Raw genomic sequence first — 72089 nt, forward strand, 5'->3', positions numbered from 1 at the left:
CTGCTAAAAACTCTATTTTTTTTTTTAAATGTTCACATACTTATGCACTGACAAGTGTGAATTAACGCATTCAGGTGTAATTCTGCGCTGGTGGCTCGGTGGTCAGCTTCTCACCTGCTATGCAAAAGGCTCAGAATGGTTTCTAAACCGCTGTCCGGCATACAATCGCTGGGTTGCAGGATACACTTAGTGCTGGTCCACAACCTGAATAAAAATGGAAGGTTTGTGTCAGGAAGGGCATCAAGTGTAAAAACCTGAGCTAAAGTAGAACGGCTAAAGTTTCCAGGAACATGACTTTTAATCTCAGCTGCATTTTTTTCCCCAGAGTAACTTGTAGCTTAAGTAAATACGCACATGTCTAACACTGGGTATCGAGCACAGCATGTTGTTTGTGACTCCTAAAATAGTGCTCGTATGACAGTAATGTACTGGCCATAACCGCAATGAGCAGCTCTCAGTGATACGCCAAGTCATTGCTTGTACAGCCACTCAGAGGCAGAGAGATGTTTTGGAATTATTCTCTCTCTCTCTCTCTCTCTCTCTTTCTTGATTCACTATGCTAACAGCTCTTAACTAACTCTCTTCAGGTCCAAAGGTCTCACTGGGTGTGTGTCATTGTGTGTGTGTGTGGTACTGTGTGACATAACCGTCTCTATTGCCTGTTAACACTCAGATTACTCTGATTAAACAACAACTCCACACTGACAGATAAGAGCAAATAGAGACAACTACATTCCACAGGCTTCCTAGGGCTCACTCATCAGCGTGTATACTCACACCCGCACAGAACCAATAGTGCTCAGGATATCTCGGCTATTATGGTTTGTATGTCAGGTCGAGCTGATGGTAACCTGATCTGTCTGACCTGGCAGTTCTGTCGCAATCAGAAAAAAAAGAAAAAAGATTAGAAAAAGATCAGGACCATGTCTGAGTGACAGGACGACACACTGCTGTAGTTCAGCGTAGCTTGTCTGAGGAATATGCTCAGGCTTTTAGTCAGAGCTGTTCGTCCTCCATTTGAGGAGAACTCACAGTGTTCGGCACCAGTGGAGCATTCAACTTTTGTGTGTGTGTGTGTTAATGGCATGGTGCTGTGAGTCAGATGCTTGCTAAGGTGTGGTGCGCATGATTTGTGTGGTGTGATGGGTATGCAGACGTGCTGACCCATTTCCAGCTCTGTCTTTCTTTCTCTGGACGCTCTGCATGTCTGTACAGGTGTCTTCACAATAGGCTTTATCTGTCTCCACCCTCTTGTCTTGTGTGTGGAGAACCCACACACACACATGCATGCATACATGCACATAAAGAGAAATGCAATTTAAATGAGTAGATTTAACCATTTCTTATTGTTCCCGTATCGTCTCGCTCTGCTCTGAAGTTTTGTTGACTTTGTATATTTAGAAACAGAAAAGTAAGAATGCCAGAGGATTTCGTCAGATGCAATACACACACGTACTCGTCTGTTTAATCACATCCTCGTCCTGCACTCATTCATTACTCCTATTTGCTCAATTCATGCTTATTAATGTTACACAAGTGAAAGATGTATGTGGTCTAATTACACAGCATTACTGAACTGATCGTTTAAAGCGAGATTAAGTTATATTACAGTCCTAGTAGTGTCACTGGTCACATGACTTTGTGTGCTAACAGATGTCAATACTGTGTATTAGTATAATGTTTTTCAGTAAAAAAAAAAAATAAATAAATAAAAGAAAAATTACAAAAATAAAGTAGACTTTTATATTTAAACATCAATGAAAGTTAACACATAAATATATTCCTATGTTTAAAAGAACAACGACAAAAGCTTTGTTTTTTTATTCTTTTATTTAAGGAAGAAGTTTAACACTCATGGGTGTGGTTTGTGGTTGTACCTTTCGCAGCACCTCATAATAGCCAACTTTTTTTTTTTTTTTTTTTTTCTCAACTTTTATATTTAAAAAATATATAAAGGTAATATAAAGATTTGTGTAAAAAAAAGGATTTAACAAAAAAAAAGATTTAACAAAAGTAAAAGATTTAAACAAAAATAAATTGATTAAAAGCTAATAAAAAGTATTGCAATTATTTATTTATTATCATTAAATGCAGAAAAAAATGTAAAACAGCAGGATTTTTTTTTGTTCTGTAATTTTTAAAAATATTTTTTTATTAATTTATTATTGTTTAATTCTTCTGTTTTTGAAATATAATTCCATAGTGTTATAAATCAGCAAATTTATATGACACTCATGTCATAAGTTCAAGAAAATCCACAATTAAAAACACAATCACTGCAATTGTTTATTAATAAATGCAAATAAATAATAAACTAAAGTGAAAAACTGCAGCAAAACACTTAATTTAATGTTTTTCTTTCCGTTTTTTGGTCTTTAATTATTTTTCTCACCACTTTCAATTAATTTCTTTTTGTTTAATTCTGCTATTTTTGTTTAAAAATTTTTACACAAATGTAATTCCATAGTTTTATAAATCCAGCACATCCATATGGTATTTCTTATTTTTTCAACATAGTTTTTTTTTATATGTTTTTTATTTATGCTTATGATTTAATGCTTAATCATGTTAAATAATAATTTTCTGTAGTTGTGCAGCCATATTAAATTTTCATGAAATGTTCTGTAAAATATAAACTGTTATTATTAAAATTAATAAAAATATTGCAATTATAAAAGAAATCAAGAGAGACTAACATGCAGTCTTCTAAAAAAAGATGAGCAGTTGTTGTATTGATACAAATTTATTTAATTTAGGATTATTTAGGATGTTTTCAAGGAAAATTTATAATGTGTAAAAAAAAAAAAAAAATCCACAACTGAAATGCTAAATTATTTCGAGTAGTTGGAAAATCTGATAGTTTTAACGATAATGTATTTATGCAATGAGCATCACTTATTAACTGTCCTCAGGTAAAGTACAAATCCAATAAAATGATGCTTAAGTATAGTAATGAAGTGCAATTACTTTAGAGCTTTTATCCTCTGTTGTGATTTAACTTTACATTCTTAAAGTTTGAGCTGGTGTGTATGTGTGTATGTGTGTGTATGTGTGTGTAAAGGTTTCAAGTAAGACTATTATGTCTTAATGTTGTTTACAGACAGACAGCCATCAAGATAAGATCTACTGACGAAGTGAAAGAGATAAGACAGCTAATGTTAATCCGTAAGCTAATCACCATGACCATTATAGTTCAACTGGTTAGGAGATGATTACAACATGTCCTTTCTTTTTGTTTTATACGATATGTAGACCTTGTGCATTTGTACAGTGTCACAGCGAAGTCAATTTTGCTGTCCAAGTCTGAGAGATTAAACTCTTGTATATTTAATGGGTGAAAGTAAAAATCTAATTTGTGCTGTCACTCTGTGAGAAATGAGCAGAAAGCACAAACTGGGGGGAATTTGCAGTTCATGTGATGTCTGACACGGATGGCTGGTGCTGCGTTACTCAGTGTTGATGTAGGTCAACGTTATTAGCAGGTGGACGTCAGAGAGGACTTTGTCCGTGTCCATGTATGAGGTGGGGGTTTCAGCAGCTTGTTTTTTCCCCGAGCTCGTATTTTGCCCGCTCTCTCACGTCCTCATTGTTTCCCCTCCACCCTATAGTCATCTTTTTGCTCCTCACCCCACTCTGGCATTTCGGGGCCCCATGTTGTCAGGGCCCTAAATGAGTCTTGACTGGCCTGTGGGCCACTGGAGAAGCACAAAGCACAATGTTTCCCTCGGTACACTGGAGCCATTGTAGCCGCTGACAATGCACTAATTGGCACCGACAATTAAGCGAGGCCGACACTCAGGTTCAATTTAGCTTCTCTTCAATACAAATCACAGCCAAATGAGTCAATCGCAACACACACACACACACACACACACTTTTATCCTTCACGCTACAATAACGAACTCTCATATGAACACATCGACTTGGATACACCACTTCCCCCCAGCTTCTGTGTATTTTCTGAGCTGAACAGCGATATTGTGGAAACTTTCCTGCAAACAATAGAACTCATCTAAGCTCCCTATTCGACTATCATGTCTATTTTATGTCAATGATTACCAAAATCCCCTTCAACAAATTTTCTTGAATGGAAATCTGGAGCGAAAACAAATCCACATAAGAAGGAACCTATTGTACACAGACAAAGGGCAACTGTGTCAACCTATTGGCATGAAAAACATATTACCACAACAAGCAAAAACACACAGCAGGTACAGATACTGTATGTGTGAAGGAACGCATTTAAGAAGAGATGAGCTGGTGGATCTTCAACCTTAGCCTGTCAAACATTAAGAACTTAATGGAGTTTGGGATCAGTGGAGTGGCTCGTTTTTAAGGAGACTCCGAGAACAGCTAACAGACGGACACACACACACACACACACACACACACACAGGTGGAGGGCTAGGCATGTTCCGGCCCATCGGCGGAGCCTAGATCCTGCTGGATTACTGTGTGTCAGAGACAGGGCTTTAGAGCTCTCTAAGGCTGGGACAAATTGCTGCTTGAGGGAAGGAAAAGGAGAGAGGGTGGTGGGGGTAAAGTTAAAATAAACCTGAGAGGAGAAGCATCTGGGTGGCCAACCACTGGTTTTTCGGTTAACAAACAAAGCACGGCGATATGGAGTGGGGTTTGTCTTGTACATTGAGGTTGTGGAAATTCCGAGATAATGTAGTTGCTCATTTATTTTGCATATATTTTAGCTGTTTTCTCATAAAACTGCACAAATCTGTCCCTAAAACTCCTGATTTTAAGCAATGGGTTTTCACTCCAAATATTGACTGTTTTATTTCTCTTTATTGCCCTTTATAGAAGTCTCTTTCATGCAGAAATGTTTTCAAAAGTACAGTACTATAAGTAAAACAGCGTTAGGTTTTACTGAGCTTGCTGGAGAATATGAGTTCTTCTGGTAACTTTGTCACACTCGCTCCTTTCTACTTTTATGCAAATCTCAGGGGCGTACATTAGGTCTTTTGTTTCCATCTGAAAACTGGTCTGTCTTGTGCTATATATTTTTCTTTACAGTCATGTATATATTCTCCTGTAATGTTATTTATTCATTTTTAAGTTATATTTAACTGAATGATTTTGTACATAATTATGCAGACATGATAAACATATATAACAAAATTGGTACAGCAAATAATATGGTGCCTAAGACTTTTGCACAGTAGTGTATGTATACAGTATGTATATCCATATAATAACTTTTACACAAATGCATTGGACACCCTGCACATTCTATTCTGAATCACAACATGACATAAATGGATTATTAGTTTAATGTAAGTAAAGAAAAACAAATATTAGTCTGTTCAAGTATGCAGTATGGAGTTCAATTAGAGAGGTAAATTATTCTGTGAAAAACAGGTGTCAAACAAGTTCCCCTTATTTAAGGATAAATGCAGAAAAGGTTGTTCTGTGCATATTTTATATATATATATATATCGTTTTTGTCTTTGCTGCTACTTTTACAAGAAACGTTTACTGTTTTTTAAATATCATGCGACTTATATTTTTAGCTCCTTATACATCTGAGCAGTTGAGGGTTAAGGGTCTTGCTTAAGGACCCAACAGTGGTAACTCGGTGGACCTTCTTTACCTGTTTTTGTTGTCTTTTGTGTAGTACTTAGGATAGTTTGTCAATTTATGGTGTCAATTTGGCTTGTCTTAGATAGTCAGCTAATTAGGTGTCTTAGTTGGTTTCTGTTTATTTATGTTAAATGGATGTAGCACCTGGGTCCTGGGGCAACGCTGTTTCATTTCACTGTGTCCTGAACTGTAAATGACAATAAATGCCTACTTAAGTTGACTAGACCTTCATATACATCACAGGGACTTTATCTAACTGACCGCCTAAACCTTAAACTAATAATGAGCAGGGTATTTTCTTCTTGTTTGCATTTTTGTAATATTTGTAATATTCAGCGGCGAAGCTTTCTGTAAGATGTTTATTTAACATTCGGGGAAGTTGTCTCAGGTGCTTTGTAATGGTCAAGAGGTTTTTCCACCACAGGAAAGTCTTCGAGGCAAAGGCATTTGTGGCTTGTGGTTTCTATGTAACATGAACAAACTGTTTCTTCTTTTTCAGTTTTAACTTCAAAAGCATAAATGTGAGACTGGTGAAGGAATGAGTGTTTATAGCTGCTATATACACTCAACTAGCACTTTATTAAGAATGCTGTACTAATACTGGGAAGGGCGATACTTTGCTCCCAAAATAGCATCAGTTCTTCATGGCAGGGGTTCTCCAAGATTTTGAAAACATTGACATTTTTGTTGCTGCAGATCTCCGGATCTGATGGATTCAGATCCAGTGACTTGGAAGGCTGTTTAAAAACATTAAATTCACTATCAGGTTCATAAAGCAAATTTGTGATGACCAGCAATGAAAGGTAACTGAGTACATTTGCTTTGATACTCTACTTGAGACGTTTTATTAGAGGATATCTTTTACTCCACTCAAAAGTACAACAAATATCTACTTTTACTACTTCTACCTAACTACATTTCTGCATGGTGTTGCGTTACCTAGTGAGATTTGTGTGTAGTATTTAAAGCAGGAATTCCACCACCTGCTGACTATTATGCATAATTGTGACTTAATTGTGGTAGTTCTTTCGAGACACGCCTAATAACGTAACAGGTAAATCAGGAGTGGAACTGAGTGCAGATAGTGATGAAATCAGCATGTTTGCATTTTGAAATCAGAGAGAAAAAGAGTTTTTCTTTACCATGAAAAAGGCTACTGTGAGCTAAGACAACTCCTGTACTTTTGATATTTAAGTAAATTTGAAGGTGAGTATATCTGCCCTTTTTACTCAGATACAAGCAGATGGAGGACTTCTACTTTTACTTGAGTAACATTTGGCATAGGGAATCTCTTCTTTTACTAAACCACAGGACTTGTGTATTTTCCCGTCTGCTGATGGCTCTGGCTTTGTGACATGGAGAATACTAGAAAATGGTAAATTGTGGCCATGAAGTGATACACATGCTCAGCTACAAGACTTTACATAGGCTGTGACATTCAAGCAACGATTAATTAATATTAACCAGGCCAAAGTGTGCCAAGATAACATTCTCTACACTGTTACACCACCTCCACTAACCTGGTCGGCTGACACAAGGCAGGTTTTTGCGGATGGATTTGCGCTGTTGCTGCCAAATTGTGACCCAACCATCTGTGTGCCTCAGCAGAAATTGAGACTCCTCAGACCTACAGGCTACATTTTTCCAATCTTTAACTTGCCGGTATTGGTGAGCCTGTGCCCGCTGCAGCCTCAGCTTTCTCTTCTTAGCTGACAGAAATAAAATCTGATGTGATCATCTGCATTTGTAGCCCATCTGCTGCAAGGTTTAACATGCTGTACATTCCACAGTTTTGCGAGTTCTGTCAGCTTGAACCAGTCTGGCCAATCTCCTTTGTCCTCTTTCATTAACAAGGCATGTTGCTGTAATGAAATGGAAATAAACTACTTTAGGGATGATGTTACAGAAAAATGATCAGTATGGCAACAGTAATTCCTCTGTTTTAGGGTTGCATCACAATACCTAGGTCATATGGTCACCTGGGCGTGATATTAGACAGCAACTTGTCTTTTGAAAATCATATTTCCAATATCACAAAAACAGCCTTTTTCCATCTTAGAAATATTGCCAAACTTAGGAGTATCCTATCCGTATCTGATGCAGAAAAGCTAGTTCATGCATTTATGACCTCCAGACTGGACTATTGTAATGCATTACTAGGTGGTTGTCCTGCATCCTCAATAAACAAGCTTCAGTTAGTCCAAAATGCAGCCGCCAGGGTTCTCACTAGATCCAGAAAATATGATCATATAACACCTATATTATCATCCCTGCACTGGCTACCTGTTCAATTTAGAATTAATTACAAAATAGTACTACTTACATACAAGGCTTTAAATGGTTTAGCTCCCTCATACCTAACCAGTCTTTTGATACGCTATAATCCACCACGCTCCTTAAGATCACAAAACTCCGGACTTCTGGTAATTCCCAGAATTTTAAAATCTACAAAAGGGGGCAGGGCATTTTCATATTTGGCTCCAAAGCTTTGGAATAGCCTTCCAGACACTGTTCGGGGAGCAGACACGGTTTCCCAATTCAAAAGTAGGCTCAAGACGCATCTCTTTAATCTGGCATACGCGTAACTCAACCCATAACCTCATACTCCATTACACTTATCCTGAATGGCAACTACGCTAATTCTCTCCATCTTTTCTGTATTTTTCTACCCATCCTGAGACATCTGGAGATTGTGCCAGCTTCAGTAGACAAAGGCCAACCCTGCGAGGTTTCTAAAGCATCTTGAGAAGGACCTGCTCCAGCTAGATTCTGCTTTATGATGGCTGGAGCTACACATCCTGCTCCTGTGCTTCCAGTGATCTGACCCCATCTGCCCTCTGCACCTACTGCTGAACTGAATCTACACAACTTCTGATATATTGAACTTTCACCTGCACAACACACTTGATGTTATTTCTATCGGTTATCACCCAGATGAGGATGGGTTCCCTGTTGAGTCTGGTTCCTCTCAAGGTTTCTTCCTATTGCCATCTCAGGGAGTTTTTCCTTGCCACTGTCGCCGTCACCCTTGGCTTGCTCATCAGAGACATTTCATTCATCATTCATTCATTTAATTATTATCTAGACACATTTTTCTCACACATACACACTTCCAAATATTTTCTTTTCTTTTCTTTCTTAAAAAAAAAAAAAAATCTTTCATTTTTTTCTTGTGAAGCTGCTTTGGGACAATGATCATTGTTAAAAGCGCTATATAAATAAAATTGAATTAAATTGAATTGAATATGTTGATGGTTTTCTTTTTAAAGGATATTAATCCTTTTTTTAAGGATATTAATCCTTTAAAATGAGAAATATCCAGTATACACTGCCTGGCCAAAAAGAATTGCACACACCAAAATTCATGTATGAGAATGAGTGTATGGTGGCCACTATGCATGATGATCATGTGCATCACTTCATGCGCTTCCCTTCTTAACCTAATGCAACAATCACCCATTGAATAGGGTCACTCTGACTTTTTTTTTTTTACTGATTAGTCTTACTAACAAACGGTTTTCTTATGTTCTTATTTCTTATGACACATTTGTTTGGTAACAGGCTTGAGAGTTCTCATCACATTTGCCATGCATCTTTACTACATGTTTAAGTGCATGTTTAACTACATATTCATGATATTTTTTTTCTTAGTTGAAGGTTCAGCAGAGTCCTTACAAGTTTTAATGTGTCAGACAGGTCTCAACCCAATTTATATGTCTTTAGTTGTTTTCAAGTGCAGCCTGGTAATTTGACTCTTCTGAAGTGGTGACTTTTTTTTGGCGAGGCAGTGTAAATACGTGAATAAAACAGGACTTGGAATCAACCTCATTTCTCAGGATGAATAAATCCATAAATTACACATACACACACACACATATATATATATATATATATAATAATGGTGGAACTGCAGCTGTCTCACAATGCATCAATGTACAAAAAATAAATAAAAATTATAAGCCTCATGCTGTGGTCTCGGACAAGTCAAAAACCCAACACAAGCTTGTGGTTTTTAATTTGGGATTAGTGAATGAGTCAGGCTTTGGACGCTTTTCTTGCAAGGGTAGTTTATAAGCCCTGGACGTAGGCAGTGATGCATTTGTTCCATCCAGATACCAAACTCACCTTGGACCAGAATCAGGAAAGAAACTAAAAATCAGACCCAGTTGTAGTTATTCCACCAAGCCTGAATTTTAGCCAGGCTACACTTAAAACTCGTCACATTAAAAAAATAATAATAATAACCCAGACTTGTTAGGTAACTTACTTTAATGGTATCAGTGAGAAAAAGAAAACAAAAGGAGCCAAAACAGAAAGATTTAGATTTTTTTTTTTTTTTTTACACATTTGCATAAGAGGTCGTCTGTGGTGTAAAGTTTTTTTTTTTTTTGGATGACAGAGCAGGAAGAAAACGCAGAATCAGGCCCAGACACAGCAAACATAAATAGAACATAAATACAATAAATACTGCTTAAATCAACTGCTGATATGGATCACTGAATTATATACAACAAAGCACAGCAGGGTGGATAAAACCAGTAGGAGATCCTGTTTCACCTGTAATAATGGTGTACAAAAAGGTTTTGTTGTACCGAAAGGAATAAAAGTTACGTACATCACTAATCTCATTTTTTTTTACCTTCTCTCTCTCTCTCATCACTGTTTTCAGTGTGTTTAAAATCCCTGAAGAAATCTTTACAACAGTGCTACATTTACAACAAGTTAAGTACCAGACTAACAAATAATACTAGAGGTCTATGTCTACAGGTAAACCCTGACATCTCAGGTCAGTCTAGGAAAGTAATTGTGAAACATCTTCAAGTTAGGCTAAGGTCAAGCGTTTATGGTTAGAAATGGAAAAAAAATACTTCTAATGGTTTTTAGAAGCTCACATTTTAGATGAGCAACAAATTAAAAGGGAAAAACAACAACAAACAGTCTGGCTGATCATCTTTATCCTATCATGACTATTTCCAACCTGATGGGAGTGGTCTCTTCCATACTGACCCCGCCTACTTTACAGGTCACGAGGACTCACTGAATGTTTTGTTCAGATGAAGAATGTAAATCATGCTCATTAGACCTTAACTCAACTGGACACCTATGAGAGATTTTGGAGTGACGTGTTAGAAGTGACATCATCATCATCATCATCACAAACTGATGGAAAAACTTGGTTCTAAACACTCCAGTACAGTTCTAGAGAATTTGCTTACCAAGACATTTCATTTTGTTTTTCCCTCTAATTTGCTACACATCTGGCTAAACTTTTCTTCGACTAACTAGTGCAACTCTGCTAAATCGATATATTCACAACAAACAATCTGTCAATCTTAACACATTAAATGGGATACCATAAAAGTGCCAGAACAGGCTTTGTGATGTGGCAGATAATCATACTGCCAGTGATTTGTGCAAACTTGCTGAGAAACTCCCCAATTTCAGCAAAAGACATGGATCTACCAAGCAAAAGCACTGTACAATCAATAGTTTGTACAGTTTTCTTTCCGAACTACCGATTAGATGATGAAAACCCATTAGTCTCCAAACAAACTGCATTACTGTCTTACTAATGTACAAGAACAGATGATTATCAACAGGCAGATGGATGCTTAGGCTTTTAGTTTAAGGCAGGCAAAGTGTGTACGAGAAAGAGGTTTAATTAATACAGTCAAATTTAGAGCAATTACTAACAAGTGGCACAATAAATCTTCAGGTTTTCCAGTAACCACATGCATCCGTCCGTATTCCTTTGACTGTATTAAAAGTCAACAGAACTTAGTCTAGGTGCAAATGTCAAAGAAAAAGAAGGAGCTGCTCTCAGTGAAACACATGATGTAAACAGGTTTTCCAATACAATAAATAAAACAAAAATACGAAACATAATTCAACATTATAACAAGAAAAAAACTTCGTAATTCCTGTAGACTTCATCTATGCATCATGGCTGCACACAAATCAGAACAATAAATAGTTTTATCCATTACAGAATCTGCGGGAAAAAAACAAAAACAAATTGCTGGTACGGTGTCTGGAGAGAAGCAGCTAAATGCTGATCCTGACTTTGCCTCTATGTTTGCAAAAAAGAAAAAAAAAATTATGAGAATAAAAAGTTTGGGGATTTCTTAAGCACATGAAAGTGGTGACTTAGGCTATTTAATTTGCATAGGGGGGATAAAAAACAACAAGAATTTCAGGCAAACAAAGCATGTCGTCATTGTGCATTGTCTAAGCATTGTCCCTTTGGAAAACGAGATGAGAACCAGTAGGTCAAATAAGGCAGCAAAAAAAATGAAGAAGCAAAATGAGCGATATTATTGCCAGTGCTTAGTTCAAGTAGCCGGAAAATGGAGTGTGAACGCACACCCAGTGAGACAAGCGACTGATACGGATCCAATCCTGCGGCAGGGGGCTGACGAAGTGAGTAACGAGCCCGTCAGCAGGCGGGTTTTCCCTGCGATCCCTGTTGAACTGGGTCTACCAAGGCTAAACAAAGCCTCAGCTCTATGGACTATAATTTGGGACCTTGTGGCCGAGGAAAGTTTGTAATCAAAAAGCCAGCGGCTGGCAAAGGGACCGTAGCTCAGCTGCATATAGGCAGTGGCGATAAACTTCAGTTCCAGCTGTACAGGATGAGAAGCCAACCTCTCTGAAGGCTGGCTTTGACTAGAATGAGCCAAGAACGTCACAGGAGTCCAAACCATTGTGCATGTTTTGGGTGCATGACATTATGATCCTCTCTAAAAACAAAAAACGAACAAAAAAACCCCCACACACACAAACACACACAGGGGCTTCCCCTAAGGCTTAGTTCTCTCTCCAGTAGTAGTTATGGCACCAAGCTTTCTCCAATGTATATAACCAAACCAGTGTAAGAAAACAAGTAAATACCCCTTTTCTTTACTGAATAGACTGATCACAGAAGTTGTGCAGGAACGCAGAGAGGAAGACAGTCAAGTGTAATGTGGATGTTCATGCTGAGTCTATAGGTTGAATAATAACTTCGAAGACTTTTCTCCTAGATGTGATTTCCGACATCCGATTGTAGCGTGGCCATTAATGGATTAGATGCTCCGTTGTACGGAGAAAATGATTTGGCCCTGGATTTCCAGAGACTGCATTATTTTGCGTCAGACTGCTAGAGTGTGTTTACACGCTAGTATGAGAGAGTACTCCACTCGGTTCCGCATTTGCCGGTTGGCCCGGCTGTCATTTGGTAGATGAAAGGAGAGGGCAAATTGGTATCATTATGAAAGCTCTCCTCTTCAGGGACTGAAGTATTGTCTGTGTCCCCCCGCTCTCTCAGGTGAGAGGAGGAGAGAAGGAGGAGAGGAGGAGAGAGAGAGAGAGAGACAGAGAAAAAAAACAAACAACTAAACAAACAAAAAAAAACAAAAAAACAATAAGACCCTTCTGTTCCTTGTCGACAAACACAGAGCTCTTCTACATGGCCCACAGAGTGGATGTACACATGCAGAGACTCAGCAGCAGTTGGCTGTTGGTTAGTAAAGCAGGCCTGCTCGAGCAGCCCAGCTGGGAGGCAGCCTCCCTCGCTCTCAAAGCTTTGGCTCAGGTGTCCAGATCGAAGCAGCAGTCGTCGTCGGGGCTCTCGCTGTGGTTGTGCTTCTTCCAGAACGAAGAGGGTTTCTTGTGCAGCTCTCGACGAACGCAGCGTGGACAAGGCTGGGCACGCATTCGACACTCGGTGTGGAACACTGCGCCGCATCCCTCGCACCTGAAGAAAGATAAACACAGGGAGCGGTGAACACCTGACTGCACATAATACCCTTGTATAGTAATTAAACAGTGCTGTTGTGCCAGGTATAAGGGACATTAACGTAACTGTTTATTTCAGCAACCACATAGATCATCCCACTTCTCAATATAAGTAGCCACGCCCATTTTCTCGAAATGCAATTTCCCTGGTTGATTCAGATTTCTGATTGAGTCTGATTTGCTCGTTCCATTTTTTTTGGGGGGAAATCAACAGCACAAAATTTTTTTTAACTTAACTGTATGTTTATAATAAACAACGTTAACATTTACTCCAAAACCGCACAAGTTTACAGGACTTTAACTCACTCAATCTAATCTCAAAATAAAAGTGTTCAAGGTCACTCTACCGAAGAGAAACTTTTAATTGTATTTACATGAATTGACGGCTACCAAATAAGGAAGGTGAAGGCCATTGTGTGCTTTCTTTGAGACACATGACACCTACACCATGCATTGTTAGGGGGTAGGAGGACAGCGTTATCCACATGAGTGGACTGGTTAGTCTTGCTTGCTTGCTTGCTTTCAGTTGTGCTACTCAGGAGTGGGTACACGATCAGCATAGGATCAGCTATGTGATTCCAGTCAATTGCCGATCGATCTTATTGTTTGTTTCAGTACTGAGGATTTTAAAAAATGCTCCTCAGAGTTGCTACAGGGAGCAAACAGGTTAAAGTCTTTTGATAGATCTACGCGTTCTGATAATGCACCACAGTTTACTGTAAAGCCCCTTGACCCGAGATCATAGAGTATTCAAATAGCAGGTGGATGTGTGGTTTATCAAAACAGCATACAGGAGATGCAGGTGTTTATGAGTTTACAACAGGGTGTGCAGACACCTCCGGCTGCAATCACCTTTAATGCCTTAACACCGTCTCTGAATAGTGACAGCCTGCTATCGCGCATCTACCTGTTATAAAGCAGCCATAAAGCCCAGGTTAACGTCACATTTACTGCACACAACAAACAGAACCAAACAGGTCTGTAAAAAAAACAAGCGCATACACATGGAGTCAGTAGTGGTGCTAACGGCTACAGATAACCGTTATGGGTAACTGGCGTAAGCTTTTTTTTTTTTAACAGACCATGGTGCTGATTTGTTCATGGTGTGGGTCTAGGACCATGAGCCCTCTTACTCTGGTGAAACCCAAAAACAGCACAATGCCATTTGTAATCGTAAGACTTTAGCTTTGAGTAACTTGGTCTGCAAGGGTTTTGCAAGACTAGCAAAAGTTTTTGAATAAATTTTAACTTGATAAACAAGCGAGGTCTTGAAATACAAGTACAGTGAAACCTCGGATTACCAGCTTAATTCATTCCGGAAGCTCGTTGTTAAAACAAGAAGCACATGCGTGAAACATGATACTCGGTGCTCGTAAACTAAGACAATGCTCGTTTTTTAAATAAAAAAATATTAAAAAATTGTTGCTCGTCTTGCGAAACACTTACTTCATTTCCAATCGTAGTGACTGTTCTTTAGTAATTGTACTGCAACAACAGAATTTAAAAAGGCTGTAGCAGTGCGGGACAGTTAAACGCCACATTTCCGCAAAATCTTCAAAAGGAGGCAACACCAAGTGTCATTAGAGAGGTTCCCTGTTAAAGTCACGCAAAACACTAAAAAACGATTTAAGTGACCAGACACAAAAGCAGTGATTCTGTTAGTCTGCGTGTGTGTGAAAAAGTCGTCCAACCCAATAACCCCCCCCTCCTCCTCTCCATCACACCAGCCACGATTCTTTTCAAAGATAAAAGTGCAGGTTAATTTCATTATTTGTACTTTATATTTTGTGTTAATCATTTTTTAATTAATATTTTTGGGTTGTGGAACGAATCATCTGAGTTTACATCTTCGGTATAAATTATTAGTTTAGATACAATATTAACAATTGGGCTGAACAATTAGTATAGATACAATATTGGTGGATGAAATTAACTAGTCTTTTTTTTTAATAAATATTTCCATAGGAGTGCACAATTAAGAAACGAATGAAGAAAATTCCCAGCATGTGTGCACTGATGAGACAGTTGCACCAAATGAGTGAGGAATGTCACACCAATGGTGTGAAGTGCAGCATGTATCTTATCAGTAGTTAGCCATAAAGTGTGCTGTGAGAGGAAAGGCGCTGTGGGGATTAACTGCATGTCCCTTCATTGCTCTGGAGACTAAGCACACCTTCATACCGCTGTCCCCTGGGTGTGACTAACACATGACAGAATCTGCCTGACTGTCCCGGACCGTGAGGTGCATTCCGCTGCACTGCTGTGGCAGGACGTCAGAAGTGTATTGTCACTAATATATTAAACATCCAATAAGGAGATGAGACTGAGCAGGAACCCTGCATTAGACGTTATTAATAAAATTCCAGTAGCTACAATAATATTACTGGATTATTCATATAATTTCATATAATTCATAATTTCTTACTAATTATGTTGTTGGAGCATCTTATTAAAGGAGAAGAGGAAGAACTAACCTCTTGGTGGCATTCTCCTGGAAAGGGTAGAGGATCTGGCCGTTGTGGCAGAGCTCACAGATGAAGCCCTTCTCCCGACACAGACTGCAGCTGTACACGTGGGAACTGGCAAACTTGATCACTTTAGAGAGGAAAGGAGCCAACTTCCCATCTATTACCTGCACAGGATGGAGGAAAGGGCAACACCAAATCGTGAGGAATAGAGAGAGGAAACATGCTACAGAAATTAACACCTATAAAAATGGGACCCAGTATGTGCAAAACTACAAGCAGCAGAACACTGCAATGATGAGATGTCCCTCACAAAAAGAAGACCAACTTATTGAAAATATCAGTCATGTGTAATGATATGGATTTTCAGTGGAAAGACAAACACTTCTTAAAAACAGAGCCCAATGGGAAGCAAGACAAAGCAGCCAGAGTTCACATCAGGAATCCAGATCAAAACTAATGAATGCTCGTGAGGTTGGAGGGGCGGACAAGGGGGTTAACCAGGGCTCGTGGGTGGGTGGGAGAGTGGGCTAATTCCTTTTGGAAGACCTTTTGCAAAAAATAATATGTGAATGCCATTTACCGGCCGGAGTAGTTAAAAATCGGCATTGGGCTTTGAAAGCGCAAGTCTGAAGAAGGTGTATTGTAGCTGCTGAATGGGCCAGGGGAAGGGGCCCGGACCTCCAGTGCATATTCACCAAGGGGGAAGAGACAAGTGGCTACACCTGGCAGCGCTGTGGCACACCAATTAAAGGGCCTGCCAGCATTCTTCGGCCCTTACACAAGAAGCAAGCCAAAGAATGGTGGGACGGAGATGAGAACGGAGGAGAAGGGAGGGGGGTGAGGGGCTAGAAAGTTGGGGAGGTGGGGAGAGAGGAAGGAAAGAGAATAAAAGGAGGGACCACCGCAGTCTCCCACGAAGCACGAGCATGCACACACACTCATACGCACACACACCCTGAGCGACGTTAAAAAGGGTTTGTGTGGGCGCGGGGGAGGTTGGGCACTGCAGTTGTGGGTACGAGACGAGAACCAAGGGAAAGCACAGCAAGTGCTCGGGCAGTTCTTTACTCAACAAAGTGATTCACTGTGGTAGTGCCTTGTTCCTGTCCAGTGGGACTAATTAAATGATGTATGTGTCATTTCAAAAAAAAAAAAAAAAAAAAAATAGGAGGGGGACCCAGCAGATTGCAGAAATCGAATTTAAATAGAGATAATCGGAAACTTCTTTCAATCAAAGGGAAAACCACCAAGATTGTAATCAACTACCTACAATCATATCTGTTTTCAAATCAGCTGCTCCATCGTGGTGGCCAAAGGCATTACCTTAAATAAATAATAAATCAAAACCTAAAAGTGTAGAGGGGTGAAACCACCAGCGTGCTGCATTCCTACAAGCAACAGGAGTGCACCTAACCATCCATTCATCAAGCAGCTTTCATCTTAAACTCGGTTCTCTCCATTGCTGAGAGGTAGCAAACCGTACACCCAAGTCAGTCTTTCCCTACAGGACACGGGCAGAGAATTACACTTCCGCGAGTCAGGGGAACTGCCTCGGCCCAGTAATCAAAGAGACGAGGGCTAGCACACTCGCAGTCACCCAATGATATATATGGCCCCTAATCAGTGCTGACAGAAAAAGTAATTAAACATCTCAATAATTTAGCGAGGGCTGAGAAGCGGGCGCGCCCTCTCAGGGAGCTCTGCACCTGGGCCGGCGCTAGTGTAGAGAAACAAGGGAGCTGTTAATACACTCAATATGACTTTCGGATAGAGTCCCGAGGCCAAGAAAATGTCCCTAAAGTGTTCTAGAAAATCAAAAGCCCCGTAACTCAATGATTTATGTTTCCAGACAAGGCCAAATATTTCAAGTTTGTCACATCTCCGCAATAAAAATTAACTGCCAGCACGGGTGCTGGCTGCCGTTCCAGTCTTGCGAGCTCCCGCCCCCCCCACCCTTCAGCTCTGTCCCGCGTGTGCTTTGTTGTCCGGTGCCTAATCCCCTAAAAACTGCTGTTTAACGCGCTCTACTTTATCCCCTCCTCATCCCGGGCCCTAATGTCCTCGCCTGCTCCATTAACCGGCAGAGAAAGGGCCAGGATTAGACAGATAAAAAGAGGGTGAGTTCTGTTTGGATAACACCCTCCCTGCCAGGTCCTGGCAAAACAGGATTATCACCAGCGAGCCAGCATGTCAGTAAGTGTGGGCAAGGGAAGGAAGGGGAGAAAAGAGGAAGTGTACATGTGGGTACACGAGACAAGCTTGTGTCTGGAGGACAAAAATTAACGAAAGCATGGACAGAGGGGTGAGTGCATATATCGGGGAAACATTTGATCACAGTCAACCACGCAAGGCATGTGTCATGATATATCATAACAGAAAAGATCCAAGGCCCAACTGCTGAAGAGCATTATCAAAACCATACAGTCTGGCCTTCACGCTCGAGCTGACATGGGACCACCTGGGTTTAAAAAAAAAAAAAAAAAATATATATATATATATATATATATATATATATATATATATTATTATATCCCTTATATATATATATATATATATATATATATATATATATATATATATATATATATATACACCTTTTTTTTTTTTACTGAAAATAGTGCCATTTTATTAATCATGTAACTGAACTCAGTGGCCATAGATACACCTACCACAGATGCATGAATTTTAGCCCGCACTGCCCTCCATCTGCTTATATACAGTACACGGACCACCACTGAGCACAGTGTTTTAGCAGTTGCACATTAGAATGCACAGCAGTGTTACATAGTACATCAGTCACTCCAACACTGCCACACAGACTGGCTGGCTCTTTGTGCACAGCGACAAATGGGCTACAGTCACTAACTATACACCTACACAGTGCAGTTATGTAGTAAATAAACGAATGACTGGATGTGCAGAAGCCAAAGTGTCATCACAATTGGAAGTAAATCCAACTTGGGGATGGAAAAAGTGAAATATTGCAGGATCCTAACTGCTGAGAGAAAGAAAAGAATACTAGGAGGCACACCCAGACGTCCACGAGAGATTCTGTAACTTTGTTCATATGTCAATGATGCCCCAAAGCCATTGAATGCCTCTTTGTGTCTCTCCAATAGTTTATAGGTCGTTGGCAAGGCTAACACAGTTACATCTAGTATAATGCATACAAAACAATTAGCATTTATATGGCACTCTTCATGTGGGCCATCTTTGGGCACTCTTTAAACTCTTAGTTATAAAGCTCAACAAAAGCCAGTGTCTAAACAAGACCTGTATCTGGGCAAGCCTTAGGCAAACAAGTATGGCCAAAGGACTTGATTTTTTTTTTTTTTAACAAAGAAAGCACAAAACTGGTAGTTGTTTACTAGAACTGAATGGAGCAAGTACATTTTGGGTCTGCAGGGTTTCTGGTATCTACCTATTTAGCATTTAGTCACATCGAAATGCAGAGTGTACATTCCCGAGCCGCAAAAGGACCTGGCAGTAGGCAGCTATGCTAAAATGAAATGGCTCCTTAATAAGGTAAGCCAATTAGCATGCTGAAAGAGAAAGTGATAGGATAAGAATGAGAATTGTCCTCAAAGTCTCACGAAGGAAAGTGCAGGAAATAATGACCTCCAATAAATAATATAATAATATATAGCGCATTTCCAAAAAGTATAAAGTCAAGGAATTTTTTTTTTGCAGTTTAAGGGAAACCCTCATATATTCCAGTTTCATTACTCCTAAAGTGGAATATTTCAAGGATTTAATGTTTTAGTTTTGTTACAGCATATGAACACAAAAAAATCAGTATCTCAGAATAATTGAAGTTTGAGTAAATGACTATTTATACAATATAAATACTGTGTATCCCTGTGTAGTTCAGTATGCACGACCATGGGAAAGACTGCTGACTTGACAGTTGTCCGGAAGATGATTATAAGCCACAGAAGGTCATCACTAAAAGGCCTGACTGTTTGCAGAGCGCTGTATCACAAAAGATGACTGGAAGGAGAAAAGTGTGGTAGGCAAGCAAAGCCAATTCAAGAACTTGTGAGAACTTCTTCCAAGTGAGGTTGGAGTCTGTGCATTAAGAGCCACCATGCACACACATCTTTAGGAAATGGGCTACAACTGTTGCATTCCCAATATCAACCTACAACTGAAACAGAGACAACATTAACCAGCAGCTTACCTGAGAGAGAAGAAAAAGAACAGGACCTTTGCTTAGAGGTCCAAAGTCCTCTTTTCAGGTGAAAAGAAATTTAGCATTTCATTTAGAAGTCAAGGTCCCAGTGTTTAGAAGAAGGCATGAAGGGGCACAGAATCCAAGGTGCTTAAAGGCCAGCGTGAGGTTTCCACAGTCGGCAATGATTTGGGGAGCAATGTCATCTGCTGGTGTTTTATCAAGTCCAAAGTCAACACAGTCGTCTACCAGGAGATTTAAAAGCACTTGGTGCTTCCTTCTGCTGACAACCTTCATGGAGATGTAGATTTCCTTTTCCCGCAAAACTTGGCACTGGCTCACAGTGCCAAAACTAACACTAGCTTTTTTTTTTCTGACCATAATATTACTACTCTTGATCAGCAACCCAACTCGCCAGAACTGAACCTCAGGGAATCTATGGAGGATAACGCTTCAGCAGTGCCAGAGGCTGAGCCAATCTGTGCCATCTTACACTGATACATAATTTGTGTTATGAGTTATGAGTGCATAAACAAATATAATACTTTTAAACATTTATGTATTGTAAATCCTTTTTTAAAATCGATCTTAGGAAATATGGAGGTCCAGGTTTTCTGTTTTTTTAAGAGCAATAAGCCACAATCACTGAAATTAAAACAAAAAAAAGATTTAAAATGTTTCACTTTACTGAATGGATCTTGAATACATAAGTTTAATTGTTTTTAATGAACGCTGATATACAGAAGTGTATAGATTAGTAAAAGACAACTTATGTTCTTTCCGATATTTTATCAACAACCACTAAGAAAAACACCACTTGCTTTATACTTATTACTTACTCTTATGCTCCTCCCTCCCTGTAAGAATGTTCTAGATGTGAGATTACACCATTTAAAAAAGGTACTATTTATCAAATTTCTCCTTTTTTCACATGTCCGAGATGAACAGGAATGAAAGACAAATTCAAAATAAAGGGTGAAAGGATGCACAAGAGAAGAAATACTAAGTGTGGTAGTGTCAGGGAGTGGACTGGGAAGAATGAAGGCCTGTCACACTTTGTTTTTCTGCCTGTTGCTTCTGAATGCCACTAATTAGTTAGCTGGGTGGGAGGGAACACGGGGTGAAGAAGGAGCAGGCAAAGGGACTCTACCCTCCTGCTAGGAGAGAGAGGAAAAAGAAAAAAAAAAGAGAATGAACACAGTCAAAGTAACAGTTAAGAGGAGGGGCAGGAGGAGTTTCTGAGAAAGAGTGACAAAAATCCACATGAACAATAGTTCTTCATCTGTTTAAAATCACTCCGATTAGAGATTCCAACCTAACTGTTTACATGAGAGCTGATCCAATAAGATGTGTGTTTACATGGCCAAAGCAATTAATTAGAATATAACTTTTTTTGTGACATGCAGAAAGTGGTTATACTCACTGTGAAGCATTTAATCTGATAGTAATATAACAGCATAAGTAGTAGAATTATTATCCAACTTTGAAGTTAGGCTTTTCATTTTTTCTGACAATTTTCACCTTCTGTCTTATGACTTATCACAAGATTCTGGTGTCATCTGTGATTGTTTAGATGCTTTACTACATCTGAAATGGTAAGCGAGTCAGTGCTCCTTCTTCATCCAGAGACCCAGTAGATGAAATTTTAAAGTAAAGACTGGTGGGAGGTGGTAGTTCTCTAGGGTTTTCCTGATTTAACAATCAGGAAGGGAAGCTATATTATCCTCTTGCAAACTCATGACATGAACTAATGTTAACCCATGTGGAGCAAACATGCAGTGAGAATTTATTTATTCCAACAAAAGATAAAAGATCTGATCAAGTGTTTCCAATGATTAATAATTACCTACTGATTGGATTATAAAATGATTATACTACCTCCCCTTTTTCCATTTGAACCACAAACGGATGTTAAGGTTTTTAAATACTTTTGGCTATACAGTCTACAACAATCATTTAATGGTGCACTTGGAGGATTTTGGCATTAATGTGAACACTGGAGTGATTTGTTCTCTTCTTGACCCTACCTCCCATCTATTTCCATTTTTATAAAAGTCACCTTCCTATAGCTTTCTGTCTTATCGTTAAATTTTTGTGCTTTCAATTTCAAAATCTATACTATAGATTTTAATCTATAGATTAAAATACTTTTAATCCATAAATGAAGTACTGATGCTATAAATAGTTAACTTAACTATTTTTAGTTACTAAATAGTTAACACTAACTAAATCAAAAACAGGCAATATTTATCTGTAAAGCCTGAAATATGGTATTACACATTACTACGCTCAGACCTGTTTGCTATATTTGTAGGTCAGACCTCATGGGGGCAAAATCCCCGTTTTTTTTGTCATAAATTGAAGCAGAGTGGGAATTTAAACTAAATAATTTGACCTTTTAAAAAAAATACACTTAGTAATATTAAACATTTGCCTCAGTGGTAAAATGCTCATCCTATCATCTGGAGATCCTGAGTTCGATTCCCGGGTGATGCTAGAAAGAGCTGATTGGCCGAGCTCTCTCAGAGAGGAGGGATGAGAGGTACTTCGTGCTCCCACATTAATTACGTCTCTACAGCCAATCAGGGACGTCTGTGAGCTCATGCATGCAGAAGGAGAAAGAGCGGATAGCGCTATCCTCTAAGTGTGTTACGCCCCCCAATGGTACGTGAGCGAGCAGTTTGAAAAGATGCGGTCGGCTGGCGTCACGTGGTTCGGAGGAAACATAGTGATAGTCTTCGGCCCTCCCGACTGAGTGGTGGGAGTAGCCTTAATGTGGGAGCCCCCTAATGATGGGGAAAAATTGGACACAACTAAATTAGGGGAAGGGGGAGGAATTGGACATGATTTGTAACTTTGGAGGCATGAATGCACCTTTAAAGCAATTCTGCACTATAAGAACTACAGCACAGGTGAGCTAAACAAATAATCAGAATGGCTGTGTGTGTGTGCATAAATGTTTGTGTTTAATGTACAGTAATTCCTTCTCACCTGCTGGAGGTCGGCCAGTGAGTACAGATGAATGTGCTGTAACAGATATTCCCTTGGAAAAATCCTGCACAGACAGAGCACAGAAAAAAAATTATTTTAAAAAATCAGATAAATCTCTACACAATGCATCACTATCACCAAGAAAGTGTATTCTAAGTGCAGTTGTATACTGTATTATTATTATACTGGCCTTACACAGTCACATCACACTGCACTAGGATTAAAAGGATGGATGGACTTATACACCCATCCCTATCCCCATCCCATAACAAACTCTATCCCATCATTATGCTCCTGTATCCATGACAACATGAGCCCAAATGACTGGGGAAATAGGGGTTAATTTAATTGAATTGGAAAAAGCCTGTGAAATAGCCATTTAAAAGCACTCTCCCTTATTACAGGTGAAGTGGGGCAGCTCACTCCTCTCACTCCCCTCTCTCTTTCTGCCTCTATCTCTTTCTCTGTCTGGCTCGCTATTATGGCCCTCTTCACCCCTCTCCTCCCTTGAGCGTACTCTGCTCTCCTCGTTCGGTCTCTCTCTCTCGCTCTCCCCATCGCTCGCCTACGCCTGCTCACATTACAAATCAAGAGCCCGCAGTGGCATCCGGGGGGAAAAAAAAAACATATGGAAGAGAGTGAGGAGGTGAGGGAGAGATGAATAAAAAGGATCGATAGAGATGAAGGGTGAATTAGAGGGAGAATAAAATGAAATGAGATGAGTTGACATGGAAGGTTGGAGAGATAAGACAGAGTGACAGGACAGAGTAAAATGAGCAAGCTTCAACTGGGTAGAGAGTAGTTGGACACTGCGAAAATCTGAAGCGCAAAAGAAAGAGAAACAACAACAACAAAGCGCTTAACAGCAATCAACCAACTAGAGCAGCATTTGCTAAAGCGCTTAGGTCACATCTCACGTCCCTGATAATGCATGTGATTAACAACACAGCTATTAACATAAAAGTATAAAATACTGGCACCTGGCAACGCAACAGTTTACAATGCAACAGCTCAGCTGGAGAATAAAATGAGCTGAAATATTAAAAAAATAAAAATAAAAATCATATTTAGAATAATTTATGAACACAAAGAGCTGAGAATATTTTATGGGAAGCACAAAACATAATTTTTCTGTAAACAGATTTGTACTGATTCAGCAGGTCAAATGCTACACTTGCACAATCACCTTCAGACTTCTTTTATTATCGCGTAATATAATACAGTTATAAATTCCATAGTAAATCATTCGCCTTTTTATCCTGGTGGCTTTAAAGAAATAAAGGTTAAAGAGATTCATGCTAAACATTAACTATATTTCTGCTTACACTAATATGACAATTAATTCAATGGCCATTGCTGAGAACTCAGGACAATAATCTATGCAGTACACCTCCAACCTTGAAGGCGTGGCTTCCTGTCTGTGTGAACACAGCATATGCTGGTCTTTCCTGCTTCAAGAGGCTGGGTAACAGGACTGATTAAGCACAGGTCCTCTGGGAGACAGTAAAGCCTGTCGATGCACCTCAAGCCCTTCAGTCCTTTAGTTAATAGTTCCCCACTTCCACTCTGCGGCCAGGCTCTGTCATTAGCAAGGCTGCTGTACAGATGTTGGGGGGAAAAGAGGGGATTCGTGGCAGAAACTGTGCGTGTGTGTGTGTCTGTGTTTGGGGAGGCATTGGTTGGCAGCGGGCAAAAGGGCTTCTCGACACGGATGGGATGACAGAGGGGACCAGCTGACAAAATGTGAGCAGCAAGGGAGTAATTTAGTGTAAATGGTGGGGAGAGGAATTTGGAATAGCTTAGGATGGATTTGCTGAAACAAGACCGGGCGCATACATGGGATTTAAACTGTGAGGAGAGCCTTGGTGGGTTTCTAGACACTTAAGGATTAAATTAACAATTAAATCAGTTTGTACTAATTAGGTTAATCATAAACATATGGCTACAATATGCAATATAAGCAGCACATCTGGAAATCTCAAATGCGAATTCAGAAGGGTATTGTATTATTCTTTTTCGTGAAGAGTATTGCATCATCATTTTTTTTTTCGTGAAGGGCATTGCATCATTGACTTTTTGCAAAATAGCACTGATGTCTGGTATCCTATCATATATCAAACATAAATTATTAGGTAATTACACACATTTCTGCCATCACTGCTCCCAGAGTATACTGTTCATCATAAAGACAGAAGGATTTATATATTATAGGATTATAATGCTAAGAATTTCTTTTGCAAAAGCATATGACTCAGCAGTAAATAGCTACTGAAGACGAAGCAGGGCAAGCAGTCCATTTGCTTTCATTCAGTCCTCTGGTGCGGGTCACATTAGCCTCAGCTGCTGTTCCTGAAGTAATCTCAGTCTAAACTGAGGCCTTAAGGAAAAGAGTGTTTGTTTAGATGAGGATGAATTTTCGCTTTTATGTTTTTGGGGAGGTGTATTGGTCATAAGAAACAAAGGCAGCAGTGTACTACTAAGATAAAGAAGAGGTTTAAAAGCTGGTTCGTTACTGTATGTTAAAAGGCAGTGAAGGCATTTCTGAAGGAAAGACAAGTTTGTAAACCTGAAGTCAGAAAGGGACCCACATTAAAGGGAAGAGTAAAGTATTTGTGCTGAGAGAGTATAGATTCTGCTCATACTCCCAATGCAGGAGCACAGCGAGCAATGATGAGGACAGTGTCTATGGAAGCCAAACAGTATAAGACAAATTGAGACAAAGAAAAAAAAAATTCTCCTTCCAGCTACACAAATAGACAAATATACTTCCCTGACAGAATGCATAAACTGCCCCTTTATCCAATGTGAGGCATGATGAAATCCTAACCTAATCTCCATACAGGTGCTGTTGGCTGATTTCGCTGATAAGAAACTATGAAGTGTAGAAAAAAAGCCATTCTTGCATATTCTTGTTCTTTATAGATTTCCCCCATCATACCAGTCTATGAAAGCATCAATGAGTTTCTCATTCTCTTTATCTCAATTTTTTTAGGTGTTAATACGTCTTCTCATCTCTCCAGTCAATCTGTCTTCCTCTCACCCACAGAGTAAATATATTTTAGTGTTTGTTGGAGGTCGGTTTCCAGGCGATACTGGGCTTGTTGAAAATCTGTCCGAGACCAAAATCAGCAAGCACGAAGCCTGGGTAGGGTATATGCTACATACTCAGTCTTTGACCATGCACATCAAGCATGGAAGAAAAAAATCAGAGTACTGTACACATTACTTGCCTGTAGTAAGTACACTGGAGGAGTTTTTACTTAACTGGAGAAATAATAACTCACTTCCTACTGATTTTGCCCAAATACAATATTTCATTTGATATGTTTGGTTAAATGTAACCACTGGTTCATGTATATCTCAATGACTCATAGTGAAGTAAGTAAATGCTGTGTACATGGTCCTTTTTTTGTGAATCGTGTAACTGGCAGCACTACACATGGGGACAACACGAGGACACAGTCCCATTTTTATTAGGCGCACTACATAAACAATGCTAGACTAACAATGCTGCCAGAAAAAAGAATATGTACGAATAAGAAAGCTACACGCCAATAAAATGTCAGTGTTCAAAAGTCACTGGATTAAGCAAAGAAAAATAACTAAGGAGATTTAAATTGACTGAAATTGAGTTAAGAACTGTACAACACATTGGTGAAATCTATCAGGGTGGTACTGAACATCAAACTTCATGGAAGAAATGTGAAAAATGACCGCATATTTTCGAACTGCTCTCTCACAAGCCGTTGGGGGCGGCGTAATGCACTCGGAGGACAGCACTATCCACGCCTTCCGCTTGCGTGAGCTCACAGACGGCGCTGATTGGCTGTAGAGCCGTAATTAATGTGGGAGCACTAAGTACCTCACACCCCTCCCCTCTGAGAGGGAGCTCGGACAATCTAGACCTCCGGCTGCGAGAGGTTACAGCATAACCTGGGAATCAAACTTGCGATATCCGGATGACAGGGTGAACACTTTACCACTGCATCACTCGGAGGCCCAGAAAATTGTTTTTATCAGAAAATAAAAGTTTCAATATGATAAGGAGCATAAAAATGGAGCAGTGGAAAAAGGCCACATGGTCTGATGAGTTTACACTGACTCTATTCCAGACAGAGTGATGGTCGGGGTAAGAAGAAAAGTGCATGAAGCGATGCACCCATCACACATAGCGCCCAGTGTACAAAATTCTTGAGGCAGTGTTATGATCTGGGGGTGCTTCAGTTGGTCAGGTCTAAGCTCAGTAATGTTATGTGGCAATAAAATGAAGTCAATGTGATGACCTGAATGTACTGAATGACCAGGTTATTTTATTATTGTACTGAACGACACAGGGGACCTGAAGCCTATCCCATTTTTAGTTTAATAAATAAATATTGGCTCATAATGAGGTCATTTGTTAAATTATTTGGCATTAGCCTAGATAGATTTATTTGAATGCACAATAGTTAAATATCGCGAGTTGTGGTGTGTTAAAATCGTGGGGCCCTAATACAACATGAATTAGAGTTATAATAGGTGTTGAAATTGGTCTGCTTATAGTTTAAAGTATGCTACATTCCTGTGTGTCGGGGCTTGAGCGCTCATGGAGGTGCATTATATCAGACTCGTACGTTTTGACGGCTCTCTCCGCTCTCTCTGCTCCTCAGTGTAAACACTCTCCATCCTCTTCAGAGCCACTGATGGGTGTCTGGGCTAGGCGATGGATGGTGGGGGTAATATTTTAGTGCCACTGCCCTCATCAATCCTGCACTGTTTTGAAATGCACAGCATTAGCCGTTGCCGGCGCACAGCCTGGCCGTAAACACTAGACCTTCGATGCTGCCTCCAAGCCTTGGTCATTACCAGTGTGGCCTGATAAAGTCACCTCCTGCTGGTACAGCTTGGATAGCTTCAGAACTGAGCGATGATGCAGGGTTGGACTTCCAACAGATGCTTGGCTTGACCCGGACCGCGTCCCCCAGCTTTGTTGAGCACCTCGTCAGAACATCAAACAGGCGCCCACAGCCTAGGTCACCGTGGAGTTCAAAGGACCGAATGGGAGCGGCCGACTGGCTCATTCAATAATTCAATGATTCAGGCCGACATATTTGCTCAACAAGAAGAGAAATAGAGAGAGAGACATAGAGATAGAGAGAGAAAGAGAGAAGCAGCGATTTTGAAAATGGTAAACATTCCCCCATTATCGAGTTTTGCTTCTTTTCCGGAGCCTCACATAAAATGCTTGGAGCACTAATCCTTGGATTCCTTCTCCTTTAAGTAAAAGCTGCACACGTTCATAATTCAAGTTTGAAGCCCCAGTGGTGCATGTTGTAACATTTTATCGCAAGAGCTGTGCAGGGTTTCACCTCTCATAGCGTGATATGTGTATGGATAAGTGCAACTACATGCACTCTATACATGACGGTGACCTCGAAAAGGGCAAAAAGTATCTGTCATAGAGACAAGCCTTTTAGTGAAGAGCCCTTTATATAAACATAGTCCCCTTTATATTTCCCCTCACCCAAATACTTTGAAATCCACTTATGCTTCCTTTTCCTCACATGTACATTTAGTGTTACACACCATGCTTCTACTACTGGCCGTATGTGGTGCATTCGAACTTGAAGGGTGTCTCACGCAACCTGTGATGTAATAATTATGTGTTTGTGGAATGTGTTGTCTCATGTACTTAGTTAATCTCGATATAACCCGTTATAACGGACTTCACTTGACCGGCACCAATTTTTTATCCTCTTATTTATGACGGCCCCACCGTTTCACACACGGTTTCTACTGCACGCTCACCTGCGACGTAGATCCTCGGCTACTGTGGCCCGGCAGCTGAATAAGTAAGCCCTGAGAGACTTAAGTTGCTGCCGCAGCTTGAGCACGGCGGCTAGGGGCTCCGAGTGTTCATACAGGCCTGGGTTCAACTGGTGCACATCCAGCAAGGGCTCCTCGTATACAAACTCCAGAAACTCCTTAGCTTGCTTGGACACCTGATAGAAAAAGAGGAAATATTCCATCTATGTTCACAGATGAGATATATGTAATCAATATAACACAAGAGGGAGTGCTGTACTGTTGGATATAGCATGGCGTTGTAGGCATCACAGCCATTCTATATCCAGCAATACAGAACGACCTTCAGTGTGATATTGTTTTTGTACAACTTTTCTACAAAACACCATTTTATTACCAACTAGATGATGATAACCAGTTATTTTGCTCTGCCAATCGATATACTTCCGAAGCTGGTGGAACTAACTAACCGCATCTGGCGGCGCTTTTGACCAACAGTTAGTGCAATTACAAGGGGTTAAGGTAATTTTAAATTGTTACCAATACTATGCAGCCAAAACGTGATAAGAATAAACCATGGAGGTGTTGGACGGTCCTGTAAATCTCAAAGGTTTCTCTTTATATTTTCTCTTTATATTTCCACTTATTTTGCTTTAGAATCAGTTCTATTGACTTCTTGGTTTATGGGTTAAATCTAAAATAGCATTCAATTGAAAGCTCGTGCACTACGTAGAGTGTTCAATCCATCGTTTGTTAGACATCACGCATAGGATATGGAAAGCGCTTTGAAATCGTGTTATGTGCTAGGTAGCTTTATAGCCGTAAATAAAGAACGATGACGGTTAAGATGCATTTCTAAATGTACATGCTAAATGTGCTTCTGTGAATGGGTTTTAATGTGGGTTTTGGCAGGCAGCTGCTCTCTCCGCGAAACTGCGGACCTACTTTCAACCAAGGTGCGATGGACAATTAGTGTAATTAACGGTTATTAGACCGTATATATTAAATATATATATTAAAGCTAGGGATGCACCGAAATTTCGGCCGCCGAAAATTTTCGGCCGAAATAGCATTATCGGTTTCGGTCGAAACGTAAGAAAGCGCCAAAAATAAAAGCCGAAATTGTCGCCATGCCTCTCCCATCCTCCCGTCTCGTTCGCGCTGTCATTACGCATCAAACACGGAGTATGTCGGCGGTTTGGAAGCACTTCAAAGTTTCAGATGAGGACAGCAAAGTTGCAATATGCAACATTTTTTTTATACAAACAAAAAGAAAATATTTTAAACATGTTTTTTAATGAAGCCATTTTCGGTTTCGGTATCGGTTTTCGGCCAAGTGCATCCAAAAATTTCGGTTTCGTTTTTGGCCCAGAATTTTCATTTCGGTGCATCCCTAATTAAAGCCTAATAAAAGCACATAAAAAATGAAACTGAATTGTTGTAAAACGTGCATTGTTGATTGTTTAAATGTCTCGTGTCAAAAAAAATAAAGCTTGCTAAAATTATTCAGTGTAAATCAAAACGGTAAAACTGCAATCACAATACATATCAAAATAATCTTGATGTTATTAAATTTTTTTAATAGTGCAGCGCTATCCAAAGCATCAAATAAAAAAAATAAAAAAAAATCATATGTGCACTTTGCCTGCAAAAAATGGTAAAGATGTATCCCTAGCTCACACCTATATATATATATATTTTTTTATTCATTTATTTATTTTTTTCCCCCATATCCCTTGTCTGTGACAGAGAAGTCTCTACATGCTGCTTTTACAAAATGTATGCGGGACTTGCCAAGTTAATCAGTTAACCAACATAGTGAGACTGACTGCATTTTTCTGTGAAGACTATACTGAAATTCACTCATACTGCGTTATAATTTAGCCTGAGTGTGCACGGCAATTTGAGGACGGCAGGCACCTTATGTCTGCTCGTGTCCCAGTTATGCAGCAGTCGAGCGGGAATAAGGAAGAGGTTGTCCTGGTGGCAGCTCTGGCAATAGTACCATCCGCTGTAGCAGCAAACCTTTGCCTTGCCTCGTGACAAACCCACTGGCCTTTGACATCCTGTTGGAGGGAAAATAAGACTGAGGGTGATTCATAACACAAAGATATATACAGACACACACACTCAACACATACAGATATACAAATACAAGAGATAACCTTGCTGATTAGCTGTTGCAACATCGTGCAGAGGCCAAAGTCATCAAACGAGATAAAGAGCACTAAAGCTCATGTCACCTCCTGATAATCATTAATCAAGGTTGAGCGTGGTTAATATCAAATAGATGAGGTGTTTTTCTGTTAATATGTCCAAGATTATGGCATATACCTTGGTCAGACAGAGGTTAGTAATTGTACTGTGTTTCCGGTAGAGGAAAAAAAAAATCAAGAGATAAAACAAGCTTTGAGTCTTTCAAAATCCCTTCATCATTGATAAAAAGCAAATTGTACAGCCACAACAAAAGCTGACTGAACGCCAAACAGTGTCGAAGACAACCACCATGGAGAAGGCAAGAAGTCCTAAAGCTAAAGCGTGTGATGCTTTGTCTTTCATGCTTCTTTCTTGTCCGTGTTTTCTTCAAAACATTTGGGATCTACAAGAAAGAGATTCATCCCGAAGAACCAAAACAGGTGACTGTATACTTGACAGATGTCCCTTATCCAAGCCATCTCAGGAGATACAGGGTCAGGACAGAGAAGAATAAAAAGAAGAAAAGGAAGAGAGAATGAAAATCGACTGATAGTCGGGTACGCAGACAAACATGGAAGAGTAGGTTTTCATTGAAGCATGGTGTCGGGAGCCGACTTCACAGGGAGAGAAAGAGAGAGATAGATGGTAGATAAGATATGGAGGAACAAAAACAAGGAGGAAAACACAGTCTCCAAACAGGGGAGGTCTACTGCCTCAGAATCTTCCCAAAGACGAGACAGTGAGCAAAAACACAACAATTTACTGATTAGTGTGTTATTGTAATGATTGTAAGGGAAGGGGATTTTTTTTTATGTATAGTGCAGAAGGAAGGCACTTCACCGCAAGACAGAAAGCTCAGTCGTACCTTTCCCAGTACTGCAAAAAAGTATCAGCCACACAATTTTTATGACTATTATTGAGACAGAACAAACAAGCAAAAAAAAAAAAAAACATTTCTGATATTCAAATCAGTATTCAACTGCAGAAATACAACTGTATGCCAGAAAAGAAAGCAGCACATTATGTAAGTGGCAAAAAAAAAAAAAAAAGCTACTGGGTTATGCATACAAAACAAAACAAAAACAAAAAATGCAACAGGCAAACTCAGGATGCTTAATTACCTGCAGAGATAGTGGCGCAGACTAAAGCATCCTTAAAACGCTGTCACAAAATACTGACTTAAGTCAATTACAGTCTACTGAGAGTTATATATATATTTTTTTTTTCCGGTAGGCATGCTTGCACTACAGTATTTATTTTGCACAACCCTGGACGTCGGAATTTTGATTGATGAGTTATTTTTAATACCAGCAAAGTTAAGGCAGGAAATCCATTATCAAGGAAAATTACAGGTCATGTAAAAACATTACACATGCGGTGATACGAATAAAAAAATTATCGCAAAGCACTATGTACTGTACAGTAAGTTGACGTTTGGTTAGCTTTTTAAAACAAAATATCTTCATAGCAGGCAGAGTGATCAAGAGGACAAGCTCCCTTTTTTCTAACTTCAAAAATCAAAAATTCTAACTAACATCAAAAGGAAAAACTACTGTTATGCCAGTACAATCTGAATGAGGTGCCAACCGATCACAGAGCACAGGAACACACAATCGTATAACTCTGGAAACGCCAATCAGCCTACACCACATGTCTCTGAACTCTATGAGGAGTGGGAGGACATCCATTAAGTACTGGGAGAAACTGAGCTAAGAAAAGAAGGGATTCAAACCCGCAACCCACAGAGGTGGGAGGTGACCGTATTACCACCGTGCTGCCTGTTCTCTAGCAGATTGCTGTTGTTCCTGTTGTTTCCTGTTGCAGGAAAATATTCAACTTCTGCGTGAGTAAAGGCATTACCACCACCACCACCAACGTGAAGAAACAAGGTGTGGCTCAAGACTTTTTTCACAATTTTTCACAAGATCTTTTCCTGTTAAAATTCTGTCGACCCATACTGACGTAAATTCATACACACTCACACACAGCATATCTATAACTACAAACCATTTCCAGTAAGTTATTTTAAACGTACGCATTCCATAAAAAATAGCCTTAAGCTCAAACAGCTCGCATGAGAATGTACTTTTCCTCTTCCGTTCCTACCCGTCCCTAAACCAATAATGTAATGCATTGCTCTAGCAGCGCTTGAAAATCAGGGATGGTTGTACGGCCCCTTTCACTGCCAATGTAAACCTGAGGTTTTCAGGGGCAGGGACCCCGGACTATAAAAAGGCCGCGTTGCTGTCCCTCTGCTTCGGCTTCACCGCTGATGGGAGCCTGATCGTAGCGCTGAGCCACAGACCGCGCAGCGGGGTGTCGTGTGTCATGGCTGCCCTGTAATCAGCGTACATGTGCAGCACGAACCCGCAAATGCGAACCCTATGCTGAAAATAGCGCATCGCTTGTACAGTACCACTCACTCCGCGTTCACTTGTTGGGAAAAAACTATTATTAAGAAAAGCTTCGCGTAAAGAATGTTCCTGTTGCGCTTTTATGCAACAGGCGAAAGCAAATCCAAAACTGACACAGCGGAGAGTGAAACAGTAATGACAGGACTGCTCTCCCAAACTCGAATGGACAGCCATAAAAGCAAATCACGGTGCTTCAGGAAGCTTCACAGGCTGCAAATCACATGAGTCTGGCTTCTTTGATTAAACATGCTCAATCCCTACTGGCAGTTTAATAAGCCAATTTTTTTTTTTAATCCGGATCGCAGAACAGACAGCTTCTTTTCAGTTTTTTCCTTTGCTCCACGATGTCCAAGAAGGGACATTTGGTGCCCAGAAATCTGTGTCACTTCTGGGAAGAAACTGGCCACTGAGGTACCACAACCTCAGCGTAACGTATACCGAGTACGCTCCTTCATGAGCTTGCATATAAATCATATACATGCATGACCACTAAATAACAGCTTTGTACACACTAACTTGTACTTTTTTTTTTTTTTTTAAGAGAGATAATGAGCTAAAAGTCCTCATCCCGCTCTCTAGTGCCACCTTTATGGAAATACAGAGAAAAGACTCGCGGAAAAAAAATTCTAGGGCAAATCTAGGAGTGTGGGAAAGTGATGTGTTTGATGTCCTTACTTCTTGCGACTACACAGCACAACCCTGAAATGGCTGATGTTTGGACGAGAAAAAAAAAAAACAAAAAAAAAAAACAAGGACACTTTTTGGAGCCTCCCTCACAATGGTTTCTGGTGCAATAAGCATGTCTGTACTACAGGAGGAGCATGGTGCTCGCTGAAGAGAGGGTCAATCTGTTCCCCCTTTTCCACTGTGGTTCCCGCTTTCATGCAAAGCTCTACGGGAGCACGCAGAAGAAGTGGTCTTGTGGGTGGGGGTGTTGGTTTGGTGTTTCGCCGCAAACACGAGAGTAAAGACACCCGATCTGCTGCTTTGATGTCCTTTATTCAAACTGACACCCACTCCAAAAAAAAAAAAAGATGTGCACGATGGGGTGAGCATGAGGTTGTGCGTGTGTGCTGTGTTTGTGTCTCTGCGAGTGTGTGTGTGTGTGTGTGTGTGTGTGTGTGTGTGTGTGAGAGAGAAAGAGAGAGAGAGAGAGTGAGAGAGATGCGAGGACCATCTTTTTGATGTAAACAGTAGTCTGAGAAGCCCCCATCTGACCCTGTGCCTCACTCCAGCTCCCAGACTCGCTTCTATTGTCCCATCAACAGCTGTAACCTTCCCATTTGATCTGCCGTCCTCGGGTCCTTCTAACGCTCAAACAGATACAGTAGATAGGATGGAAAGTTTGGTGGAGGGCGGGGGGGGTCATGATGTGGGGTTGTTATTTAGGAGTCGGGCTCGGACCCTTCAGTTCTAGTGAAAGGAACTCTTAATGTTTCAGTGTACCTAGACGTTTTGGACAATTTCATGCTCCCAACTTTGTGGGAACAGTTTGGGGACGGATCCTTTTTGTTCCAACATGCCTGTGTACCGTAAAAAAAGACATGGATGAGCGAGTTTGGTGTGGAAGAACTTCCTCAGGTTGATAGAACACCTTTGGGATGAATTAGAGCGGAGACTACGGGCCAGGCCTTCTTGTCCAACATCAGTGTCTGACCTCCCAAATGGTCAAAAAAATTCCCATAAACACACTCATAAACCTTGAGGAAAGCCTTCCCAGAAGAGTCGAAGCTGTTACAGCTGCAAAGGGGGCGGGGCCAACATCATATTAAACCCTATGGATTAAGATTTGGATGTTACTCAAGTTCATATGCATGTGAGGTCAGGCGAGTGAATACTTCAGAAATAAGATTGTGTGTACATACACTATATTGCCTAAACTATGTGATTCACTTGCATGCGTTTGCCTGCATTTAGATCACGCTACATTCACGTGTTCACTTATTTACTCAACGACAGACACCGATTTCTGTATCAGTCACACTCCGTGGTCTTTCACACACAGTGTAACAAAAAACACTTAGTTCGCCAATCAGGACAGAGACTAACGAATAATTCAGTTGTACAACTCAATCGCTTTTCACATCTCGCTTTCTCGTTTACGCCATTTCACCATCGATACTTTGATGTCTAACAAGGAGGCAGCTCTAAACAAGGTAATAAGTTTACATGGTGGAGTTAAAGCAGTGTGTCGTTATTTTGGTAACGTAAGCGTAGAACTCGATGTTTTGTGCTCTGAATTTATTTTTGCTTGTTTTAACACTGACCCGGAATCGCGCTCTGTATTTCTACTTTGTTAGGATTGAGCAATAAGACTTTGACAAAAAATTTATTATATTTTGTAAATATGTATTTATTTACAAACTACCTAACGAACTGACATTTACCTTATGCTGATGATAAAATAATAATAATAATAATTAAATGCATGTGATGCTATAGTTGGCTCAGTGCTCAAAAATCACAGGTGCTATTTATTATATTAATTATTTGGATTTATTATTTAACTTAATAAATAAATAAAAATTTGTGTGAGAAAATCGTGATCTCAATTCCCATGGAGAAAATTGATCCACATTCTGGCATGAATCGTGCAGGCCTGGTCTAGACATCATGTAATGGTTTGTCTGTTAGGGTCATGATTCAGATTTCTCACCAGCATTTCATATTGCAAACATCTTGGAGTATCAAGCCTAATGTGTTAAAACCGTGCCCACAGTATTATCCTAATGTGTTTAAAGTGAACTTGAAAGGTGCTGTCTCTCTTTTTTTTTTTTTTTTGTTGAAGTGCCTAATGCGGCAAATACACACGCATGCCTTGATTACGCCTCACTAAAAGAGACTTGCCATTTTGTCTGATGGATGAACAGATTACATTTTAAGATGGTCAAAGAAAATGATCCAGCGTGGTAATAATGTGGACACTGACATGCATTTTAAAAGTGAACATATGCAAAATTTCCATTTTAGCCTTTTTTTTTTTTTTTTAAACTAGATGGGCCTCCAGTGTGTGCACAAACAAAACATGGGAGAAAACATCCCCTGCTGATTTTTTCTATTGGTCAGGGCTTTAACAAGGCAGTTTGATTTTGTTTTACCCTATTGTGACCTCATTTAAGAACATACACTCCCCTGGTTTGTTGCTCAGCTCTGACGCTGAAGTGTATCATTTGGAGGTGAAGTGAAGCAAAAGTGAGGGATTTGGAAGAAGAAGAAAAAAGAAAAAACAAAGGGTTATTTCAGCCTAAATAGCATAAAGAGACAATTTGGGGAAGCTCTGTATTAACTAGTAAAATACGGGACCTTTAAAGCTGCCGGACATTTTAGCTCAGTAGAAATTTTTTTTTCAAAGCTGTTCTCAGGCATACTCAATAACCTGTTGGCTGGAAGAGGGAAGAAATGCAGAGTCAATAACTATTTTAGTCTGCACTCCAGACCACATTATAAGCGCTGGATGCGATGCCTAAAAACAATGACAGCACTGGTATACTGAGGGTTTCATATGGTTTGGGACACAGGCCAAATTCTAGGGTGTAATTATGCACCGATGTCATCGTCATGTCTTCGGCATTACAAGGCATTGCGAGGAGGAAACCTTGTCTGCCTTGTGACGAGGTCAATGTGCTTCTTGTGCAGGGGTTTAGAATAATGGTGTCACTGCTCTACATGTGTCTTTGAAAAACACTGATAGAGCTAGATTGATTAAATTGTACCCAATCTGTACCCAAGACCTTTCTGGAAAGGACAGATTATGTTAGGATTGGGAGTCCTTGTCTGTTTAACAAGATTAAAAAAAATTTGTTTTAAAAAAATCACGATTTAAGCTTTTACTAATACATTGTATCATTTAGAATATGTTTTCCACTTCATCATAAAAATAAATATTACCAGGATAAGTTGCCTTGTTTTTTTCTATCATCAACAGGCACTGAGACCGAGGAGGCTTTGGTTAGTTGCATTTTTTCCATTGTATTTTCAAACGCATAACCCTCACCGAACAAAATAAAGAGCCCTCCCAGTCTGTGGCAGCAGAGACAGCAAATGCAACCTTTTGGGGGTTTTAACAAATTGGGGGCAGGGAGGGTTAGCCAGGGAAAGAGAGGCCAAAACACAGGGGGGAGGTGCTCAATCGAAGCCCAAGATAGCAGACGACAGAATGCAACAGTAATAAAATGAAACTTAAGACTCTCGTCCTATTAGAGAAACACCATCACTACCTTTTGGGTCCCCCCCCCCCAATATAACCCCTCCAAACAACCCTTGACTGGGTCCTTTGTCCCCAAATGTCCTAGCTGACACAGCTTCTTGTTGTTCACCCACTACAGCCTACGTCCTCTATGCCCTGAAAAGGCAACGGTTCAGCTAATCCTTCTGACGGGTCCCTCGAAGGCCAGAGATATTTGTTTAGGGAAAAGCGATTAAAGTGTAAAACAACTACAGGTCCACTGAGTGCCTTTCCAGAGGGACGGAAACAAAACTTCCCATGTTAAAGAGAGAGAAAAAGAACAGACATGAAGACAGACAAAGAAAGACAATGACTAGACTTTGTTTTTTTTGTAAAAATGTAAAATGTTTTTTTTTGTTATCCCACATTCCACTACAAGGAGCGAACTAGGCAATATATTTATCTTATAATATATATTCATTCATTTTATACGCAACTCCATAGAGACTTAAGTTGGATATTGAACCTTGCAAGGCGACAGTGTTAAACCACAAAGTCACCATACTGCTGCCTATATGTTGTGACATTGCATAAGCTTATCAAAAAAATAGCACTATAAATGTGTGTCATTATACATATATATACTCAGCAAAAAAAGAAACATCCTCTGACTTTCAACTGTTTTTACTTTCAGTAAACTTAATGTGTAAATATTTGTATGAACACTAAAGAGTCAACACCATAAGACATAAACTAAAAATGTTTCACAATGTGTCCCTGAATAAAGGGAGGCTCAAAATCAAAAGTACCAGTCAGTATCTGGTGTGGCCACCAGCTGCTTGAAGTACTGCAGTGCATCTCCTCCTCATGGACTGCCTTTTGCGGACAGTCTGAGCACTGATGGAGGAATTGTGTGTCCCTGGTGTGACTCAGGCAGTTGTTGTGGCCATCCTGTACCTGTCACACAGGTGTGATATTCGGATGTACCGATCCTGTGCAGGTGTTGTTACACGTGGAGGATGATCAGCTGTCCTTTCTGTCTCCCTGTGGCGCTGTCTTAGGCGTCTCACAGTGCGGACATGGCAATTTATTGCCCTAGCCACATCATCAGTCCTCATGCCTCCCTGCAGCATGCCTAATGCACGTTCACGCAGATGAGCAGGGACCCTGGGCATCTTTCTTTGGGTGTTTTTCACAGTCGGTAGACAAGTCTCTTTAGTGTCCTGCGTTTTTAGAACTGTGACCTTAAATGCCTACTTTCTGTAAGCTGTTAAGGTCTTAACGACCATTCCACAGGTGTATGTTAATTAATTGATTATGGTTAATTGAAAATGCATGGATAACATTGTTTAAACCCTTTACAATGAAGATCTGTAAAGTTATTTGGATTTTTTTCAACATTATTGTTGAAATACACAGTCCTGAAAAAGGGACGTTTCTTTTTTTGCTGAGTATATAAGCATGCACACACATTCCACGCAAACAAAGGCCAGTCAAAAAGAGAAAAAAGTTGAACACTAATGTTTAATTGGACCGCCTTTGACGGGAGAGTCGGACCGCTGCGTAAAGCCTTGTCTAGCATATCCCAAAGATTCTCAATCAGGTTAAGGTCTGCTCCCTGTGGTGGTCGATCCACGTGTGAAAAGGATGTCTCGTGCTCCCTGGACAAACTTTTTCACTATTTCATCCTGATGAATCCTGGCATCATCGTCTCGGAATATGCCGAAGAAAAAACATCCATTGATGGAAAAACCTGGTCATTCAGTATATTTAAGTGGGTAGCTGACCTCACTTTTGGGCACATAACATGATTATAATTATCTATTGGAAGACTATTACCCATTTGTTTAGTTAAATCCAGGTGGTTTAGATTTTTTTTTTCTTCTCCCAGCAGTGTATAAGTGTTTTACAACAAATTAGAAGGAAGAAAAAAGAACAAAAAAACACAGGAGTTAAAATTACCCTGCATCCATATAAGTGTCCTCTGAGTTCCTGCAAAAATCATATCAGCATGTGGACTGGCTACTTGAAATTGCCCCTGGGGGCGAATAAATGTATGTTGCATCACTCCAAGTGATGGACTGGCATGAAACTCTTTTTCCACCTTTGCATCCAGCATTCTATGTCTCAGGCTGATGTTATACATGGTACTAAAAAAAACCACAAAACTAGAATTTCCAGAATGGTACTACTGTATAACCCTATAATCACTATTGCTCCTATATGTTTGTTTGTACGGTCTGGCGAATCGGCTTTTTCGGTCTATTTTCTCTGTACTATTTTTATAGTATAGTATAGTATAGTATAGTATGTTGTCAGTCTGTGTCAAAAACCATATGATATGGAAAACTATGACATGGTGAAAGATTCAACAAAGATTGAATTCGTCCAATTACTAGATCTAATTTTTTTTATTATTAGATACGCAGCATATCTAATGTACTGAAAAGTTAAAATACAGTGTGGCTACAGGATTTACACCACCAATGAAAAGTTTGGACTCATCTTCTAATTCCAGTCTGTCCTGATTTTTATTTCTTTCTACTTTGTAAAACAATGCTGAAGGCGTCCAAAATATGCAATAATTACCTTTGAACAGTTGATATTGAGATGCGTCTGATACTCACATGGTCTGTAAAGACCTTCATAACAGCCCCTATCTGGTAACTGTATTTGCAGCAAAGGTAAGTTTTGGTTGTTGTTTTTTTTTTGGATGGACTTCATGAGTTTCATCATGGAGCTTGAAAAGTTTCGCAAATGCACCGTCTTGACAACACTGTTCTTACAAGAACTGTTCCAGAACAGCAGACCTTTATATCTTAAAATAACAACAGATTATTGCTACTATTGTTGTTATTTAATTCCCTAATGCCATACATGTTATTTTGGACAGCGTAGTACATTCAGGCTCCTAAGCTCACTGCTGCTACATACAAAACTCCGAAGACACAGAACGAGACAGACAGCGACAGCGATTTTGGACGAAACTGGTAATGACGTTTTGTTCAGGTTTCTGATTGCTGTTGATTGGGGATGTTCCTAACAGCACTTACAGTAACAGGACGTTTTGCGTTGTCGTGTGGACAAAGATCATTTACCACGTCGGTCGTGTGAACAGAATTGTTCTTTTTAAACAAGTAGAAAATTCTCTGTTTGTACCAGTCAAGAAGAAAAGCCTTTTCTTTCTTAGCTCAATAAAGTTAATAATACAAATATAAAACTAGCAAAAAAAAAAAAAAAAAAAATCATGATACTGTGCTCTTCTTTTCAAAAGCAATAATTATTTTCGCAATATTATTATTTTGAAACACAAATCCGGAGTAAAAAAAAAAACCTGCCTGTAAACCATGTTGTCTACCTAAACTTCTGAAGCTACCACAACAAAGCAAACCACAGTCACAGACGGCCTGCATGTGACTACGAATAATACCACGTTGTCATGAGGCAAAACATAAACAAAAACAAAGAGCACATGGAGTTGGGGGAGGGGGGGTAGCGCTCATTTACAAATTACAGACCAGTGCTGAGGATTCAGCACTGACTTTTTATGAGACGGATGCTTGTTTGTTTGAGAAACTCAAGTGAAAATAATTTTGTGTGGTCTTTGGTTAGTTGAAGAGCAGGACGCTTGGTGATCTCACAGGATGAAACAATAGAAAATCTTTGGAGAACCGACTACCCACTCAGACGCAAGTCGCTACGTTGCTTAATGGTGCGAATGAACAAATGACACCAAGCTGCATTTTTTATCATTATTAAAATAGGAAATGCACAGATCATGGACACAGAGGTCTGGTCATCTCAGGTCTCAGGTCAACAATATGCACACATGACTTTGCTGGGACTTTTTTTTCTAAAATATGTAACAAAAAAAAGAATGTTTTACGGTGTTAGAGTGAGGTACTTGCCTGCACATCTGAAGCTTTGAGCAGTCAGACCCTTCTCCACAGCCAAACACGTGAGAATGCTCAGGAAGCTTGTTGTAACAGACTGGCGCTTGGCTCTCTGGGCCTCCCTTTGCCGACGTTCCCGGGCTGGCCGGCTCCTCATCAGAACTCCTGATGGCGCTATACGGCTGTTCTCCCCTTGAGGTCTCTGGGCGGCCACAGCTGTGCGCAGGGCCTCCACCCAGTCCTGGGCCTGGGGCTCGTTCTCAGCCCGGAGACGCAGCACCTCATCTGGAAAGACGGCTTGGAACCGGGCACAGCCTCCTACGTCGGCGTCATCCCGCTGCACGGCCAAGCAGGAAGCCAGTGCGCACCGCAGTACGGGCTCACACACTGGCCCTCGGCCCTCGGTTTGGAAGGCCTGCAGATGGGTGCGACTAAGCACGAAGGTGAAGGCGCTCCAGTTGTTGAGGTCGCTGGGTTGGTAGAGGAGGCCAACTTTGAGAACATCCGCGCAGTGCTTGGTAAACAAGGGCAGGGCCTTGGGACGGACTAGCGGACGAGAGGTTGGCAAGGAGACCACGCTGGGATCGAGTTCATGGGGATCTGGAGAAGCGGTAGATGACGATTCGCCGTGATGATGAGCTGGACGAGCGACCAGGACACGTTCCCAAAGGAGCCGGCGCCATTCCAGGGCCTCCCACTGGCAGGGAGCGCGAAGCTGCAATCGAGTGCTGTTGAAGAAAAGGGCCTGGAGCACGCGCCCATCCTGAGGCTGAGGCTGAGGCGCACCCACACTCTGGCAGTGGGACAGTGACAGGGCTGTACACAGCTGCCTGTTCCCACTGCTGTCCAGGCTGTAGACCCGCAGCTCGCAGGGCGTGAGCTCCACATGGCAGGTATTCCAGCGGCCCCAAGGACCCTCCCTGTGCTCCAAGATCCCCTGTTTTATTAGACTAGTGGTGCTCTCTTTATTACCTGGGAAATGAACAACAACAAAATAGTGTGTTACAAAAAAAAAATTCTATTAATTTACAAATATACAGTGCGGTGAAAAATATATATATTTTTTGCATAGTTGTCACACATAAATGATTCAGATCATCAAAAAAATGATATTACAAAAAGATACCCAGAGTAATTAGTTGTTAAATGATGATTTTATTTATTAAGGAGGGAAAATGCTGTCCAAATGCACCATCTAAAAAAATGTGTAATAAAAAAAAAATCATTAAGGAACATCATGAATTAGCCACATATTTTGGAAAGCTGACCACACCCAGGTATGATTACTGCGAGACCTGTTGAATCGAGAAAATAACTTAAACAGAACCTGTCTGGACCAGGACAATTTGCCATAGTTGATGAAACCATGAATTGTGCACTCTACCAGAAAGTCCTGAATGTCGGGCCATCAGTTTGTGACCTCAAGCTCAAGCGCACTTGGGTTATGCAGCAGGACAATGATCTGAAACACACCAGCAAGTCCACCTCTGAATCGATTAAAATAATTTAATAAATGAAAAAGTGAAGTCTGGACTTACAGTAAATCCGAATGATGACCTTAATCAGGCCATTTCTGCTTAAAATCTCCAATGTGGCTGAATTAAAACAATTCTGCAAAGAAGAGTGGACCAAAATTCCTCCACAGAGAAGTGAAAGATTCATTGCCAGTCGTTATCGCACATGCTTGATTGCAATTATTAGGTTTAGGGGCAGTTACTTTTTAACATAGGTCCAGGGAGGTTTGGACAACTTTTTTTGCCCTTAATAAATGCATTTTTGTATTCACTCAGGTTATCTTTGTGTGATGTTATTATTTGTTTGATGATCTGAATCATTTAAGCGTAACCATATCCAAATCATATAAATGGCGCAAAATCATATAAATACTTTTTTACGCCACTGTAGTACTCGTTGGTGCTCCCTTATTCACTACCTAGTGCATGGAAGCCTAGTGAAACTTCGTGGAAGTGAGCACTATTGGAAGGAACTGAGTAACGCACTGCATTATTGTCTCCTATTTCCTTCCCGACAACCGCATCTTCCTGGCTCGTCATTTCCATCAATAACTCTGGCGTCACAACAACTGTATGATGCTTAAAAGGTTCCTGAGCAGCTGATGGCAAAATAACGGACATTTGTACAGCTACACGGAGCATAACTGTGGAACAAAGCTCGTCTTTCTGACGACTTTGGCGACCTCTCCGCGGTCTCTCATTCTTTCACAGAAATGCCTCTGTTGAAAAGTGTAGGACGTACGCGTTGGTGAATAATGGAGAATATTTTGCTAAAACGCTATCAGTCTGTCAAGTCGTCATGCGGGTCTTTTCGCAAGCGTTCCTCGTGACCTCATCAGGAAGAAATATCATTGTTTGCAAGGCTACTGTGCAAACAGAACTGGTCAGAGAGCGACCCCTAATCTGTGGCACTCCTTTTCAGCCCTTCCTCTCTTAGCCATTTTTTCCCCGCCTTGCTCCCTTTCTTTATCTCTATTCACAGCAACCTTCATCCACACACTTCCTTGGCTGGGGCACTACCAGGTTTCCTTTAACGTCTACGAATATCAGAGGGGCAGGTTTGGAACTAAGTGCTATATGTTTCAGTACGTTGGATCTTGACAGAAGGTTAAATGGAAAGTTTTAAAGCAATTGCCCAAATGTTGTTCTTAAGTCTTATCTATGGTTTAACATTCCACAACCTCAATGCACATAATGAATAATCCCGCCCCCCCTTCGTAGGATATTCTATCTACAGACTGGGCTCTTTTGAATCAGTTTTGGGGCATTGCCAGGTGCCAGGAGTCATGTGGTGTGCTATGGGCTTTTTGGAGTGACTTTCTGGAGCGCTTTTTTGAGCTTCAAACAAAGCAGTGAAGACCTTGTTCAGGTTCATTATTAATTTATCTCTAGGAGAAAAGTGGCGCGTTAGGGAAGTCAGTGCTGTGTCACTGAGTGATGCTGCCCAAGTGAGGTATAGATAAACGCAGCACTGGGACAGAAAGATTAGTCATACTGTATTTACAGTACTAACCAGTGCAGCCTCACTTGAGAATGATCTCAAGCACTCCTGGCTAGAGCTAATAGAGATTGGGGGAAAAAAATATAAAATTCAATTATGAACTCTTTTGTGCCGATTTGTGACTCAAAAATAGTTTTTTAAATGATTTATTACATTTATAATACAGATGCACCGGTCGATCAGCCAGTGACCACATGAATGTCTTAAAAAGACTCAGACCTGTGTTTTCTCCAAAAACATGCGAGCGAATTGGTCTCGTTACCCACTCATTACACAAATACACAACATGGCCACGACCAAGTCTTGAAACACGCACTAGGAGTGCTTTATACAGTGACTTTGGAGGCATTTGAGGCTGAAAAACGTCGTTGTTACTTTATACTCTTACAGGTGGCACGCTCTGTTAAGTTCAAGTTATATGTAAAACTTAAATTTAAGGTTAGTTTGCATTGTTTAAATGCTACGTTTGATTTTTGACTGGGAAAACTAATGTTATAAGGAACAAGCTACGTTTCATTTGTTAAATGTACGTGTTCGAGTTGTTGAATAAAGAAGCCAAGGTATAACACTGTCGAGTAAATGACAACTATTTGTAAAATGTACACGATCTTGGAATTAAAAAACAAAACAAAAACAAGATATGTATACAATCACGCTTTTAATTAAATCGCCACCTAGGTATCGTGATAATATGAGGGGGGGTCTTTTATTTTAAAGACGATTGACGATGTTCTTGTGCTGATATAAATAACTTGTAAAACCAATTAATATGCAAATGCTTAGACATGCTTTATTATGTTTTCTTCACATCGTTCTGCCTTAGTCTTACTTAAATGGTGCAAAATTAATAGCCTTTTTTTTTTTTTTTTTTTTTTTTACATATTTTGATTTCTTTTTTTATTAATACCACACTGCACCAAAAAAAAAAAAAAGCAAAGGGCACAACCTACAATCAAAGCTGACTTTCTGTTAAAACCAGCAACACAGCCGCAGCAGCGTCTAAAACACTAAAACGTCAATCTCCGCAGGCTGTAATCAGACTAAGACGGCAGCCATTGGATGATGCAATGAAAATCAGTAGCTTTAAAACATGGATTATAATCTTTAAGAGGAGGAACAGGAATACCAGACCAGGGGTGTAGGCGGGACGTTTTACAGCCACAGCTATTCTCGAGTTACACCAAACTAATCATGATGGCGTGTGGCATTTTTAAACTTTGCTCTGGCTTCGAGATTTATCACTAACGTCTACCCCGATTTCATTATAGTCCTGAATAATTATAGCAGTTAACGCAACCCGCTTTAAAAACCGAAAGAAAATGGCATGCAGATGGGAGTCGTCTCATCACTGAAAACAACACATCCATCACGATTTGTATCTGGAGAACGCTATGCAAATCTCCTCCATGAGTTTCTGTTAAATAAGCATCAATTCTACCGTGCTTCTAACTATTTTCTCCTTGGCAACAACAATTGTGTATGTAATTCACATTAGTCTAGACGATGCGGAAATTTAGGATAAGTAGTGACAAGCACTACCAGGCAGGTGTAACGAAGCTCTTTGAGTCCCACAACTGTTGATTTAATCTAAGGGGCCGCAATTAATCTTTTTTTTCCCCTTTCTGAATGACTGAGCACAAGATTAGGCTAACACGATACCCAGAAGAAAAAAAAAAAAAGGTGACATTGATTATATCAATCTTGAGCTGCCCCCTCCAATACATACTGCGCAATTACCTTAATGAAGCCTGGCCTGATCTGGGGGGGACTGAAAAAGGGAGTACATGGCTTCTCTACGGCCCAGGCTGGCGTTTCTGCTCCTGTTCCTCATGCTGACTAATGCCTTTTCACTCGTATGCTAATCCTCTTAATATCAGGGGTAATTGGGACCCACTCTTTCACAGCATTGTGCCCATTTTGTCGCAGAATTGCATTATCCTACTATTACCATCTTTGTCGAGGAGCTCTTTCAAATTCAGATTCACGCTTCGCCCAAACAAATGAACACGGCAACAAACAAACAAACGTGCGCGCTGACCAAATCCGGGCACTTCTTGTCGTAATACTGCTAATGAAATCTAATCAACTCCGGCCCGGCCTCTGCTCGATGTAATTTTTTTTTTGCCCCTTTGATAAAAAGGAGAGCGAGCTGAACGATTGTTACGAGGAGCAGGTGAGAGACTGTAAACTGAACATATAGGTTCTGCAGGTGTGTAGTGTGTGTAGTGGGTGACGATAAATATAAGAGAGGGTGATGATAAATAGAGATAAAGGAACGAGACCCACTTAAGCGCATGAATGGTCATTGTGTATTACCTGAGCAGGTACAAATCGTTAGAGTGACAGGTCATAAAACTATTACATGGATTAGAGATGCTCCGATCAGCATTTTTGAGGCCGATCACCGATCACCAAGATCATGATCTGCCGATCACAGAATGGCAGGGGAATGGGAGTCTTTTATCTATAATCTAGCAGAGTTTGCACCATTTGTAGAAATTAAACTAACCCTAAATTAACTATATTGGGGGAAAAAACTGTAGAAATAGGCTACAGTCAAGATCTTGAAAAACCACCCATTTCCCAAATAGGGCAATGTAACTTATAATTAGCTTAGTTTCTCATACTCGTGTTCTAAGATGCCTAATCACGTTAGTGGTGTTAAAATGCCGTTGTTTGCTTCCACCTCGAAGGATTTCATCACGACATACATTGCAAACGGCTAACTTTACGTTTTTATCAGGCACTTTGAAAAACTTCCAAGACGGGAAAACTCATGTTGCCACTGGTAAGCTCCGCTCTGCTGTTGTCTACCTGTGTGCCGTGCATGCACGTGTGAAAAAGTCGCGCGAGTAATTTCCATCAAGTGATTGGCTTTTTGATCGGCGCTTTTGGGGTTCGCCGATCAAGCTATTTTTAGCCAATATCATGAACGGTGGCCGATCAATCGGAGCATCACTAACATGAATGATACAACAACAACAACAACAACACTCCTTACCTTGCATCTGATCGTTTAATGCCATGTTCTTAAGCGTGTTCTTGTCGATGGCTGGAACGCCGTTATCCGTGTACGTCCGATAGTTGACATCTGACCGTGACCTGTTGTGGCCTCGTTTGAACCCCCCGCTGGATGAACAGCTCGAGTTGGTTTCTTTGGCATGGGCGGCCAAATCATTAGTGGAGCGGGCTCGGTTCCTCTTTCCATTATTTAGGCCCAGCACGCTAAAAGAAGTTTGTTCGGCCCAGGCCAGGTTGTGAGATGATATCTCGGGCTGTTCCCCACCCAGCAAGCCCCATACCCCACTGGAAGTCAATTTGTCCAGAGTCGAAACCTCTTTTAGCTTGGGAGGGCAAATTTGTCCAGATTCTTGACCGCTGCCCAAGCAGTGCAGGTAGTCCTCGGTCGCCTCTAAGGCTGGACTGATGTCCTCACCCTCTGATCCCTCCATGACCTCCACAGTTTATGTACCGGAGAAGAGCTGGAGGACTGCGAACGCTTATACTTGTGAACTTTAGAAGTAGAGGATCCACAGGCCTCAAGACCGCAAAGATGAACCATCTGCCGTCTAGGCTCAAAAAGCAGCCTGGCAAGACGGTCTTTCCTCGAAGCCTGGAATCCCTTCCAGACACTGTTAATAAGACATGGTGTGTTGATGTGCCAACAATCGCTCTGTCTGTTTAAAGAAAAGTTTTAGCTAAGAATGGTTCAATCCCATTGTGGTGTTGTTTCTCCTAGGTGTTGCATGCATTCAAGTCGGGAGGCAGCAAGATCTCAATGAAAGGGACTGAAATATGGTGCAAGGAGCAATGGACCATCCACGGCTTCAACATCCTGCATTAGAGTAAAATGGATAAAAGCATATTAAACTCTCTGCCTTGTCATTATTATAGACAACTTATTACTTTCTCTAGGTTTGAGGTCTAATCTGAGATTGAACAAACACGTTTCAACATTTCCTGACTCAGCAACTAGACAGACAAAATCATGGCCTGGTTTAGTCATTTATTTCAATTGCCTCAGTCAACTGAAGTGAAACTAGAGAATGAGCACTTTACCTGGGAACTGATGTGGTCAGATCATCGCGTTGTCCCTGGATGAGGTTCTCCACGATCTGTTGCTATGACTTTCCCCGTAAGAACCTGTCTTCTTCCCAGATTCTTGTAGGTTTCCCTCTCTCTCACACAGACATCGATTTCCTCTGCCTGTGCTTTCTGGCTCATGGTCTTTCACTTTCTTAAGGCCATGCATTATTTAGAGGGTATTACATCACCTCTGGCCAATGCCGGAACAGCACATTCAGCATCCCTGGGGGTGTGTGCGAGAAAGAGGGATGGATTAATGGATGAGGGATGAGCTCAGGAGTCTGCTGCAGCACATGAGATTCTAAGCTCAGATCTAACACAGAACGGTAACATAATCCTCCGTCCAAGAAACCGGTTTAAAACGCCCTAAAGCTGAACAACCTTGAATCTTTGGGTTTTTAAGCAAGGAGACAAATAAAGCAAGGGCAGTTGAATCACAAGCTAAATAAACCTCTGCCAAATTATGTCTTGGCTACGGGTGATAAATGGTGACAGGCCATAGACAGCATTCAACAACATCGAGGCACAAAACTGGCAGGATCCATCATTGAGGGTGATGTATTGGTGCTGGCAGTGAAGCCTCCTGGAGGGATGCAGAGGCACTTTCTGTTTTTAGCTTCCTCACAGCACGTATTCCCACTCATTACCGTTACACTCGAGGAGCAAGGCTCTACGCGACGTGTCTGCATATGTACAGTCTGTTCTTTAAACCACAATTACAAAAACGGATGCCTATACTATATGGCCAAAAGTTTGTGGACACCTTTCTCTTCAAAAAAAGCCTTTATACTAGATTGTGGAGTGTGGCTGTAGGGATTTGTGTTTATTCAGTTACAAGAGCATAACCTAGCATAGCTAGCCACAGCTGTCAGGCAGCCTGCATTACAGTTCATTTCAAAGGTATTCTGTGGCGTTTAACAGGACTTCAACTTCAAACTGGGCACTAGGATTTTTATAAATATCCCAATGTGATAGTACTTTTTTTCTTCTTTTTTTTGTAACAATTTAAGATTTTGAACCTCTAAAAAAGTTAAAACCTTCATGCAATTCCAGCTTCACAACTGAATTTTACATAAGTAATTAAATGTAGCTCATTTCCTATAATTTTTACCTAAAAACCATTTAAACAATACAAACTATCTTAAAAAAAATTAAACAAAATTAACTGAGTGGCCCGAATGCGTCATCCACCGTAAATATTACTTCTAAACAAACTTGGCAAATAATTCTCTCCTACCACATGGTGTAAATAGTCAATGTGTGAATAGTTTAGAGTGAACCTCCTAAAGAATTAAAAAGAAACGCTTTCAAAGTCTTGAGCAAGGACATGCACGGCTTCTAATGTGTGCATTTTGAGACTAATTAGAGAATGTGGTGTTTTCAGACTGCTGTAAGCTTGTGTAATGGGTTTGAGACAAATACATGAAAAAAAAAAAAGACACATCGGGGGCCTTTTTAATGCACACAATTTTCGATAATGTAACGCCATAAAAATGTGTTTTTGTTGCAGCACTTAGAAGCACTCGGCACAGAACCTGTTACATCCGGTTATATCTGGTCATGGTTGATCGACCGGTGCATCTCTATTATGAATGTTATAATTCATTCAAAAAATTATTTTATAGTTAGTGTGGCGATCCACAAAATAACTGCAATTCTTTAAATTAATTTCATCGGGATCCGACTGGAACAGGTTTGAGCTTAATTCCACTGAAGGAAAACTGTAATGCTATACAGACACTCAAATCTTAAAAACATTTTATACAATCACGTGCTTCCAAATATGTAGAAACTGGACAGAAGAACTGCATATGGATGCAAAATCAGGTGTCCACAAACCTTACAGTGTATACTGCATTATTGATAAAAATGCAATCTCAAGTGTTTAAATTGGACACAGAAAGAGCAACAGACAAAACCATAGTTATCTGTTTTCACTTCTCTTTTGTCATCTCCATAGTTACGCAGAGTCTGTAAGCCTGCACATAAATTCCCCAACTTTGGGCGTATGGTTAATAATCACACTGCAAATGCAAAAATTGTAAGTACTGTTAAATTAGGTTTTCATCAGTAAGATTTCCCAAGAGAAAAATGGAGGTGTGACACCCAGGTGTTTTCCAACATACAGCAACGGCAACTTGCTTAGAGTTGATTACACATTTGATAACATTTGCATTAACAGTTACAATTTTGCATCAGGTAATTCCCTTAAAGCAAAATAAAAAAACATGAATTGTTAAAATACTAAATACTAACAGACATACTAATTGGTGTTCAGAAAGTTTCTATTGTGTGTCGGTGTATGTGAAAGAGAGAATGAGTTTATTTTTGTGAGAGAATGAAGGTGTTTGTGTGCCTGGCGACCAACTGGCACCCTGTCCAGGGCGTATCCCGACTCGCGCTCCCTGGTCTCCTGGGATAGGTTCCAGGCCCACCCCCGTGATCCTATACAGAATAAGCTGCATAGAATATGAATTAAATTTAAATGAAGAAATTTAGTTAAGTCTGTTTAGAAAAATGCAATATCAGCAACAAAAGGTTTTAAGATTTTCACAACACTGATTTGGTCGGCTTTCGCCTTCCCTTAGATGCTTTAAAACCTGGCAGCAGATTTTGCTATTGATGGTCAGACACCTGGGGAGGAATTCTAGATGCACAATTCCACAATTGTCAAACAAAGACTATGAGGATGCACTTGTTCAAGCTGTGGATCTGCCTCGCCTTTCTCCACTGTGAAGACTGCTGCTTTGTGACCGGTAATGATCCTTAACATGGTGGTGTACGCATCATTCATAGCACTCAGAGTTCTTGGCAGACTTCGACGCCATGTTTCTTCTGCTCCTGGGTCAGCAGCCTAAAGACGAACTTGGCAACATGGAACATGTTCAAATAACACATGAGAACAATGTTGTATATTCTTCTCCGGCAGTCATCGTTTACAAGTTGTTAAATGGTTTCAAAATTTTGGGCGGTTGAGCTCATTGGAGGTCTTCTTGATCTCTCGTTGTCCTTCAGTCATGTTCTCCCGCTCTTGGAAACTGTAAAATTGCTGAATCATGTCAAACGTCCCCTACCAGTTTTACGCTATTTCATTCATATTTGCTCCAAACTTGCTGTCCGTGATGAAATAGCAGACGTGGTAACATATGTGGTCAGAATAGCACCAGTTGAACAACTCCTGATCGACATAGTGTCCTGTGACCGTGTGTGCAGACATGTGCTACCATCTGTTCCAAAACTAGTCTTGAAACGCAAATCAAATCATCACCTAGATATGATATCGTGTGCCGATTCCCAGCTCTAATATAGGTACTAGTGGGCAAAGTTAAATTCAAAATTAAAAGAGATAATTATATATATATATATATATATATATATATATATATTTTTTTTAAATAAAACATTTTATGTTTTAGACTAACGTTATATTTACCAAGACTGGGTTACCAAACTCAACCTAGCTTACCAAAATTTCAAATTTCTTGTAAATTTATTTGCATAAAATATTTGACTAAGGATGGGATTTTTAAAGGGTTAGAATATTTGACAAATATATTATAACCTAGAATATATGTCCTTGGTTAAAAGATGAGTATTAACAATGTTTTTTAAACAAGTAAACAAAAAAACACACACAGTTTACACAGTTTTTGTTGTTTTTAGTTGTTTTTTGCTGTGTATAAACATTTTTGTTATTGTAAATTGTATGCGAAAACAAGACCACAGAAAACCGCCTCTATATTAATAAAGTGCTACGACATGGAAAGACAACACGACATGGCTTACTACACATCAGCATTTTGTTTCCCGACTCTCTCTCACACACACACACACACAACACAAACAAACACGCACGCACGCACGCACGCGCTGCAGTTTCAGCGCTAGCGAGTGGCTCTGTTAGCAAAACACACCGAGCTAACCGCTAACTCACCTCCATCCTTGAACAATGACATTTCCTTTCCACGTTCCTGTATCACAGAAAAGAACCTGAACCCACTCCCATCCCGTCACACATCCCTAAATCATCCCGCACAGACAGAAATCAAAAACCCTAACACACATTTCCTGCAGATATTTAATTTAACGCCTCACCTGAATGTGTTTACAAACTGTCATACTCCGCTGTGCAGCACAAACGCGGCCCGGAGGGAAAGTCGCCCCAGCGGATAAATGGTTCCGCTTTCCTTAACACTGCGTCATCTTCCATCAATGATGCTGGATCATGATTATAAGAAATACTCTGTATCGACCAGTCTGGACATCCGATCATCACAACCATCTGTGCTGCTTAAAAATGTAATTTTAGGTTTAGACCCCTTTTAGACCCCTTTTTTTGGTGTTTTAATAACCCCTATTCATTTGGTAAGGCTTTCCACTGGAATTTGGAGCATGGCTATGGATGATCATCCACACACAAATAAATTACTCACTCACTCATTCATACATTCATTCATTCATTCTCTATACCGATCTATCCTGTATACGGGGTCCGTGGGGGCTGTCTGCTGGCAGGCGGGCACATCCAATCCATCGCAGGGCACACACACACACACACACACACACAATCTCACACACACTACAAGCCAATTTGGGAGCAGCAATTAGTCTAATCTGCAGACACCGGTGGCTCAGTGGTAGGTTTTCCCACCTACCATGCAGAGAAGGCCTAGGTTTTAATTCCCACCCAATGCCCAAACCCTCAGGGGTGGCCATGTGGTTGAGGTGTTGGACTGCAGACCAGGAGGTCCCAGGTACAAGCCCCAATGCCACCGGTTGGACCCTTGTGTAAGGTCCTTCACCTCCAAGTGCTCAGATACAATCTGAGCTGGCAACCCGACCCTGTAGATCAGGGGTCTCCAAATCCAGTCCTGGAGGGCCAGTGACCAGTACAGTTTGTAGTTCACCAACACCTAAACACACCCACTGAACCTAGTAATTAAAAGATTAGTTAAATCAGCTGTGAAGAAGAATCCCCAAACTGTGTTGGACACTGGCCCTCCAGGACTGGATTTGAAAACCCCTGCTGTAGATAGCTGCCACAGAAACGGGGGATGTATATCCTTTGCTCAGTGTGCCAGGCAGCACATGGACAGAACCGTTCATCCATGCCCAAACCTCAGCCACTAGATGCAATGCCATTCCCAATAAAATGAAAGGGTTGCATCAGGAACCTGTGCCAAGTTGTCCCCGATAGGAGCAGCCGAAAGATTAGAAAGAAAACCGGAGTACCTGGAGGAAACTCACCAAGCATGGAGAGAACATGCAAACTCCATGCACACAGTCCTGAGACAGGAATCGAACCCGGACCCTAGAAGTGCAAAGTGACAGTGCTAACCTTTAAGCCAGTGAGCATGGAGTGATTAGTGATTTTTTTTTTTCCACTTCAAACCTGGCACAATATGTCTTCATGGAGATCGCTTTGTACACATGTTATGCAGGAACAGGTTTGGGTCTCTTAATCCGTTAATTAGTTAAAGGAAATCTTAATGCTAAAGCCCACAGAGACATCCTAAACAACTGTATGTCCTCAACTTTGTGTCAAAAGTTTGAAGAATAATCACAATACGGGTGTGATGGTCAGGTGTGCACATACTTTTATGGACCATATAGTATGCATATAACATTTTCCATTCCTGTATTTATTTTTTTCCTCTCTTGTTATATGAATATTTTTCTACCAGGCACTGGCCAATTGTGTTTAGTCTGCTGCACATTTTTAAAATACTGTTCTTTTCTTTTTTTCTTCTTTTTGTAAGTTTTTGTGTTTTTTTTCCCTGCTATTTATTTCTCACTCTCGCTCTCGCTTCTGTTTCTTCGCTTCCATTAGTTTTGAAGAAGTGGTTTTGTGCATATTTTTACATTCTGTATATTAGAGCAGCAACATTTGTTTACTTATTTGATGAATGAAAGTTTAAAAAGTAATAATTTACTAGGTAAATAATTCAAGTTTTACGACCGTAGTGGGACCTGCAGTCAACATTCACACACTATGGGCAATTTGGAAACACCAATTAGCCTAATCTTCATGTCTTTGGATTGTGCGAGGAAACCCACCAAGCACGGGGAGAGCATGCAAACTCCATGCAAACAGACCTGCAGCAGGAATCGAACATGGACTCTGGAGGTGCAAGGCGAAAGTGCTACAGTAACCACTAACCCACCGTGCCACCTACAGTACCACCCTCTTACAACACTAGAAGTTGATGAATTTGGACAGAATAGTTTTTTTTAACCCTGTTACTGGAATGTTGTTTATTGATACCATGAATTATAGTCAGAAAAAAGAAAGAGCCAATAAAAAATGGCACCATGTTTCAAATGGAAAAACAAAATTGGTTTCTATGATGCCAGACTCAGGTCTGTGAGTATCTGGATAGCGACACAATTTGTATATTTTGGCAATGTACACCACCACAATGGAGTGAAGCAATTAAGGTGTGATTAAAGTGTAGACTTTGAGCTTTAATTTAAAGCGTTTATGACAAAAAGGATGCCGTAACACTTTAATTATTTGCATTACCCATTTTTACATAGTCCCTCCATTTTCAGTCACAACAGTAATTGGACAAACGAACATAATTAGAAATATAAGGATTAGTATTTTATTTAAACTATTGGATACAAATCATTTACAGTCAAATGAAAAATTTAAACCATGGATATTAACAAATCTTGCGTTTTCTTCCTTGAAGCCTTTTAGTCTTTTGTTTTGTCTGCAGTAAATTTAAAGTTAAGATTTATCTTTAAATCTCAATTGGGGCAAAGTCAGGTGACCGACTGTGCCATTTAAGAACCTTCTGTTTCTTTGCCTTAATCATTTTAGTATTTGACTTTGAGCAGAAAGTAGAGCTCTATCTTCTTCTTCTTTGTCTTTCGGCTGTTCCTTTTCAGGGGTCGCCACAGCGAATCATTTGCCTCCATCCAACCCTATCCCCTGCATCCTTTTCTCTCACACCAACTAACTTCATGTCCTCTCTCACTGCATTCATAAATCTCCTCTTTGGTCTTCCTCTAGACCAAAGAGACTTAAGAAAGTAGAGCTCTATACACTTCAGATTTTATCCTGCAATTTCTATCAGAAAACTCATCACACGAGTGACTCAGTTTCCTTTTCCTGTCATACATTTCATGTCCATGTCATAACACCGCCTCCACCGGGTTTCCTTTATTGCAAATCTATTTTGGTGGCGTACAGAGGCAAAATTCTAAAGATTCATATTCACCAATACACCAATTTGATTGGATTATATTGATTGTAATTTGTTGTTGAGTCAGGATGGTGATTTTAACATTCTTTTGTCACCATCCCTGCACCATCACAACAGAATGGCTGTGTAACAAATGCAAAATTGCAAAAATTATGATTTATGATGCCATATGCTATACTATATGGCAGTTGTGAACAAAGTACAAAAATCCTATACTTGAGTAAAAGTACATATTAAGGGTCAATTATTAATCAAGTAAATGTTGAGGTTTTCCATTTACGTGTGAACTTCAGCAAAAGTACAAAACCTTAAAACCTACTTAAGGAAACCCACCAAGCACGTTTCCAAAGTACTAGGACTGTGTTATCTTAGAGAAGCCTTTTTTCTAGGCAAAAAATCTCTCTCCTTCTTCCCCTCACTAGAGGACATCTCCTGCTATGCAGAAGGCCCGGTTTAAATTCCCAGCCAATCCCAAACCCCAGCCACTTGATGCAAGTCTGAATGAAATTGGAGGGTTGTGTCAGAAAGGTTATCTGGTGGCCAAGTTGTGTGCAAATCAGATAACCCGTTTTGGCGACCCCTTGGCGGGAGCAGTCGAAAGACCAACAACAACTTCCTTTCATTAGAACTAAGAGGTCTAAACCTGTTCCTGCCTGACAATGCTCCTGCACACAAAGTGTGGAAAAACATGGTTTTGTCAAAGGCTGGAGTGAAAGAAATCCAGTGGCTTACACAGACCTCTGACCTAACCCCCACTAAACACATTGGGGAAACTGGAACGCTGACTACACCAGGCCCAATCACTCACCATCAATGTCCTTATGACTAAACGGCAACCAATCATGTCCAAAATCTAGTGGAAACCCCTCCCAGAAGAGTAGAGGTTACTATAACAGGAAAGGGAGACCTTCACCAAGCAGGTATCAGTGTGATAGTCAGGCATGGACATAATTAGTGGCAACAATAGTTCTAAAATGTATCTGTTACCAAAAACATTGAAGAAGATTTCTTCTTCAGCTGAGGCCTAAACTGCACTTAGTAAGTCAAATTGATTTAGGCGTTCTTTGTAAAGTCTGGTAAATATCACTTATGCTTCGTGGTTCTGAGCCCTTCAATTACTCTTCGCGGCTGATCCACAGATTTGCCTGGACGTCATTTCTGTCAATGGAGAGGTCGCAGAGGATAAGGGGGAGGAAAGGGGGAGGAAAGGAGGGGGTCCAGAAGAGTAGATAGAAGATTGCAGGCTAATAGGCTGAAGCCGGCAGTGCTTGAAGCTAGCTCAGCGTCTATTGTCCAGATCCCTCTCAGAAAAGAAACATTATTCAAGTCTCTTTCAGGCCACAGAGGAGAAATACAGTAATTATCATGCGGACTTGTTTAAATCTGTGAACTCGCCTCCCTGCCTCTCCCCCTCTGCCCCCATTTCTGTGTCCTCATTGTCTTGGCTTATTTCAAAAAGGCTTCTCTAATGAAGGACATGAAGGCCTCAGCTAATGGCCTCAAATAAGTTCCTCTCTGCGCCATTGTAGAGGAATAATGGTGATGTGAGCCCCAGCTGTAAACTCAGGGACTCCATATTGCGCCTGACACACACTGAGTCGCTTGTGAAATCACGCTAAATGCTAATGTGCTTCAGAAAAACACAAAATCTCTTATTTTTTTTGTCTTCCTGCTACCCCGTCCCCTTTTTGGAGAGTCTATTAGGGGAGTCAGCCGGCCTCTGTAAGTGACATTTGGAAAGAGAGGGAGGAGTGCCGGAGAGAGGAGCTTTTCAAACGCCTGCACCATTACAAAGGGTCAAAGTGCTCATTGCTGAAATGGTGAAATTACCGACAAATATGAAATGGTAATCCTTCAAATGGCTTTTTTTTTATTATTTTTTTTACAGAAATACAACATTTACATAACATTTGACCCGAGTTCAAGTTAGATGATTATTTCTGAATGGTTCAAGCCATTTTGTGATGATAGCAAACAGATGAGAGTCCACATAAAAATCGTGTTCTTCTTTCACTTTCTTCTTTGGCTGAAAAATATTTCTATAAAAAAGTGTAGAACTTTCCAGGATTAAGAGCACCTGCTGTTTTAAGGGGGGGGGGGGGGGACCCAACAGGCAAAGCCACCTTTACCCAATCAAATATTCCAATAATGTAATTTAAAGGTACATGTTTAGTAATGATTATAGAAAACAAACAAATAAATACTTTGTGTTAGAAATCATATTACTATGACTGTGAATTCAAAATGTCTAGTTTAAATAATAATAATAATAATAATAATAATAATAATTATTATTATTATAATTATTATTGTTGTTGTTGTTTTTATTATAATTATAATAATAATAATTATTATTATTATTATTATTGCTGTTGTTGTTTTTATTATCGTTGTTGTTATTATTATTATTATTATTATTATTATTATTATTAATACTATTGTTGTTGATATTGTTGTTGTTGTTGTCAGTAATAATAAACATTTATAGGTACATCTTTAGTAATTATTGCAGCAAATAAATGTATTAAATATAAATTAATAAATTGTTAATCACAATGACTATAAATGTACAATGTCTAACAAAAGTTATTATTATTATTAATATTATTGTTGTTTATTATTATTATTAATATTATTATTGTTATTATTATTATTATTATTATTATTGCTGTTGTTGTTTTTATTATCGTTGTTATTATTATTATTATTATTACTATTGTTGTTGTTGATATTATTGTTGTTTTTTTCAGTAATAATAATAATTTATAGGTACATCTTTAGTAATTATTGCAGCAAATAAATGTATTCAACATGAATAAGTAAATTTACAATGACTATAAATTTAAAATGTCTAACAAAAATTATTATTATTATTATTATTATTATTATTATTAATAATAATAATAATAATAATAATAATAATAATCTAGACATTTGTAATACAGTATATTTCTTATTTATCTAAGGGGCTCCAATGCTTTAATGCTGGAGTCTTAAAACACACATATCCATGTTTCATATGACCGAGCCTCAGGAGAACGGCTGAAACAGAATAAGGTTTCACCCAGAACACTGCTTCTTTATCTTTTTTTTATATTTATTCTCTCTCTCTCTCTCTCTCTGTCTGATATTTCTTGACCCAGACCTGGCTCGTCTCTTTATTTCCCCTTCCCTGTGTTTGTGCGCTCTCTCTGTATTTTGATTACATCCTCCTGCACTGACGACTAAATTATGATTGGGTTTAAGGATGGCAGGGCTTTCATCTGGCCAGTGTTGTTGCGTGCTCTCTTCTTCAACACAAAAGGGCCTGCTACCTCTGCTCTGCTCGCTTTTGAAGAGTAGAGCGCCTCTGCCGTCCCCATGGAAACCACTGTTCGCTTTAAGGGTGAGAGACACAGAGTGGACACATAGTGAGTGTGTGTGTGTATGTGTGTGTGTGTGTGTGTGTGTGTGAGAGAGAGAGAGAGAGAGGTAAATCAAAACAAAAAAAAAATAGTAATATAATTGCTGGTGGTCATAAGGAACATTAGATACAGAGAGATGACATATAAACCTAATGTGTTAATGTCATAGTTTAAAACATGCTGTATGACACAAGGTGTTGACTAAACACCTGGAGATGAAAAACTTCAGAGAAGAGGCCATCTTTTTAGTTATTTCCAGAAGTGAAAAAAAGTTTATTATTTTAATAAAATAAAATACTGGGTTATTTCAAAAATGACATATGTCACATTAAATTGAATATGTTTTAATCTTTGTAAAAATCTTTAAAATGAAGCCATTCTTTTATTTACCAACACTGACTCTAAAGAACAAAATGCATTTAACCGTGAATGTTAAAGAAAATTCAGTGATTCTTTAAAGAATACAATTAGCAAATACCCAATGAATAGACATTATAATTAAAGACATAATAATGAATTATTCAACTTTTTTTTATTATATAATTGATCTGTTGAACGCGAGACTTGTGGTAGGTATACGTCAGTTGTTTAATTAAATGTGTTAAGGAACAGGTGAAATGGTGGCATACTGGTTAGCACTGCGGCCTCCAGGATAGAGGGCATGATTTCTGCCTCGGATCTGTGTGTGTGTGTGTGTGCGTGTGTGTGTTCTCCCTGTGCTTGGTGGGTTTCCTCTCACAGTCCAAAGACATGCGGGGTAGGCTAGTTGGTGTTGTTCAAATTGCCTGTAGTGTGTGTGTGTGTGTGTGTGTGTGTGCTTGGGTACCCTGCGCTGTACTGGTACCCCACCCTGGTTGTACTCCGACCAGTGCCCTGGGACAGGCTCCTGTTCAGGATAAGTGATATAGAGAATAAATGAGTGAATATGAGATCAGGAATGAGTGGAGATTCTTATAATAACAAAAGGGGACTGGATTCTGGAATAGCATGTTCAACAAGCAGTTATGGACATCATATAGTGGTTGCATCTGAAATATGCTAAAATATCCATATCCTTGTAAATCTAACATTATTAGGACACCAAAGGAAATCACAATGTTTCCAGAGCTTTATTGTCAATCAAATAGAAAAGAGAAATTGATTATATCCTCTAACATCACTCTCATAAGCATCTATTTGCTGGCGAAAAACATGCCTCTATAACCAACCCCTCGCTGATACACACATATCCCACTCACGCCAGGTGTCACAGACTTTCCATCCCATCTTAATAACATTCGGCTCACGGTAGCACAGAGGCAACCTTTATTGCCACCCAGGCTGGAGAACGAGTCTCTGTCCATATGAGCCAAACCCAATTTTCCCAGGACAATAGTGTCTGTCTGACTTTTCATATCTTTCTTTGACTCCTGTCGTTCGTAGCACAGGCTGTGCTTGCATGTCACCTCAGGATTACCCGGCATGGCAATATCTAATCACGTCAAGGATCCTTAGAGCAGTATAGCATCGTCGCATGTAGACACAACAATCATCAGCAGGCTGTGTCATATTGAACATTCACGAAAGATATATTGGATGTGGAGGGAAATGAAAGGAACCTGAAAGATGTTGATATTTGAGTATTATTGGTTACTATGGCACATGTCGTAGGTGGGGCTTTAGTGAGCACTTGAACTGAACCGAGATGTTGAAGTAGCTGTAAGGATCAGATTGTGCCAAATTGTAAGGGTTGGACGACTAAATCAGAGTGATTCCAAAAACCTCTGCAGTGCCTACCAAAAGTGATACAAGAAATGAGGACCAGTGAGCAGAACCAGGGGCAGAATTAAGGGACCCCACGGCTGGCTGATATGCCTGGGGAGTGATGGGTAGCTCCCTCTGGTGCGATCCCACCAGAGCACAAATTCAAAATGTATGAGATGATTATGATAGGAATGTTCCAGACATGGCTGTGTATGGTGCTGTGAAGCTGAAGTGAGACAATATATTTACACCCATCAACCATGTAACATTGCAGCGCAGTCTTACCCCAGTCTAATGGCAGTGGATCCATTGGGTGCCGTGGGTTGTGGGCGTGCTGTGATTGGTTGATAAAAAAATAACCTGTTATAGGCAAAATAAATTAAAGTTAATTAAACAGATAAATGTTGAAAATGTGTTTACTTTTGAAGCAATCAATTTCCACGCAGTAGTTACTATAATAAAGTTCTTACAGTACATTTACCATAATGATTTTATTACTTGTTATCTATTTCAGATAGATAATTTTTAGGCTTAAGAACTTTGTGAATACAGGCCCAGGTTGTTGGCCTTAGGCTCTTTGCCTGCTGGGCCGAGTGCGTTCTGATGCCTTTCTATTGTGGTTAGCACTAATTTTTTTCCATACATTGGCGTTTCTGTGAGATTGACTGGCTGGCTTTTGGTCCCCGTTGGCATGGGTGAGCCTTGGGTGCCCATGATCCAGGCCCAGTTTACTGATATATAATTGATAATCAATCAGTGTTAACGTTACAGGTGATCAGTGCATTTAAAGCTTTTAATGCCTCCTGGTGTCTTGAAGCCAGAGCAGGAATGAACATAGCAGTGCTGCCCTCTTTTGGACAAAACAAGTCAACACAGGGAATTTATTGTTGTACTGTAAATCCTGACAAATAAGACAAGACACAATTTGTGGTCCCATTTCTTTATTAGTCGAAGACTAATATTATCACCTACTTAAAAACACCTATAAAACATGATGGAAAAGCATCTTCTTAGGATCAGTTCACTATTGATGAGTGCTGGATGTTAACATAAACTATGAAAAGACACCACACATACAGAAACACGTACACACACGCATATAAGGCAACAAGTGCTTGACAATCCTGACACAGCCTGGCCAGAACATGCTCTGCTTTCTTTACTGCCTAAGGATATTGTAGTCAGATTTTATTGACTACATTATCCTTAGGTAGTGTACTAAAAATACACTTTACTATTTTTTTTTTTTTTTACGTTCAAGTAAAACTGCCCCTTCTGGTAGTAGTGGTACAGTCTGGTCCTGTGCGTTTATGCACAGACCAGGAGAGAAGGTTGACCCTTGCCTGTGCATTGGTTCTGGACAAGGGGATGAGATCTGAGCGTGTCAGTCCTCTTGTTTCCGAGTCCTGTGAGAGAAGTGTGCGTGTGTAGTGTCCAGGGGGTGTCGGCTATAAAGGACGGCTTTATAGTTTGGGTTGGGCTGACAGCTTGAGCTTCAGATTCTCCGCCAGCTTGTCCAGGAACTCGAAGGTGTTCAGGTAGTCGGAGCGCTGCACACTAAAAGAGGCAGACAAGATGATGTCATCTCTTTTCCTTTCATTTTATTTCACACTAAATTTTAAAAGAGTAAATAATTTAAGTACTAATAAATTTATTGCTAGATGTCAGGAGGTCAGAGCAGATGTGTTCATTTATTTAATTTATAAGTAAGTGAAAGTGTGGGATAGGTGTGGGGTCAATTCTCTGTCGCTCGTCACAATGCTCCGATGTGTCGACAGATATATTACTTCCACACAGTACGACATAAAAGGTGATAATGACATTGTCTACTTTTTAACATTTTTGTATACATAAATATACAAAAAAACTTCTACTACTGTGAGTTATATTATTATATAAAAATAAATAAATAAATAAAAATTCCACCGTCTGATTACTGGGCTCTCCTCTAACATTTGTCTCTGTATTTTTAGCATATGCACCTCCATCTTCTGTTACATATTTTTTTTCTTGGTGTTGCTAGACATCAGTTTAAAACACTAATGAAATTGTTGATCCAGTATAGGATGCAAATTGAGATGAGATGAGACGAGACTCACCTGGCCATGCCCTTGATGCAGATAGCCAGATCTTTGGTCATGAATCCGGCCTCAATGGTCTCAACGCAGACAGCTTCCAGAGCCTGAGCAAAGACCTGTAGCTCAGTGTTCTTATCTAGAGTGGCCCGATGGAGCAGCCCTCGCGTCCAGGCAAAAATAGAGGCTGAGGAGAATGACACAAGTCCCAGATGTGTGGGTTATGGTTGTGAATTAATAACAAGCATTCAAGGTGTTCAATTCAAAGCAGGACTTTTAATTGTTCAAAATAACCGAACACGAGAGTAAAACTCCCTTTATTTCTCTATATAATGCTCTGCTACACTAAGGCACTTATCCCAGCGGTTCACTAGTGCTTGGACACCATCAAGGTAAAAGGTTACTGTAAGTTAGTACGCTGGGATGGTGTGACTGCATGCTTCACATCTGGCCTCCCAGGGAGGAAAAAAATTGATAATGCATGACCTCTGACTGCCCACTGCTCTACTCACACATTTCAAAAGTTATTGCCTCAATGAACATACAGTCCTAACCTCAACCATTTCCACATATTTAAGCCATTAAAGGAGTTCCTGGGAGGTCAGCGTTTTAGATGTAAAGCATGGCTCTGGTGTACTGAGAAAACTTTGTTGGTATCCTCTAGTGAAATTAGTGCATTTGTGTGGCAGGAGATTATCTAGAGAAAAGGGATTTTTTTATAAATACGATTCAAAATTATTATACAGGTTACAAAACAATTTAAAATAATGAATATATTTAGAGTGGATAATCAATAATAAAGAAATACCATATGTTTTGTGTGTGTTTATATCTCACCAATAGGGTTGGTGGACGTCTCTTTGCCCTGCTGGTGTTGGCGATAGTGACGCGTGACTGTGCCGTGAGCAGCTTCAGCCTCCACCGTGCGTCCGTCGGGACACACCAGCACACTGGTCATCATTCCCAGAGAACCGTAACCTGAGTGAAGGCACACAGCAGTCCATCTCAGAATAAAATATCCATATGAGGAAATTTCACAAAACTAGAAAATCTGTGGGGTTTTTTTTTCTGTAAAATGTCAAATCAATTTGAAATCAAGACAAAGAGTGAGAAAAGGGAACACAGTGAATCAGATGAGATACACGAGTGTAACTCGTTTAGACTTACCCTGAGCCACAGAGTCAGACTGCACGTCTCCGTCGTAGTTCTTACAAGCCCAGATAAATCCTCCTTCAGACTTCATGGCCTGGGCCACCATGTCATCAATCAGTCTGTGCTCATACCAGATCCCCTTAGCCTCGAACTGAGACTTGTACTCCCTTTAAAACACATACGTGTATGGCTTATCTGGCTGAATAAATAAATTGATAAAAAAAAATTAAATAATAAAATAAAAACTCTTGAGATGTAGCGACTTACTTCTCATAGATTTCCTGAAAGATGTCTTTAAAGCGACCGTCGTACTTCTTGAGGATTGTGTTCTTGGTGCTGAGGTAGAGAGGCCAGGCTTTGGACAGCGCCATCTGAAAAGAGCTGTGAGCGAAGTCACGGATGGACTTGTCCGTGTTGTACATGCCCAGGGCTACGCCACCCGTGCCTATGGTGGGTCAAATGAGAGACTCACGATACTGTATTGTGATACACATGTAAAGTCTTATTTCAGAATATACTTTACATCGGTTGTTATGTGACATGGTGAGGACTGGGACTGCCAAACTAACAGGATTAAAATAAGACCCTCATTTATACAGTAAATGGTAACTCTTAATCAACATCGTTTTTTTTTTTTTTTTTACCAAGTATCATTCTGTTTCTCAAATTTACAGGCTGCAGGCAATTCGTTGGCTAATGTACTATTTCATCACAGCAGTATTTGCTCACACATGGGTGGAGCATAAACACAAAAACGTCTAGCCCTGTCCAGCACAGAGGACTTGTATAATAATATATATATTTATAATATATATTGCAATATTGACACAGTAAACATGCAGCAGACATCCTGAGCACATAGGATTATGGGAGAATAACCACATCTGGGATAAAAGGAGGCGCATGATACAAGATCCAAAATATATATAAACAGCATGTGGATACAGGAAAATAATTAATGACTATTTTACACAGTTTACCTTCAAATTCATGGACAACAAAGTTAAGAGGCTTCCCCCCGTCCTTGGGTGTGTACGTCATCTCGAGTCTTCCAGGTCCAGGAACGACAAAGTCTGTGGCTTTGTACTGAAGCAGGACAGATAAAACAAGTTGTACACGAGAGAACGATGGACTGAGTGCTGTGTCAAAGAATGACAGGGACATCCTGTGGATGAAGTCAGAGCTACTGAAATTTCAGGTAAACTATGCTTATATATGATTTCTAAAAATACAGTTTTATAGTATAGCTACCAAAATCAGTTGATTATGTTTCTCTATATTGAGCACATTATTATAGAAAATGTTGTTACATATTAAAGATCAAAGCATCATTGCCCATTTTATATCAATCCATAAATCAAAATTCTCTTGCATTATTTTATTGTACATAATAGAGGTTGACGGATATGATATTTTTTCCAGGTCCAATGCAGATACTGATTATTAGTAATGAAGGAGACCAATAACTGATCTTTGAAATCGAAATGCACTCGCAGCAGAAATTAAAATATTGGATCAACTTTAGAATAAACACAAACTCCTACACAACATTTTGTTGAAATGCCTTTAAAGCACGCTTTTAAATAAAGATAAAAGTAAAATAATGAAGGGAGCTCCAACAGCATTTAATTAACCAGATTATTAAAAATAATAATAAAATAAACAAGCTTGCTGAAAGTTTATTTAAATGCCTATTCCTTAAAAAAATTGCACAGCTGTACATAACCTAAAAGATTAACTAATCTAAGACACCCCTTTTTTGGAAATAGCGAAAACCAAGTGCACAACATTACATCTACAGTATATCAGAGTACTAAATACACACAAAGTAGCTGCAGTGAGGTTGCATACATACGGTAACTAAGCGCCATACAAGCTAAACACCACAAGAACAGTCCTTCAAATTTAATATTTAGTGATGATGATTTATAACTGATAAATATAAATAGTTTTCTAATTGATAACTGCTACTCAGCTCACCTGGTCCCCGTGGGCGTGCCTACCAATGATGATGGGTTTGATCCAGCCAGGCACCAGGCGTGGGATATTCTTGCATATGATAGCTTCGCGGAAGACGGTGCCGCCCAGGATATTCCGGATGGTTCCGTTAGGGGAGCGCCACATCTGCTTAAGGTTAAACTCCTCAACGCGCTTCTCGTCAGGCGTGATGGTGGCGCACTTGATGCCCACGCTGTAGCGACGCACCGCCTCTGCAGCGTCCACGGTCACCTGGTCGTTAGTGGCATCGCGGTTCTCGATGCCCAGGTCATAGCTGCAATGAAAAACAAATGTCACGGTGAACATGATAATGGAGCGCTTAGTGAAGGAAAAGCAAACATTCAGGCATGAAGATGTAGAAACAAACAATGTGACCTCATCTAATGTTACTTATGAGGAACAAAAAAGTTCTGAGAATACAGCCTACTGTATGTACTGTGGTACTAATGGTGCTGTACAATACAATAACTGTTTAACAATATGAATACATAATTGCTCTCTAATAACATTTAGCTTTATACCTTAATGACATTTTATTTTTTTAGGAACAATCTTTCTCAGAACGTCTATAGACAAAATATAAACCTTTTAATAAACAGGAATCTTGAGTTACAAATTTATCCTTAATATTCAGCCACTACACCAGAGATATATATATATATATATATTTTAAGTAAGTAATGCATGCAAGAACAACCAAAGTTGATTACATAATTCACATAGAAACAAAGTTAAAATCATGATTAGTACAACATGTAAATCATTGTTTCTGATTAACAGTCTGGTTATGTTGTTACATACAGTAAGCTTTTACAGTCTGCATAAACTCAGCTCATAAATAAATGCCAATATACCTTATTAACTGCGCTTTACATTTAGGGCAATGAAACAAACGTCAAAATGCCCAATTACTACCCATACCCAGCTTGGCTCTTAGTCCTGGATTATTTTACGTGAGCAGCTTAATGTCCTATAGTGTTTACATTATAAATAGCTGGGGGCTTAAACGTAACATCCACTAGATGGCACTTCTGAGCCAAAACAAACAACGCAGGTTTACATAAAGACCATTGTTCAGTAAAACCAAAGATACTCTAGACAGGCTGACATATTAGTGCATGTGGCTAAACAGGTCCACAGCATTTAAGAGAAAATACGAACAATACTGACAGTACATCTGCAACATTACATAACATATGATATAAAATATAATTTGGTATAAAGTCTGACTGGCGCCGTATATTTGTTCATCTTACTGCGTCTATAAACACTAGAACGAGCCCAGTTCAGGCTGTTGTACTTAGTAAAACTAACAAAATACCTTAATCTCATCTGATCTTTCAGTAGGTCCTCTATAGCATCAGCCTACTTCAATATGGTGTCGACATCAAGCTGACAATCTGCAGGATTGCCTTATTTGACATTTACAGTAGGAGTATTACATTTAACGAACGATTTACATTCATTTTTCACATTCAACTGGAGGGATAAGAATCCAGAAAGACATGCTTTTAGTTCTACCACTTCTTCATGATGCACTTACAGAAACATTTGCAACCTGAGCACTTAATTAGGTTTTAAGCTGTCTATAATAAAACAGTTTCAGGATGATTGTAATTGCTTTTATCCTTTGTCTAAAAATGATACTTACCACCATGTACACCATTTTGCAATTGCACCAAGCGCACACATCACTTAAAATTCTTCAGACGTGCAATCAATGCACTGAAGAAGCATCGTTTGTTGAAAACTAACAATAAATTCTATTTAAAAAAAAAAAAAAAAAAAAGGATAAATGCAAAACAAGGTCTTACGCTAACTGACAGTCTGGGCAGTATGCTTCTCTGGCAGAAGATACGAGTCTCTCCACAAGGACATTACATTGTTAGTTCCAGTCCGTCGTGCTCTACTATAAAGCTGTCTAAAGGACAGCTAGGCATGAACAATAAGGTTTGAATTGCTCTACATTTGTGCCTGAAGTAGAAAAATATACATCTTTTAAAAAAGACATAGAACACAGGGAGATGTATAAAGCAAGGAAATAATCATGCCTTGAGCAGCAGCCAAAGTTGTTGTTTTTTTGGGTATCTTCCAAGTTCCTGTGCCACTGAGCTCAGGCTATTGTGTTTATAACCTTTCGCCTATATTTCACTTCAACCCATAAAGCAAGAGGCGTAACAACACTACTACTACTGAAATTGTAACATTGTCATTTTTTTTTATAAAAAAAAAAAGCACTAAATCAGCTGATCATTAATAAACCAGGTTCCTTTGTTCAAGTGTAAAGGAACATATATATCTATATATATATATGTTTCCCCCCAGGATAAACACATAGAACTCACCGTTATCTTACAGAACCCTAGAAGATCAAGAACTCGCCACATCTCCCCTACAGTCCTGACCTCACTTCAAGCCATTTCCCACATGTTCGGGCCATTAAAGGAGTTCCTGGGAAGCCAGTGCTTCCGAGTTCATGGCTTCAGCATACTGAGAAAAAAATAATTTCTACTTGGATAGCTTCCAAGCACTAATACACTTGTCCCAGTAATCAAAGTAGAAAGTTCTCAGTCTAATATATATATATATACACACACACACACACATTTATATAAAGTATTTTACTTTTATATATAAATCAAGTCCTGGTTTTACACGAACACCCCTCATAATTATTATTTTTTTAAATGAGCTGGAATAATATCACCTGCTTCTTGATCTACTGTCACACGAACATGTCACAGAAACAAGCTCATAGTACAGCTGTTGTCAGGACACACAGTGTTACAGTAACCCACCAGCATCATTCACGAGTCTAAAGGTTAGGTGGTATTAACCAGGGTGTCACATAGCACTCCTAAAGTGCAAAAATCCTGCAGGACGCATGTGATAATATATACCTTATCAAACAGGTTACACTGTGTAGCAACATAACTGTTGAAACACCTTCTGAAAAGTGTTCATAAAAGTTAAGTGTGTTGAAAACTAGTTGCATAATCGATGTAGAAATAAGTACAACAGGCATCACGTTTTTCCGAATCTTCCTTTGGATGTAAAGTTACATTCTGAAAAGTGGACTACTTATTATGAACCACAATGTTTACGCAACATGTGTAATAATTGCTTAATATTTTAGAAAAGCTAATAAAAACTGGTCAAAGGTAAACTCTAAGATTGGCAAATATAAAATTAAAATCATAATCTAAGAACGCATATGTTACAATACTTACTGTAGATGTGTTAAAACTGCAGCAACATAGAAGTGTTGGGTAACATGGTGGATGACTATAAATAATGAAACATCCACAAAATATTATTTGAAAAAGAGAAAAGAAACTAGTACAAAAATAGACGAATAGAACAATCAATCTGCTAACAGCCTGGTATAAGACATCAATTATATCATACTGAGATTACGCACATACAAAAAAAAGTAGGGTTTAACTAATTTACTGCAAAGCTACATGATGGACACATCAGCACTACGTTATAATCCCTTACAACATTCAAGGACCTCAATTTAAAAAAAAAAAAAAAATCAAGCATGATTTTTAAACCTGAACTATACTTAGATTTTTTTTTTTACTTTGGACTTTCCACTCATTTATTTTCATCGCCACTGCAATCCTGCTGATGGTATTTACAGATAACGGTGTGTAAGAAAACGAGTCAATCCTGCCCATGCTTCAAAGCCTCCAATTTGACAGCCGTAGTCTTACATGTCATTTTAGAAAGATGTTTTCTTCCTTATAAGACTTTAAGTTATGCTTCATGCAAACAATTATAAAATCACCCAGGGATTCAGGATAAACCCGAACAACATCATTACTCTCCAGGGAGCCAAGAGGAAAATTTAGACGATAAGGCGAGATAATGAGCAAACAGCGATCCTGCTGTGATTAATTCTCACCTGTGCAGGTCTAACTCCAGGTAAGGGAAAATGAGCTTCTCTTTAATGAGCTCCCAGATCACTCTGGTCATCTCATCTCCCTGCAGCTCGACCACAGATCCGGCCTTGATCTTCTGCACCATCCTGTACGCTGAAAGATAACGAAAAGATCTGCTCAAACACAACACACTGCCTGAACTCTCTCTCTCTCTCTCTCTCTCACACACACACACACACACACACACACACACACACACACATTCAGCTCTGAAATGAATGAACTCTATTCAGGAACCTGTAGGACCTGTGAGTCAGCATTTTTTTTTATTATTATTTGCTATTTCAGCCCAACCAATCAGGTGTAAAGGAGGGAGCTGGGTATGGGTTGCTCAACAATTCAGTGTGCAAAGAAGGAAGAGTCAAGTCTGTAAAAAGGTTTTATTTTAGATAATTAACAAGGAAACAACAGCTGCGCCGTAAAGCGGTAACTACTGTCGCAAACAATACAATACCAACCCATACAGACGTAACAGTCAGGAAATTAGAATTATTCCTGTCTTTTGAAAAACAAAGGCTACAGATAATGATGACCGGAACTATTACTCAAATAAACAACTGAATAAAAACAAGGAATTAAATCATCCTTTCATTCATTAGCAGCAACTCTTCCGGGATATACAACAAACACAACACAGGCTCGTTTTATGACATTAAAACACCCCAACAACAACAATCCTAATCACAAATATTCCCCCTTAGTACATACCTTTATTTCAGTGCTCGGTTACAAATAATCAGCGTGAACAGAATGAAGATGCACAGCAAAGCGGTTAATAAGGTTATTATACTTCAGCCTTGGAGAAGACTTCCCCAATAGGCGTGGCCTATGTTGATCTCAGCCTATGATTAGCCAATAGGTCGTGTCTGCCGGTCCACCAGATCGACTTCCGACCAATCAGTGGTAACACGGAAGTAAAATCAAGCAGATAAATCCCGCCCACTGTATCTGTCATTAGAGTAAAAGGTTACTGTGTTATGTAAACAGATCCTTTAACGCGGTTATGTGTGATAACACACAGAGTTCCTCGGTGCTATTATTATTATTATTAAAAAGTAACATCCAAAGTAAATTACATATAGTCAACGACAAAAACGATGTAATCTGAGGAAAAGGATTTTTTTGCTAGTCATAATCAGTGTTCTGCTTAGTGTGGCTTGAAGTGACCACGCCCACCACTGGTTCAGCAGATAATACCCATTACAGCTAGGCTGTACAGTAGGTTTAGGTTAAGACAAATCATCCCCATCTAACAGCTATACATTCCAGACTATACATGTAAACACGAAACCCATGGATTAGTCACCATGTGATTGCCCTTTCAGTTCGGAAACCGTTACCATAACATTCTGGGAACATAGGTTCGAAGATGGGTTTAAATATACTAAGATATGATCATCAAAGAAGGCGGGCGGTATGGTGGCGTAGTGGTTAGCACTGTGGCCTTGAAGCTCGACACTTCACAGTTCATGGTTTGATTCCTGTGTGCGGAGTTTCCGTGTTCTCCCGTGCTGTGAGTGCTGTGGTTTCATCCCACAGACCGGAGACATGCAGATTGGAGTTATTGTTGTGCCCTAAGTCTCCTTGTATAGCACCAGTACACAGTACACAGGATAGGTGGATAGACAATTAATTAATGATCATTAAAGAAAAATACTAAATAAGCTTTATATACACAACCGTGAGACAGGTGCAGAGCAATACAAGAGCCAATACAAACCAGGGCAATACAATACAAAGAGTGTAAACTCTTGGTAAGAAAGCAGCAAAGAGGTTTAATGTTCCATAACGTGTGTGCAGTTTTGTAAACTGTGTTCTGCAGTGGTATTGAGTCATACTGGGTTTGGTGTTTGACTAGCCTAGGTGAGCATGTGAAGGCAGCAGGTTGAGTACTCAGACTGCCACTGGGAAGAAAATGTACCTTCTGCTAGATGGCAGGAGGGGGAATAGTCTATGCGAGGGTTGAGAGAGGTCGTCCACAATGCTGGTGGCACTGCGGATGTGGATG

The 72089-nt window shown here is 39.9% G+C and overlaps 2 protein-coding genes across 3 annotated transcripts; both read right to left on the reverse strand.

The window, feature by feature from the left end:
- Positions 1–9854: 9854 nt before the first annotated feature.
- Positions 9855–52683, reverse strand: plekhm3 (pleckstrin homology domain containing, family M, member 3). 2 transcript variants are annotated; one of them, XM_053496916.1, is made up of 9 exons: positions 52647–52683; positions 48525–48774; positions 47467–48300; positions 41466–42422; positions 30703–30848; positions 28786–28979; positions 22999–23062; positions 15843–16000; positions 9855–13327 (listed from the first exon to the last, which is right to left on the reverse strand). In XM_053496916.1, the coding sequence occupies exons 3-9, from the start codon at positions 47915–47917 to the stop codon at positions 13162–13164; spliced, it is 2136 nt and encodes a 711-aa protein (XP_053352891.1). In that variant the 5' UTR covers positions 47918–48300; positions 48525–48774; positions 52647–52683; the 3' UTR covers positions 9855–13161. The 2 variants fall into 2 exon arrangements, with proteins under 2 accessions (XP_053352891.1, XP_053352890.1); XM_053496915.1 differs by lacking the exon at positions 52647–52683 and adding an exon at positions 52486–52612.
- Positions 52684–61833: 9150 nt separating this feature from the next.
- idh1 (isocitrate dehydrogenase (NADP(+)) 1) lies at positions 61834–70903 on the reverse strand. Its single transcript, XM_053497324.1, has 9 exons — positions 70790–70903; positions 70045–70174; positions 66117–66408; positions 65117–65222; positions 64404–64581; positions 64152–64303; positions 63822–63962; positions 63009–63171; positions 61834–62466 (listed from the first exon to the last, which is right to left on the reverse strand). The coding sequence occupies exons 2-9, from the start codon at positions 70164–70166 to the stop codon at positions 62373–62375; spliced, it is 1248 nt and encodes a 415-aa protein (XP_053353299.1). The 5' UTR covers positions 70167–70174; positions 70790–70903; the 3' UTR covers positions 61834–62372.
- Between the last annotated feature and the right edge of the window lie 1186 nt (positions 70904–72089).

The sequence above is a fragment of the Clarias gariepinus genome, chromosome 5, assembly GCF_024256425.1.
Source record: "Clarias gariepinus isolate MV-2021 ecotype Netherlands chromosome 5, CGAR_prim_01v2, whole genome shotgun sequence".
Taxonomy (NCBI): Eukaryota; Metazoa; Chordata; class Actinopteri; order Siluriformes; family Clariidae; genus Clarias; species Clarias gariepinus.

Coding starts and splice junctions, on each gene's coding strand:
- plekhm3 (XM_053496916.1), bottom strand. CDS start 47,917: ATGGAGGGATCAGAGGGTGAGGACATCAGTCCAGCCTTAGAGGCGACC. Junction 30,849..41,465: donor TCAAAGCTTCAGATGTGCAG/GCAAGTACCTCA, acceptor TCCCTCCAACAG/GATGTCAAAGGCCAGTGGGT. Junction 13,328..15,842: donor CAGGAGAATGCCACCAAGAG/GTTAGTTCTTCC, acceptor ATCTTTCTTCAG/GTGCGAGGGATGCGGCGCAG.
- idh1 (XM_053497324.1), bottom strand. CDS start 70,166: ATGGTGCAGAAGATCAAGGCCGGATCTGTGGTCGAGCTGCAGGGAGAT. Junction 64,582..65,116: donor TGTTGTCCATGAATTTGAAG/GTAAACTGTGTA, acceptor GACCCACCATAG/GCACGGGTGGCGTAGCCCTG. Junction 64,304..64,403: donor TTTCAGGAAATCTATGAGAA/GTAAGTCGCTAC, acceptor TGTGTTTTAAAG/GGAGTACAAGTCTCAGTTCG.